The sequence below is a fragment of the Erithacus rubecula genome, assembly GCF_903797595.1.
Source record: "Erithacus rubecula genome assembly, chromosome: 20".
Classification (NCBI taxonomy): domain Eukaryota; kingdom Metazoa; phylum Chordata; class Aves; order Passeriformes; family Muscicapidae; genus Erithacus; species Erithacus rubecula.
This window is the reverse complement of record NC_136672.1, coordinates 9,870,334-9,941,692: the sequence shown is the minus strand read 5'-3', so window position 1 is coordinate 9,941,692 and position 71,359 is coordinate 9,870,334. Positions and strand designations below refer to the sequence as shown.

The 71,359-nt window shown below is 45.9% G+C and overlaps 1 protein-coding gene across 2 annotated transcripts; it reads right to left on the bottom strand.

The window, feature by feature from the left end:
* Positions 1-58,064: 58,064 nt before the first annotated feature.
* On the bottom strand, positions 58,065-65,092 carry KCNJ2 (potassium inwardly rectifying channel subfamily J member 2). Of its 2 annotated transcripts, none has more exons than XM_079323494.1 (2): positions 64,586-65,092; positions 58,065-60,064 (listed from the first exon to the last, which is right to left on the bottom strand). In XM_079323494.1, the coding sequence occupies exon 2, from the start codon at positions 59,846-59,848 to the stop codon at positions 58,565-58,567; it is 1,284 nt and encodes a 427-aa protein (XP_079179620.1). In that variant the 5' UTR covers positions 59,849-60,064; positions 64,586-65,092; the 3' UTR covers positions 58,065-58,564. The 2 variants fall into 2 exon arrangements, with proteins under 2 accessions (XP_079179620.1, XP_079179621.1); XM_079323495.1 differs by lacking the exon at positions 64,586-65,092 and adding an exon at positions 64,427-64,579 and having other exon boundaries at positions 58,551-60,064.
* Between the last annotated feature and the right edge of the window lie 6,267 nt (positions 65,093-71,359).

The following is a 71,359-nucleotide window of genomic DNA, read 5'->3' as shown; positions in this document are numbered from 1 at the left end:
GGAGTTATTTTCTTTCTGTTATCAGGTGAAATGGAGCTATCAGAGAATGAATCTCCTGTTCTGACACGCTCCAGAGATAAGGCAGAGCTGGAGGGAGGTGCTGCTCTGCTGCATTGGGCCAAAGTGATGAGAGTGGTTAAAACAGAGAGTTGTGATTATTTTGTGAGTTGCAATGCCATCAAAATCCCCCCACAAATGGATGTGATCCCTTCTCATGGAGACACTGAAAAGAGGGAAAGGTTGATGAGATTATTCTTTGCCAGGCACAGTGCAGGGCACCCCCCATTTCTGCCATGGAAGAGATAAAAGATCAGATTTGCAGCAGGAAAAGCTTTTCAAGTCCAGCTCTTGCCCTTCTCCATGCAGAGCCCACCAGTCCTGCTGAGCTCACTCAGAGCTCCCCACTTGAACTCCTAAACTGCTCAACTCAGCTTTTTTTGGAGCTGGGACCCCCACATCCAACTGGGTCGATATGAAAGAGGTGATTTTACCACTGGGGATCTCATTTATCTGACTGAACTTGCCTCAAAGCCTGCACATCAAGAAATGACTGTGCACAAAAAACACCTCACACCAAAATCTGAGCGCGCTGCAAATGTGAAATCCCCAAAAAGTGTTCCTATTAATGGGGTGTGCCCAAACAAAAAGCTGCTCAGCACTAAAAATGAAAAAAATACATAAAAAGTCAATTTATATAAAAAATAAAAGCCTTCCATGCTGTTTCAGTGAGAAAAAACTGCATCATGAAGCTTTCTCAAATTTTAAAATTATTTTAGTCAAGCTTACATTGGATGCAAGGTGGGAATAATAATGAGGCAATGCTATTAAGTGGGAATTTTTTAGGAGTAGTTGTGGGAGATGCTGGGAGCTGAATGATAAGCCCACTGGAAGGAAAAATTGAAGCCAGCTCCCAAATTCTCACAGAGAACCTGCACACCTACAGGAAGGAATTTTTAGGAAGCCGAAGATGTGACAAGAGACTTTTGACAGCTCAAACGCTCTTTCAAGTGCTGAAATTAGAGAATTTCCCCCATCCAGCTGAGGGTGGGAAGGGTTCCCTGCTGAAATGTGAAGTTTGCTGGTGTCTGTGGCTGGAGGTGACACAAAGGTTGTGGGACAAGAATAGAGTGGGATTAGCTGAGCTCTAATCCCACCGGTGCCGTGGTGGCTTCACCTACGGAGAGCCTTCCACTGCTGCAGGGAAACGTGTTAAACCTGGCCTCCCAATCCTAACTGATCCCCTTCTATCTCCTTTTCTACCTCATACCAGCATCAGGAACTGTTTTAGTTGTTCCATTTAAGCTGCCCCAAACAGGGCTGAGAGCGAGCCCGGGGCTGAGCGAGGAGCTCGTGCTTGAATCCAGCTGAATCCCAGCTTGGATGGTGCTGGAGACATCCCAAAATTCCACCAGAACAGCAATGCTGGCCCATCAGAATATAAATAATTCCCACCTCTGCAGTGCCTCGTGGGTTTAGAATTAATAAATTCAGTTTTAGAGCCCAGGGAAGGAGAGGAGCTGTGCAAGCCCCAAATATTCCAGAAAATCGCGGACGGGAAACGCTGCCATTCCCAGGAAAAAACAACCAGGAGCTGCGAGCTGCCTGGTGGGTGGGTGGCCAGAGCAGCACTTATGCCGTGATCCACAAGCTCCTGGAAAACCAGAATCCACAGGATTTAACTGCACAGCTCTCCAGAGCACGAAACAATCGGGCAGGGCGGGGGCGGCTTCGGAGCCGATATAAATCTTTCTTCCCTCTGCTCGAATCTCACGCTGATAGCAGCGAGTTCTCTTATCAGCCCCTGATGGCAAGGAACGAGGATCCAGATAAAGTTGTTTATTCCAGTCAGGTATTGGCATGATGTGAGAAACCACACTGGGAGACCAGATGTTCCCGAGCTGGCCACTGCAGGCGTTTGCTCGGGAGCAGGAAAAACGATTTTTCCTCCTTTTCCCTGGCCTTGCTTGGCCTGTTGTTATTTCCTACCAGCACCTCGGTGTTTTCCTCATCAGCTGGAGCACAGCCCGGGTCCTCCCCTCCTGCTGCATCTGTTTTCAAAGCAGGTTTTGAGAGCTCTCAACACAAAAGTGATAAATCCTCCTCGGGATGCTTGGCTGAGGATGATGAAGGGAATTCAGGCACGTTCTTGGTGATCCCTTTGGCCAATCTAACAGAGAACAGGATTGAGGTAAATTTATCTCCTGTAGATCAGAGAATCACTTGGATTTTGCAATTCCATGCACACCAGAGCAGTGGGAATGGACAATGAAATTTCTGTAAGTTTGAGAGGAGTTGACTGCACAAGGTGGAAACTTTTTGCTCTCTCTCCAAATTCATCTTTTCCTTGGGAGATTCAGTGGCAAAACAGGACAGGTTTCGTGGGTGACTTTGTTATTTTGGGGTTTGTATGAGAAAGTTGGTTTCTTCCCAGTTCATAAAATTTCAGGAGCAAAAGCCCAGCATGAAGTGCTCTTTGATTTTGACCAAATATTGACTCTATTAATTAAAAAAAACGAGTGGAGCTGCAGAGCCTCATCTGTCTGCAAAGCATTTGTAATCTCCAAACATAACAGGAGATAATCAAATGTCTACACAATCTTCTCTTTTAACCTTTGGATGAGGAATTTTTTCCAGCCTGGCTGCACCTGAAGCAATCAGCAACGGCAGGACTCAGCAGAGAGGAACAAAAAAAAAAAAAAAACCAAAACAAAACAAAAAAACCCAACCTGTTGGAAAGCCCTTCATTAACCAATCTGAAATGAAAGCATTCAATCTTAATCCTGTCACCAGGGTTCCCTAATTAAGGGAATGGGCAGATTTATGAGGTTTCTATTTTTACAGCCGCGGATGTGATGTCAGGGCTGGCTGGAGCCAACGGGAATTGTGTTCACATTGTCCCAGGAGAACTCCTGTGCTCTCCAACTCCCACAGCACCTCCCCAGCTTCCAGCAGAAAACCTCAGGCAGGGCTCCCAGGGATTCACATGAGCTCGAGCTGTTGTTTTCCTTTCGTGTTTCACCTTTCCGAATTTTTCCTGGATTATTGCTGCGAAATCCCCATTTTCTGCAAGCCCAGTGGGGATAAATCTGCTTCCTGATCAGGCTGGAATAACTTGTAGAGGTTTCTATAAAGCCATCAGACATCAGTCCTGTTTGCAGTGTGGCAGAAATCGGACCAATGAGGTTAGGAAGGAGAGAATGGGAATGCTGGGCCACCTGTAAATTGATAAAAAGTGAATTTAGATGACAACAGGCAGGGAATTTGGAGGACAGAGCTGTCCCTTCTTGGCCCTTTGGGGATGTTGGCATCACTTCTGTGTTTACCACAGCATTTTTTGGAGAAACTTCCCATAAACAACTTGTTGGGACAATGAGGGATCTTCCATGAAACAGCTTCAGCCCCTTCCTTCCCCCTCTGCTTGGGGAGTCTTTAGTGGGGCTGCTGGGGGAAAAGAGGAGATGGGAAAAGTCTGAATTTCAGATTCAATTCCTCCAGCAAGTGGCAATCTTAAATCCAAAAGGCAAAGAATCACCCCAAAAATCCCACAAATCCAAAACCAATGAAAGAAACCATTAATCGAATTTCCAGAAGACAAAAATCCAAGCTCCAAGTGCTTTTAGGATTTTGTTCTTACCATGTATTGATGGAAAGCTTTTAGCTTTACCCCTATATTTAGCATTGCAATAAATGTTCTGCATCCCCACGCTGCCATCACTGCTCATTTAAAAGCTTAAATAGCTGAATTTATGACAGGTTTTCTTTCTGATGCCACTGTTTTCATGCTCATGAATTATTGATCCAGCTCTAGAGAGAGTGCTGGTGTCAGAGAAAAACTGATCACTTGTCTTTATGAAAAGAAAAAATGAGATAGGAAGAGGCTCTGTGACAATGGACAAATTCAGTGACTGGGGGGAAAAGGGTCTTTTGTGGAATCTGTCAGATTTTACCTTTTCCATTACAAGGGGAAGAGCAGGAATTTGATTTCTGCCAGCAGCCCAAAGAGCAGGATAAATGAATTTCTGCCACAGGCCAGATCCCTGTTCCCTTTTCCAGCAGGGACGACCCCTCACTTCTCTCTAATTTATCAAGACCTCTCCCAAACCAAACATTTCTTTGTGGATTCAGCCAGAATTCCACATTTTCCTGCTGCAGCTCCACTCCTCCTTCAGGGGGACACTGTTAGCCAGGAATTCCTCTCCTGGAATTCCTTCCCTCCTCCCATCAGCTGTGCTGGGAGAAGTGGGCAGATTTTTGCACACTGAGTCTCACACCATGTTGAGGAAGAATAAAATTTTGAAGTTATTTTTGCTGTGAAGCTTGGAGAGCAAAAATGTTGTCAGTTATCTAAAGGCTGTCTTTGCCTCATTCCCTTCACTTCCACGAGATGTTTTTTTTTCTCCTCGGAGTGAAATTTGTGAATGGCACAGAGGATTTGCTGTGCTGAATGTGTTTGTACTTCCTCATTTCTCCTCTAACGCCAGGAATTTTGCCAGGTGCTTGTTTTTCCCTTCTCCATCTCTTCCAAATCCCCCTTCCCAAATTAACTGACAGCCTTTCATGTCCACACTCTGGCAATTTCTCCCTCATTCCAGGAGGGAGGAATGCACAGGCCAGATAGTCCAACATAGCTTTGCAAAGACTTTAAGCTTCTTTTCCTCTTGTCAAACCAGCCTAAAATAAATGTATTCCACACCTATAGCCTGAAAAATTTTTACAAGGCAAGGCTCTTGTGAAGAAATATAAATCTCAGTGGGGAGAAGAATGCAAAGCAATAAAATTGTGTATACAGCTGAGGGCAGAGGATGAAGGGCTGGCAGATGAACTATTTTCTAGTTGTTTCCTCACCCAAAAACCATCCTCTTCATCAAAGCCTGAGCAACTTCCAGGAACAGAGTTTATCCCAGTGCCTGCTTCTGGCAGAAGCAGCTTTGCCAGCCTGACCTTCTCCCTAAATCCACTCAGCATGGCCTGGAAATTTTACATTCTTTTCTTGCTGTTTCATTCTGTTCTGTCACTTTTAGGGCAAGAGAATTATCCCCACTGAGCCATCAAAAATTGCAATGAGGAGAGTGGGGGGAAAGGGGATGAAAGCAGCAGGAGAATTAAAATATTAAAAAAATAATGGCCACCTAATGCTGAAGAATAAATGTTGTGTTGAAATTCACAAAATCCAGGATTTTTGTCCAGGAATTGCCACAATAAATGATCACACACAGAGAATTTAATTCCTTCCCTCCTACCATCATTTATGTTGGGAGAAGTTGGGCAGATTTTTGCACATTCTCACACCAAATGGAGGAAGAATAAAATATGTAAGTCATTATTGCTGGAGGGGAAGGTGAGTTGAAGAAGCCTTTTGGGGTAAATCCTACAGGTGGAGGGGAGCCCAGCAATGGCACCACTGCTCTCACCCCATGGTTTGTTCTGGAGAGCAAAGAAACCTCACCCAAAGTTTTCCTTCCTCCAACATCTCCAAATTTTGGGTTGTACCAGCCTCCACTGTGCCTCTGGAAATAGCAAATAATTAAAGAATGGGGTGAAGTTGGTCCTGAACATCTTTTTTTGTGTGTGCAGCATCAGGCAGGACCCCTCAGGTTGCTTCCCCAGGGCTGATGTGTTTGGTTATTTCTTTCCCAGCAGTAAATCCTGAGAGGCTGCTCCTGTTTGGGGGGTAAATTGCATTTGTCAATCCACCTTTTGTCTTCTGTAGAGATTGATCTTTCCAGGGAATGTGCTGGGACTTGTGGAGGCATTTCAGGGGCTGGAAGGTGAGTTCTGCCAGCAGCTGATGGAGAGTCTGGAGCTGCTGCAGTTCATTTTTCTCATATTTTCTGCCCTAATGATGCTGGAGTTTCCTGTCCATTCTCTTCTTCACCCTGAGATGAAGAGTTTCCAGATATCAGGGACCTGGCTGCAGAAATTCAGGTGCAGTGCTCTGGATCCCAAAGACCAGATTAGATCAGAGCTGGTTCCTTCTGGCTTCAGTTTTTTGTGATGGTTACTGCTGTTCCCAGAACATTCCTGTAGTGATGTTAGGTCCAGTTGAAATGGTTGGGTGGGTTCTGCTGCTCCTTTCTCTGCAATGTGTCTTTACATTTGTACTTATTATCCTTGCCCATGACTCTGCTATGTCACCATGAGCTTTATGGCAAATATTGACCAATTCTTGATGCTTAAAATGGATTTTTTTCACAGCTGAAAATGCTGGTGGTCCTTTATAAGGCAAGAAAAAAATCCTAAAAACTCTGTTTGTGAAACAGGCAGAAGAATTTGGTGCTGAAAGCAGAACCAAAGCTTTGCAGGACCAAAGCTTTGCAGAAGTGAAGCTTTGCAGAAATGAAGCTTTGCAGAAGTGAAGCTTTTCAGTCCTGTGGCTCCTCCAGGAGCACTGAGATCCCCTGGGAGCTGATCTGTGTCTGTGGCACCTCCTGAGCTTGGAGCCAGCCCCATCCACCCTCTGGCCATGTCCAGGGGGCTGCAGGGCTCTGCTTTGGCAGGAGCAGCCTCCAGGAGACAATGGATGGCTGCAGAACAAATGGAGCATCACACTGGAGGGGAAGCTGATATTTGAGATGGGCCCAAATTGAGTCAGGATTGCTTTGAATTCTTTCTCTGCCTTTGCTGTGCTCTCTGCTCTGGTTCTCCAGCACCACCCGTGCTCCTCAGGCTTTCACACCAGCAGCTGGAGATGCTGGAAGCTCTCAGCCCCTCCTGAATCCAGGCATGGTTCCATTGGAAACCAGCCTTTGATTCACCAACAGCTCAACGTGGCCAAGATGAAACAATTTTGGGTTCTGTGAGGAAATAATGACTCCCAAAACTCCTCTGCAGTGAGGAGCTGCTGCCTCCTCACCAGCCCCAGGAAGGGCCAGCTCTGATCTTCTGCTCTGTGTTCAACAAGTGATGGTGGCCTGAAACAAATTCTAAATTAGTCCTTACAGATGTATGAACAAATTTGGGTTAATTGCTGATTAATCAGTTAATCAGCTCAGAAAACGAAGCTTGGGCGTTTCTTGAGAAGTGCATCAGCAAAAGCAGAAAGAAAAGAGACTTCTGATATTTTTAAGGTAAAAATTAAAAAAATTAGGCAGATTATTTAAGAATTTTTAGGCTATTTTTGCATGCCATCAACAGAATGGCAAAATGGAAGAGAGGCAGCATCCCAAATTTCTCCTGGAAGCAAAATCTTGGTTGTTTGCTCTCCTCAAAGCTGGACCTCTGAGTAATGTCAGTAATTTATTTCTGATATCTGCACTATCAGACATACCTGTGACTGACAATGGTGAGGGAGTGGAAACCAGCCAGAGTGGAGATTTTCAGGATTATTTTCAGAAAAGAAAATGGAAATAGAGCTCCCACTCTGACAGGCACTTGCAGGGGTTTGGAGATGACTGTGTTGAAATCTGTCCCCTCTTAAGGAAGCAATAAAATTCCCCAGCTCATGATTAGCACATCATTAACATCTCCTGGCTCTCAGCAGCCTCTGCTCAGCTCTCAGTGCACCCAGCACACCTCATTCCCTCCAGCCTCCCAAAATTCCTGTTTCCATCAGAGGAGGTGATTTCCTTCCTGTCAGATGTGACTGGGAGTTGTGTTTAATGGGCTCAGCTCCACTCTGGGAGCTGCCTGCCTTTCAGTGGGAGGGAGCAGCTGAAATTCCATGTTTTTGTAGGATAATTGGATCCTTTTCAGGAGGGCAGCAGATCAGCATCAATCATTTCCACTCTCCCACCTCCCTGGAGCTGCTTTGTGCTCGGAGCAGGAGCCAAGGAACTCGTGCTGGATGGAAATTCCTGGGTGGAGATGGGAGCAGAGGCCTCCTTAGCAGGAGCTGGTGGCAGTGGGATTGTGTTTTATCCCTGTCAATTATCCATTAAAAGCTCAGATCATTCCCAGGCTGTGTTTGGAGCAGCAATCTCTTTTGAGGAGTGGGATTGGCAGGGTTGGAATCATCCCTGTTGTCCATGTACAACATGAGAAATCCCAACTGGAATTTTGTTAACACCTGGGTTGCTTTTATGGGGTGGAATTAAAGACTTGCACCTCTCTATCCTCGAAGGGATGAGGTGAGGAGGCAACAGCTTGAGCTGGAAAAGGTGTCAAGAGAAGGACAGATGGCACTAAGGTGATGCTGGGTGTAGTCAGGCTGGATATCAGACAACTGTCAGTGCCATGGGCAGCAGGAGTTGGAAACTCCCTTCTGCTGGGGCACTGGGAGCACTGGGAGCACTGGGAGCACAGAAACTGGTGGTTTGGAAGGTATGACTGAGGGTGTGAAATGGTTTATCCAGAGTGATGGAATGGGTTGGGTTGGAAAGGACCCCAAAGCTCATCCAGTGCCAGCCCTGCCATGGCAGGGACACCTTCCACTGTCACCTTCCCCTGTCCCAGCTGCTCCCAGCCCTGTCCAGCCTGGCCTGGGACACTGCCAGGGATCCAGGGGCAGCCACAGCTGTGCCAGGGCCTGCCATCCTCACAGGGAAGGATTCCATCCCAAAATCCCACCCAGCCCTGCCCTCTGTCAGTGGGAGCCATTCCCTGTGTCCTGTCCCTCCATCCCTTGTAAAGAATTTCTCTCCTGTAGCTCCTTCAGGCCACAATGAGGTCACCCCACAGCTCCACTTGAACAATCCCAATTCTCCCAGCCTTTCCCCTCTCTGATCACCCTGTGCCTCCTCTGGACTGGTTCCAGTATCCCCACTCCCTTCCCAAGCTGGGAGCCCAGGGGGATGCAGAGCCAGGTGAGGTCTCACCAGTGCAATCCAAAACTGCTCCAACCCCTTTTTCTGTGGCTGTGCTCACCAAACACCTGAGCTGAACTCCCCAAAGGCCTCCCCACCCTGCTGTGCCCTGTCCCTCTGTCTCCTGCTGACTCCTTGGCCCTTGGAGATTTCCTCTGGCACGTGTGGTATGCTTTGTTCCCAGGGCACCTCTAATCCCAGCTTTTCTGCCTCACACTTGGGGCTGCTCTCTGTAAAGCCCCACTGATGTGGAAGAGAATGAAGGAGCAAAGCAAGGCTGCTGCTGCAGGAATGTGCTGGAAACCAGCCACCAGACAGGCTGAGTGTACAGGAATGGGCAAAATTGGAGCAGCCCAGGAATGTCTCCAGCATCCTGGATGTGCCCCTTACATATCTGGGTGTTACATCTGTGAATCTGCACAAAGTCTTTGCTCTGGGCAGATAATTGGTATAAAACAGGTTTTTGCTGTTCTTTATCCTTCCCATCCCTGCTGAAGCCTCTCAAGCCTCATGTTCTGGCTGATATTTATCAATGCCTGGCTTGGGATCATGGCATCATCTCTGTTCTTGTCTTTTTCCCCACTTTGGATATATCCCTATCCCTCAGTTAATTCTGTGATCCACAGTAGTGACACGCCCCAAGTTTCATTAACAAAACCCCACTAAAATTACCTATTTTCAAGTTTATGGACATTACAAAGGCAGAGTTAATGCTGGGTCCAGCCTGAGAGAAGATGCCACAAAAGTCAGAAAATAAAACTTGGTGTCTCTGCCTTTTGCACATCCCAGAGTCCAACTTCCTGCAGTTTTTCCTTCCCTTTTTCCAGAACCCGCTGGAGACTTTTTAAATTTGTTTTTTTTTTAGAGCATTCAAAATAATTAGTCCCTCTTCAGATGCAGGAAGGATAAAGTTTCATCTCCTGCTAGAACCCAGCCAGCAGAGCAGTGCTGAGACCATTTATTCTCAATATTCCAGTCTAGGGCCTGGCTCTTTTTTTTTTTTTTTTTTTTTTTTTTTTTTTTTTGGGATCCACAGATCTGCTGCTGCTTTGTGTTTTCTCTGGGCTGTGAATCAATGGAGCTGCAAAGGAACTTTATGAGCTCCTGGGGAGCCTGAAATGCTTTTGTGTCTGGGATCAAACCCCTCTTCTCTGTCAGCAAATGCTGAAATTGCTGGGGATAATTCCAACAGAGCCATGGAAGGAAGAAAAGAGAGGGAATGGAATCCCACCTGCAGGCAGAGCTCTTATTTGGAAATTGAACCTCCCAAAAACAAGTGTCTTCACAAGGAAGGAGGAGCCAAATATAACTGTTCTTACAAATGGGAGTTTGACTTCCATCAAGGAAAATAAAAGTCTCACCTCAGTGTGGATGCACAGTACAGAAATGGCATTTTCTGGTTCTCTTTGGCTTTTTAGAGTGAGATTTTTCCTTTCTCTGGGGAACCCACTGAAATTTAAATCTGAGCAGTGTCAGTTGTGACCCCTTCACAATCAGGAGGGATTTCCATTTTTTGGCTCCAGGCAGTGAAAGTCCATCTGGTTGGAGGATTTTCCCCTGTAGAGGATGGTGAGGTTCTGTCCATCCCCTTCCAGCCCTGCTCTGCCTTTTAACTCTTGGAGGGGACCTCACCCAACACCCTGAGCCACTCAGGAAATTGATTCCCAATCTGTTCCAGTGAATCAGGGCTGGACTGGCTGGCAGGAATGGGTGGAAATCCACACAGGGACATTCCTCACATTCCGGGGCACGTGCTGCTCCCTGGAAAAAAAAAAAAAAAAAAATAAAGATAAATAACCCAAAACTTTCCACTGCAAACAGGCATTGGGAGAATTTCCCTCCCTGGGTGTCCCAGTGCCACCAGAGCTGCTGGAATTGGGAATATCACAGAATCCAAATCAAGTCCAACCCACACCCTAACACCCCAACTGAACCATGGCACCCAGTGCCACATCCAGGATTTTTTTTTAAGAATATTGCAATGCCAGGCCCTGTGAGCAGCAGGAAAAGTTGGATTTATCTCACCTGGCTGGAATATGTGTAATTTAGAGAATACATCCCCTTTTTTAAATTGTGTTCATTCCCTAAATTGTCAGGGCAAGGCTCACCCAACATTTTTGTGTCAGGTGCCTGCCAGAGCTACTGCCAATATTGATTTATTTATTTTAGATTTACTGTAGACATTGATGAATGCAAAGCTGTTCTTCCACAGCCAGGAGGGTTTAGCAGAGGAAAATTTGGCTGTGTTTTAATTGGGCTTTAATTCCCTCTCCAGCTATTTCAAGGGGTGGAAAAGAAACAGAGCTGGACTCTCTGCTTGGAGCAAGAGAAATTCCAGTTAGATCCAAGAAAAAATTCACCATGAGGATGTGAAACCCTCATTGATAAAGATAGTCAAAATTCAGTCAGCTGAGGCCATGAGCATCATGGGCTTCATTTGAAGCTCCCTCTGCTTTTTGCTCTCTTCCAACCAAAACTGCTTTTTCCTGATGAATCCACACTGTGATCTGGGAATTTACAAAGCCAGAACTTTCCTATATCCTGAATTCTGTCCCTGACCCCAGAGGAACCTTCCAATGTGCCATGACAGCTTCAAAAAGTGCATTTTATTCTGTATCAACCTCTGCATCCTGAGTGAATGCACTGCCCACGTTTTTATTGATCTCTTCTGTAATTTCAATCCCTGCTGGCCCCATTTAATTGAACAATTTTGTGGTCACCTGTCACCAGAACATGTCAGCAACACTTCCCTGGAATTGTCCCTGAAAATTTTATTCATGGAGCAGGGTCCCATCCCTGTCCCTCCCTCACCCCTGGGTTAACAAGATGACATTTATTAAATTTCACATTTGTTTCATTCTCAGTGTGTACCTGCAGGTGCAGAAAGAGTTGACAAAACACTTTTTTTTTTTTTCTATTATTTAATCAATGAAAACAGAAGATCAAGGTCACGTTCCCTCATGTGACTGCAAATTCATTCATTGTTTTGGAGGGGATGGAAAGAGGTTGTGACAGGAAAAACATTTTTAATCAGCAGTTCCTGTAGAAAAGTTCCATAGGGGCTGATCTTATCTATTCTCTGTTGTCCTAAATAACCAAACTGATAATTTCTGAGTTTCACCAGCATCCCTGAGCCCCATATGTCACATTTCACCAAAGTGCTGAGGGATGCTGCAGCACTGGGGGTGTCTCAACCAAAACTTTTGGTTTAGAGTTGTGGATAGAAGTGGGAATTGATCAGGGTGAAACTCTGTATTGGTTTGGCCAGAGTGGGGCAGGCACAGCAAGAAAAACCTTGGGAAAATGAAAAATTAATAACAAAGTTTAACTCTTGGTGTTGTAGAGAAGTGCATGAGGAACGTGATGTTTTGGTAAAAGCATGTTTACAAGAGGTGTTGCCTTCCTTGGACCAATGAGCTGTCCTGGTTTGAGGGACAGGTGTCTGCCAATAAAGGCAGAAGCTTCTCTTTGAAATGGAGAATGTAAACCCCTCCCTCCGAATTATTACGAATTTGAAATTAAGGGGCTCTCAGGCAAAGATATGGGAATTAGGAATTACAGTTCTTTACTAGGAAAATTAAAATAGAAATGCAGTATTACACAGAACAATCCCAAACCCTGCCAGAGTCAGAATCCAAGCTGACACCCGTCAGTCAGTCAGGGTGGTGGCAGCAGTGCCATTCAATGGTGGCTGCATCCTCCTGCAGTGGCAGATGTGGCTCAGCTGGAGCAGTGCTCCTGGAGAAGGTGCAGTTTCCTCTGAAGATGCAGGGATGATGTGGAAGGGTCTGGCTTTCCTCTGGAATCCAGTGGAAAGAAGGTTCCTTGGTGTCCAAAATCTCAGTTTTATCTGGGTAGGAAAGGCTTGGCTCCTCCCCTGGCTGGAGCATCTCCCAGTGGGATGATGGAATTTTATCAGCCATGCACTGGGACTCAATGGCCATGAACAGGAGATATCTCCTGGAGGGAGGATGGGCTGTAAAAGGATAAAGATGATTGCCCAGCTGGTTTAAAGATGGCCCATTAGCAGATAATGTGTGCCAGGAGATCAGGGTCACTGCCACACCCAGTTTAAAACAATGGCCCATTAACAGGAGATATCTCACACAGGGATAAGAATCACTGCCACACCCAGTTTTTAACAATGGCCCATTAACAGGTGATACCTCCTGGATGAAGGGTGGGTCATGGGAAAGATAAAGATGATTGCCCAGCTGGTTTAAAGATGGCCCATTAGCAGAGGATACAGTGATCAGGGTCACTGCCCCACCCAGCTGCAACAGATGGTGACAGAATTCACATTTCTGGTTACATCCTATATTGTAACCTAGCACATGAGCTCAATTCTATCCATTGGTTCCGTGAACCAGTCTATAAAAATGTGTTTAATTCTGCAACAAATCAATTCTTCTGCTTTCTGTATGAAGCCTGTGTGGCTGTATTCTTCCACCACTCCCCAGCCTTACATCCACACCTGACTCATCTGAAGAGATGACAATCCTCAGCTTTTGCTATAAAAACCCCCAAACCCCCATTTTAGCCCCATCCCAACCTCCCACCCCATTTGCAGCTTTTCCTGCCCTTCCAGAGTCCGTGTGAGAGGAGTTTCTGCTGCCCAGATGAGGAATGGAACATGAAGGGCTGGGTTTGCAGAACCTCCCAGCACGAGGGACAGCTCTCAGATGGGCAGCCAGCTTTCCTCTCCCTCTTCCTCTGCTCCAGTTCTGCCTCTGGAGTGCTGAGCCCTCAGCAGTCACATCCTTCAGATGCTCCAGTGGGCCCTGAACATTTATTTTAAGTAACATAAAAGTGGCTGTTCCCTGCCTTGCCCCAGCTCACCCAGGGTGTCTGTGGCAGAGCCAGCAGTCGAGCCCAGATCTTCAAAATCTCAGGCCAGGCTTAACCACAAAACCATTCTTCCTCTCACAAAGATGATCCCCATCCCATAGGGAAAATATTCTATTAGGATCTGAAAAAAAAAAAAAATCCTATAAAAATACTTAAACCTGAACAAATATGTAATAATTGCTATTCAGGATCCATGCAGGGGCTAATGAAAGCCATACTCTCTGATCTTAATTTAAAACAAGCTCAATATTATTTTTAGGGTTTGGATGGGGATTTATTGCTTCTATCAGCAGCGTGTTTGGCACCCAGTGCCACACAAAACTCTGCTGTTTCATCAAAGCCCTGGCAAAAAAAACTCTGATTTCTGGACAGCTGCTTCATTTCCCTGATTGAAAGCCACCCCTGGTGCTGCTGCTCATGTTGCTGTCCCCTTGCAGAACAGGGGGGCTGTGACACTGTGACACAAGGCCAGTCCTTGCTGGTCTGAGCTCCCAGCACAGTTTGGGATTAAGCTTTAATTCCGGAGATAGGAGTTATGTAATGGAGCAGAGCAGGAGTCCCAGGGCTGCACTCGCTGACCTTGGGATGCAGAGCTGCTCCCAAAAACCCAACCTGAGCAAACTCTTCCCTCTCCTCAGGGAATTGCATTTTGCCTCTGGGCTCCTGGCTCGAGGTGTGCAGGAGTTTGCAGGAGCTGAGTCAAGCTGGGGGTGTTGTTTTCACATGTGAGACAGTAAATGATGTTCTCTCCAGAGGAATTGAAAATAAAGGCACGTGGCAGCACAGCTCATCTGATTTTTTTTTTCCCCCTCTTTTTTTGTTTCATATTGTTTCTGCTTCTCTAATTCCAGGATCTAGGAGATGAGCTAACCACAATAATACCATTTTTTACAAGATTTTAACTTAATTTTGGTTGGGGGACAAGAAACTCAAATATTTCTGGTAAACAAGAACAATGCAAGCTCTGTGAACTGAGCTCAAAGGCTGAGCCCTGAAGAGCTGCAAAGCATCTTTTTGTCCTTGCATCCTAAAAACCCTTTCTTTATAGAAAAGGGTTAAAAGCAGCAAAAGAACACAATGAAAACATCAAAACTGCTCAGCCAAGTGCAAAGCCACATATTTCTGGTGGTTTTACCCCACGTCTCAGCACCTGCCAGCCCAGTGTCTCCTTTTGCATTAACCCAGCAATAACAAACCCTCAGTCCCTGTCCTGGCCCCGAGCCCTGGAGCAGATGTTCTGGGAGAAATTGTGAAAATTCTGAGTGAAGAGTCATGGCAAAGGCCAGGCTGGGCAGGGGAGCAGGAACCTGGGTTTGTTCTGCCCTGAAAAAGGCAAATCCTCTTTAGCTTTGGAGTGCAAATCACCTGAACCTCCCCCATCTCCCCTCTTAGAGAACTCATCAGCCTCTCACAGACTTGAGAATCCAGTCTGGGACAGAAATTCTGAATAGAAATTGAGAGTTCAAAAATTTCTGGACCAAAAAAAACCAACCCAACCTTTTACTGCTGGATAAATGCAGTGTATGAACGTGTCCTGCTTTTTTCCTGCCCGTTTGCTGATGTTCTGTGACCTCAACAGAGCCTTGGAGGGTAAAAAAACCTCAGATAAAAAATAAAATAAAATAAAATAAAATAAAATAAAATAAAATAAAATAAAATAAAATAAAATAAAATAAAATAAAATAAAATAAAATAAAATAAAATAAAATAAAATACCTGTGGCTCAAACCTGCTTGTGTTGGGGTCACTATTGATCACCTTCAGCTCACACAGTGCTGGGGATGAGCAGAGCTGACCCCAAACCCAAACCCCAAACCCCAAAGCAGCTTTGGGCAGAGGATCAAAGTTCCACACGATCTTTCTAAAGCACTCTAAAAACAAATTGACAGCAGCACCTGCACCTGAAATCGGGCACTGAGTGGAGTTTGTGCTTTGCCACTGAGAATTAGTCAGAGGAAGGAGAAATAAGCCCTGGAAAAGCAGAAGCTGGTGCTGTCTCTGCCTCTTTATCTTGTTTTGATATTCGTGTCCAGCCGTGCTTCCCTCTGCAAACCGCCGGGCTGGGAGCATCCATCATCCTATCAGTTCACTTGGATTAATTATGCTCAATCAAAATGTTTCAAAAGAGGACAGAAATGTCTGCAGCAGTTAATCCCGACCATCGGGGTTGTCAGGACATTGGCATTTTACACTTCAGTTCAATTACAGGACAAATCTGCTAATGGGACATAATCTTCCAGAGTAAACAAGGAAGCAGGGCACTGATATTCTGGCAATTGATTTATGCAGGGTAAATGGTGCAGAGTAAAAGCCTCGGGAAGGCACATGAATGAGAGCAGCCCTGAGCTTGTCTCCTCCTGCTTTCCCTTCCCTTCTTCCACAGAAAAAAAAAAAAAATCGTTACATGGGGTTTGTTTTTAATTGTTAATCCAGGAGTCAGAGGGATGCTCCACACCCAGCAGAGTCATCTCCCCTCCCTCCCATCCTTCTGCCTCTCCCAGCCATGGGGAAGCAGAAGAGAGGGAAGAAATCAAACATAAAAACCTGCAAAGGGTGAGATCCCAGAGTCCCTGTCCTGTGCAGGGGAGGCTGGAGAGAGCTGGGGAGGCTCAGCAGGAAGGGAGCAGGGGCTGGGGGTGATGATGAGAGACCCCCATGGGGCTGGGGGTGATGATGAGAGACCCCCATGGGGCTGGGGATGATCATGAGAGACCAAGATCAGGTTGGGAATTCTCATGAGGGTCTCCCATGGGGTTGGAGATGATGATGAGAGACCCCAATGGGGCTGGGGATGATAATGAGAGACCCCAATGGGGCTGGGGGTGATGACAGGAGTCCTCCATGGGGTAGGAAATGCCCATGAGGGTCTCCCACTGGGCTGGGGATGCTGATGAGAGAACCCCAGCAAGGCTTGGGATGCTGATAAAGGTCCCCAGTGAGGTTGGGGATGCTGATGAGGAATCCCAACAGGGCTGGGGGTGCTGATAAGGGACCCCATGTCCAGTCCTGCCCCCCAGTCCAGCTCTCTCCCAGTCACCAGTGGGTTACTGGTCCCAAGTGCTCTGCAGAGCAGCAAGCCCTGAGCCTTCATTTGACTAAAGCAACCTTTAAAGGTTTAATTAAAATGACTCCAAGTGATGCAATCGCCTTCCCACACGGACTGTGACTTCCCAGGGGAGCTGATGGGAGGCTGGCAGGGAAACTCCTGCACACTCATCACACTCACATCAGACTCACATCACACTCACATCAAACACTCCTCACACTCACATCAAACTCACATCAAACACTCCTCACACTCACATCACACTCACATCAAACACTCATCACACTCACATCAAACACTCCTCACACTCACATCAAACACTCCTCACACTCACATCACTCTCACATCACACATCACTCTCACATCACACTCCTCACACTCACATCACACTCCCATCACTCTCCCATCACACTCCTCACACTCCAATCACACTCCTCACACTCATCTCACCCCCTGTCTCCCATTTTGACAGCAAATGCAACAGGAATAGATGTGGATCCTCTGTGGCTCCTCTAAGCAGGTTATTTACAGCCCTGTAACCTGCCTGGGCACCAACACCCTCCAACAGCCACTTGGACATGGTGTTTTCATTAAGCATTTATAGCAAAGCAACTGCAATTAAAGATTCATCAATCCTATTGCATGACAGTGCTGCCCAGAGTGGGAACTGACCTTGGGTCAACTTTCCTTCCTCTTTTCTTGTTTTCTGAGGACAATAACCAGCTGGGATCAGCTGCCAGTTGAAAGTGCACACGCTGCTTGTTCAGGGGCTTGTCCAAGTGGTTTTGGTGTTGATGGAGGCATTTTGTTTGGGACGTGGTACTTGTCGAAGGAAAATTAAACAACAAGCTGCAAGTTGGTTTGGGGAGACCTCCCAGGCTTGTTTTCACCTTGACTCAGTTCTTTCAGGCAGAAATTCACTTCAGACAGCTCACCTGAGAGAGCTTGGGGTGCAAGGAGCTGAGTCTTGGTTTCCTAAAATACCTCCTCCCCAAAATACAGCACCAGTGCATGCAGAGCTGCCAGACAGTGCTGCTGGGACACTCACCTGAAGGAATTTCAGGGTTTGTTCCATGCTGGAGGGACATTACACCTCAACTCAAGAATTCTTGAACTCATTCATCCATCTCCAGTTGGGAAATTTCACTGCCAAGGGCGTTGAAAGCAAGGAGGGAGATTAGAGACCCAAAATGATCCAGTGAAATGATGGCATTGGAAGTATCACAAAGAATTTGTCATGATTGGGTACACCCAGATTTTGCAGAGAATTTGGGAATGAAGTCGTGTATGAATTCCCATTCTCAGAGTCCCCATGGGATTGGGGTTTTTTCCCCCAAGACTTTGCAAGCACTTTAAGGAAAACAGAATTTACCCTTTCTGCTCTAAACTGGTCCAGGCTATCCAGGCTCAGCCCAGTTAAGCTCTGCTCTTTGGGAACCAGGAGGGAGGGACTGACCCCTTTGGCTGCTAATTCACCAATTGTTGCACTGCAATCCTTAAAATGACGCCTGGAAATTCCCATTTACTCATCGAGGGAATGAACTTCAAACCCTTTCAGCACCTCAGTGTTGCAGCATAACCATGTTTTGGCTCAGAGAAAAGTCCTGATCAATCCATGGATGTGTTTTTCCCCTCATTTTTCAGCCCTGGAATGTTTTCCCCTCTCTGGAAGCTGTGAGTGTGCTCAGGCTGTGCAGCACACCCACAAATGCTCATTTTCAGAGGGTGGTTGATGATTTCCGGAGCTGTGACAGAAATGTGTGGGTCACAGATGAGCTTTGATGTGTTTGATGAACTTCAGCACAGCTGGCACAAAGTTCTGCCTTTTCAGGGTTGGGGAGAGGAGGTTTGGCTGGAGCAGGAGGGCAGTGGGAGCTGGGACAAGCTGGGATTGAAATTTCAGACAGAAATTATTTGGGACCTTGAAAAAACTCCTGTGAATCTCATGTAAAAACTGTCCCCTCCCATGAATATCAAATCCTCTCTGCTAAACCTCTCCTGCTTCTCTCCACACTTGGATTTCCCAGGCTTTCAGGGCTGAATTGTTCAGCCCCAGCCCTGCCCAGGCTGCAGCATCCACATTTTGCCCACCAAATTTCAGCATTTCCCTGCTGTTTGTGCCCAGGCTGCCTCTCCCCAGGGAGCAGTGATAACATTTTGACTTGTGACAGATGCTTCCTTCACAAAGATATTTTCCAGGCTGACTTTTCCCCAGCAACCTCATAAAAATAGAGGGTTTTTTGGTTTTTTTTTCATTTGAAATGAGTTGTTTCAACTGGTGGGGGCTGCTGGAGGAGGCTGGAGCATCCTTTAAAATATGTCCTGTGATTAAAAATGAAAAATAGAATTCCAAAGTAATTAACGTGTGTTATTGGATGTACACTGATGATTACATTATAGAACTGGTTATCAAAGGATTACAGTTAAGAGGTTTAATATTCTCCAGCTGATCCTGGAGCAAATTAATCTGCTCTGACCTTTACTGTTCTTTGTTATGTCACCAGGGTATCATTTGAGCTACATCATCCCTTACCCCTCTCAGGAAAGCTAAAAAAGGAAGGAATTTCAGAAATTTGGCTTTTAGGGGAAAGATTATCAGAGCAAAGCTCTGCTGGTTCATCATAACTGATCAGCTGAGAGAAACAGATCTGAATGGCAAACGTTGGAATCCTCGCAAAGATTGGTGTAAGAATAAAAAAAAATAAATTAAAAAAGTGAAGAAATCCATTCCCTGCACAAGGATTAGGTTCAGTAGAGGATAAAATGGGAACTGTGAGTGCCATGTGTCCTGCCCCTACAAACAAAGCAAAATCTGAGGCCAGTCCTTTGAATCCATCAGGTTTAATCCCCCAATGTCCAGATGAAACCCCCCAGGGGAGAATTCCTGCATCCCAGATCCAGCTCCCAGCCATGAGGTCATTCCCAGCACAGGGGATTAAAGCACCTTCCTGCAATCCCCCAGATTCCAAGCCCACAGATAAGGAGAGCTGCAGCAGCACAGATCCCTGAGCTTTTGTCTGACTCAGCAGAGAACAAAGGGCTGAGCCAATGGAACCACTGACATCTGCTTTTTTCTGTGCTTTTGCTCCTGTCCATGTAAAGGAATTTTCACAGCTCTGCTTTGCTGCTGTCCGAAAATCCAATTTATCATGGAGCAGGGCTGGATTTTCCTGCTGGAAGTGTGAAAAGGCACCAGAGAAACACGGGGTAAACACCCCTGACAAGAACAGGCACCCCAGGGATGTGCAAAACCAGGGGAACACCCAGGAAAATTCCCTGGAAATGGGGCCAGAGAATCCCAAACTCCTCGTGGAGAGTCCCAGGTGCACAAACCCATCAGTTCCAAGCAGGTGCAGGAGGAGGGAATTCCCTGCTTCACTCCCTCCATGGCATCCTGTATTTCCTCCTGTTCCTTCCTGGGCTCTCCACCTCCTGATTAGGGATTTTTTAGGTGGAAAAGTTGATTTTTCAAGAGATTTTTGCACCTTCAGTCACCCAATTTAGGAACAGTGCCATTCCCCACTCCCTGAAAAAGGAAAATCCTTCTCCTTCTGACACCATTTCCACATTCCACCAGAGCAGCTCCCACTTTTCCCTGCTCCTAATTCCAGTTTTCCTCCTTGCTCTGGATTTGGATTTCATTAGATAAAAGGATGCAGCCTTTCCATCTCAGAACAAATTGCTCCTCTGAATTTCTCATTCCTGAGGAAGGTAATATTCACGTTTCCTAGGAAACTTAGAGCACTGCTCACTGCCAGCATCATCTTGGCATATTTGAGGAATTAAGGCTTCTCCTCCATCACAGGAAAAAAAAAATAATAATGACATTTACCAAATCTTTTTTTTTCTGTATGATCTTCCCAGAAAGGGAATTAGACTCTCATAATTCCCTTGGATCTGCTGAGCCCTCGATTTGAAATTATTGCAGATACTGTAATTCAAAATTATTGCAGATATTGCAATTCAAAATGATTGCAGAAATTTCGATTTGATACTTGAATTTGAAAATATTGCAGATATTACAATTTGAAATTATTCCCTACTGCAGAAAGCACCTTCCTGGACACAACTCTGCAATATTTAATATTTAATAAAACCTTCATGGATGTCCTCAAAGGGAGGGGGTCACACAGACATTTATTGGATTTATAACCCAAAAATTCTGTTCATTTTCCTTTTTTTCCTTTCTCTCTTTACATGGGACTGTCAGTCCTGTTAAATCCAAGTGTTTGCATTTCAAAATAAAGAATTCCCAGTGTTTATTCCAGCAGGGAATGGACACATGGAATGAGAATTCCAAAGGGGAAAGGCTGGGCTCTGTGAAAATCACAGGATTTGGGAAGACACCCAATGTAGGATCCTCCAGTGGTGCAATAATTAAAGAAATGAGGATTTTCTGCAGATTCCACTCTTGATTTGTCCAAAAGGAATCAATTCCCAAGTTCCACTGTGTTCCCAATTCTCTGGGTGGGTAAAACTCCCCAGGCTCTCCTGAGGATTTGGGAGATTCAGGATGGGGGAGAACCTGTGCTGGTTCCCTGAATCCCAAAATCCTTGAGGTATAAAAATGGCACAAAAGGTACAAAATGGGAGCCACAATGGAATTTTCCACATTTTCTGCACCCATTTCCCATTTAGTTCACCAATCCATGGGTGTTCCCCCAAAATATTGCTGGAATTTCTGGAAGAGCTGATCCTGCTCTTTGTGGGAGCAGAACCGACGCTACACAAAAAATTTTAATGCAGAAAAAAAAAATCCATTTTAAATCATTTTTTATCCAAAAAAAAAGAGAAGGAAAAGTTGTTTTTTCTGGGATTTTCTGAAAACCAGACTCAGCAGGACACTGGTCCCCAGTGCTCCCAGTGCCAGGCTCCAACTGGGAGCTGGGGCTTTGCTCCTTTGGGTGCTGCCCACGCTCAGCAAAGTTAATTAAGGACAACAGAATCTCCTGCAGACAATGGGGGCTCTGTCCCTGCAGATCTCAGGATAAATTCTTTATTCTGAAACCAGAGCTCCCAAACTGATTTGTGCTACAGGAGTAACTTTCCCTTATAATTAATTGATGGATTACTTAGTTAATTACTCGGTGACGTGATCACTCAGGTGTTTTCTGTGGTTGATAATGATCTCACTGAGTGTTTGGAGCTGCTGGAATTCCTGCTCCAAACAGGGAATTTTCAGACCCCACCTTGGTCTGATCCTTCTTTTAGTCAGCAATTCTGCATTTTGTAATTAATTTTTTTTTTTTTTAGGGATGATTTTAAAAAGAAAATCCTGTGTAGAACAGGTGAATTTTTCAGGTTTTCCAGCCTTTCCTTCCTTCCCTGTGGCTCCATCAGGGTGGCTCCTCCTCCTCCTCCAGGGAAATTAAAGAGCTGAAAATTCTGTGAATTAATGAATTAATTAATTAATTGTTGCTTGAAAGTTTTCATGAATAACCGTGCTCCATCTCCATGTTTGTTCATGCTGTCTAAATAAAAAAATAGTTCATTATGGCACCTAATTAATTCAAATTCTCATGCAACATTTCCTAGAAAAATTGCAGGTATTAAGGCATTTTTCTCCTAAAAATGATCTGGGTTTGTTTTGCTTCTCACTAACATTTCCATAAGAAAAATATCATTAGAATAAACATTTTGCTTGTTAAAGTTTCAGTTTGGATTTTGAATGGGTTTTTTGAATAGCTCTGGTTTTGATGATTCATTTCAGAGCAGTAACAGAACCTGCCCATTTGGAAGCAAAAATTTACAAAATTTGTGGTTTGAGTTGAGCTTTAATCTTCTCAAACAAATAAAAGGGTTTTTTTTGTCATGAACATCAACTGCAGCACTTCTAAGAATTGATTCAGAGGCCCAAATTTAAATGTCCATCCTGAAAAATGATTTTTTTTTTTAATTTTAATGAAAAACAAGAATGGACTCGGCTCCCTTTCATTTCAGAGGAGCCAAACTCAAGGATGGATTTTCCTCAGAGCTTATTAAACTTTACCTTTGCTTTTTCCATGTCTGACTCACAATTAAAACCAATAATGAATAAATCCTACAAAATCCAATTTCCAAATTCTGATTCAGAGCGAATTTTTAAGGAATTATACAAAAATCTCAGAATCTCCAGGACAGTAAATGTGAAATTTTTTCAGGGCTTCCCTCTAGCTTTTAACAGAACATTTCCCTTTCACTTTTAAATAATCTCCACCCAGGATCACAATGCAGAAGGACATGGAAAAAGGAGCTGGTGGAGAGCAGGTTTGTTTCATGGATGAGCAGCTCTCATTTTCATCCTTAAAATGAAATATAAACTTCTTGTCTCTCTTTTCTCCCCTGCATTAAGTGCTCTGCATTCACCTGGCCACTCAATACCTTTGGTTTCATCTTTCCAACACAAAAGTTCTTTTTTTTTCCCTCCTCTTTTCTCTTCCTTCTCCTCCTATTCAACTCCAGCAGCGTTTGGGAGAGTGGAAAAATTAATTGATTTTCCTTAATGATGTCTCAGTGAGCAGATCAGGTGAACTGTGGGCAGCAGCTGCACTTTAATTTGGGAGTGTGCAATTGAAAATTAGGCACTCATTGGGTTACTGAGCTGAGCTGGAGATTGGCCCCCAGCCTGAGGTGGTTTAGGAATAAAAAAAAATCCAGAGCAATTCTGATATCCAGGTGGATGTGAAGGAAAGGAGAATGGAGATCATCCTGATTTGTTTGGGAAATAAAATTGGAGTTAGGACTTAAGGAAGTGCAGAAAAGTTGAGTTTAGTGATAATGAAATGTCCTTGGTGGTGTTAAACTCAACCTCAGTGTTCTGGAATTGTCTCAAGAACCAGAAAGTGAAAGAGAAACATGGAAGAAAATCTAAATTGTAAATTACTGCAGAGTAATTAATAACCCAAAGTGCCAACAAAGTATCAAAGTATTAAGAGGAAGAGCATTTGGAACCACATTTTTAATTTAAAAAGACAATTTCAACCCAATGCGAACTTTGATTTTAGTTTCACCTTGAAGCTGGCAGTGTGTGAATATTGTTGTTTTGTTGTTTTGTTTTGTTTTGTTTTGTTTCTTCTCATACTCCACATTAAACTTGAGTCATTTCACTTCCAGGATCTGCTCAGATCCTCTTAGAAAACAACAAAAACCACATTTTAGGTGTTCCTAAAATAGCAAAGTGGAACCAGTGTTTGGCCCATTGGATTTTTCCATCTGAAATCATCGATATTTTGCAATCTGGATGGAGCTGGGGATGTTTGTGCTCTGAAATGTCAGCCAGCATCTCCCAGTTTCACATACTTGTCATCATTTTACAGCTTCAGGTTCACATTACAAACTGGCAGGGATGCTTTTCAGGTCATCTAAATATTCTTTTTTTTTTTTTTTTTTTTCTCTCTCTCCTTTTACCTAAATTTTAAAGGAAATCCAGAGGGAAATGGGGATTTCAGAGAAATCTTTCACCTTGGTGTGGCTGCTGGGTTTGTAAATCAGGTGGAATTCCAGATTCTCATGGAATGAAAGGACTCAGGGCTTGAGCTGTGGTTTAAACCCTGGAGTGAAGAGCAGCCAAAAAATCAGTTTGGAAAAGGTGGGAATAAAACCAGCCCATGGCTCCCAGGTGATCCAAAGAAAAATCTCTAAAACTGGAAATTGCCTTCAAAGTCAAGGTTTTCTCTGTATTTTGGAAATGTGTTTGGTGGATGTCAGAGGGAATTCTCCAACACAATTCCAGCACTCCCAGGGCAGGAGGAGATCCCACCTGGACTCCCCTGACAAAAAAATGCACCCAGAACCTCAAAACATTTCAAAAAGTTGGTTTTTTTCTTCTGGAAAACGTGGCCAAGGGTTGGGTTCCTGCAATGAAAGCTCTTAAACAACAGCACAGACTAGAGCCTTACAAACCATTAATTCCATTTATTCCTCTCCTCCTGGAGCCTGTCTGGAAGGGCTGGAGGGAGAAAAAGAGAGAAAATTCCCCACATTCCAAAAATACAGAAAAATCCCCCATATTCCAAAAATATGGGAAAATTCCCCATATTCCAAAAATATGGGAAAATTCTGCATATTCTGCCCAGGAGAGCAGAGAGGGAAAAGCTGATGCAGGTCACCTCTTCTGTCCCTTGGCAGAGCAAATCCATTCTCCTTTCCATATTTACTTCCTGAGCCAATATAAAATCTTTCCCTGCCCAAATCCCAAAGTTTTTGCTGCTCAGTGCTCTGAAAGTGAGAGGATTTCTCACCTGTGCTGCCCTGGGTTAGAGGGAAGAGCCACTGTGGGCAACAGAGTTCCCATCCATGAGCCAGGAGCTGAAAGAAAAAGATTTTTGTGAGTTTGGTTTGGGACAGGTGAGCTGGGGAAATCTGGGATTGGTGGAATTCCTGCTTTTCTCAGACTCTCCCAGTGGAAGGGCTCATTCCTTGTTCCCAGTTTGGCTTTTGGAGGAATTTTTGGGCTCCAGTGGCAGCTGGAATTTCAATAATGCCAATTCTCCACCTGCTCTGCCCCAGGAGCTGATTTTGGGCAGAAATGTGAAATCTTCATGGTTGTCACTCCCTTTGTGCCCTGATTTATCAGGGCAAGGAGTGATCCCTGAGAACTCAGCCAGGTGAGCACAGGGAGGAATTTTCCTGGCAGGAAAAGGAGTGAAAGATCCCCATCTGTCCCATCCCTGAACAGCCAGGGAATATTCAGCATTTGAACACAAGAAATGCAAGGAAGGAATATTTTCAATGGATTTCACAGCCAGGGATTCAGGGTTAAACACAACATTTTTTTTTTGTTTTTAGCAAAAAGTTCATCCAGTGCCAGACAGAATTCCAACAGAGACAGGAGCAGAGGGTTGGGATTTTACCTCAGAGCAGTGGGAGTTGGACTAAGACTAATCAGATTAAAACAGTGATTTCTGTACAATAATTTAGGGTCTCTCTGAGGTAAAATCCCCAATTTCCATACATCAAAGAAGGAGGAGTTGGAACCTTCATCCTCATAAAAATGGCATCAGGAAGATCCAAATTTATCCAAACCCAGAGTTTTTTACCCTTCAATTATTTTTAGGTTTCATCTCCTGTACATAATAAAAGGTCAGCTTAGGTTTAATATCAATATAAAATAAGGTATAAAACAGGATTTTTTTTTCCTTACAGAGATCTTTTTTTGTGATGCCAGCAGTCTGATGTAAGAGGAAATGTAATTCAGATGCAGAACCAAGGCAGTCAGTGCCATCCCAAGGGATCCAGGTGTGTTTATATTGCTGCTCTCAGGCTGCAAGGAAGGAGAAAAAGACAAATATTCCCAGAGAGGGAGAGGTGTGAGGCTCAGTGTGGCTGAGCAAACCCTGCTGAGGGCCAGGGGGCACAAAGGAAAAGTGCAAGAAGGTAAAAGATATTGGGGGAAAACCATTCACAAAATCATTGACATCCCACGAAAAGCTGGATCTTCCCCATTGGGAATTATGCACAAACTTGATTCTTCCTCCAATACAAATATTATACAAATTAATGGATGGAAGTGATGGGATTGCAGGGACAAACTCTTAGTGATGCCCAATTATTGCAAGAAAATTGGGGAGTGAACCATTAAAGGTGTCCTGGCCATGGAGCATCCCTGTTTTGTTTTGCTTTGCTTTGCTTTGTTTTTTGTTTTGTTTTTTTTTTTTCTCATACACCTCATTGAACTCGAGTCATTTCACTTCCAGGATCTGCTCAGATCCTCTTAGAAAACAACAAACCCCCCATTTTATGTTCCAAAATTTTCAGTGGAAAGGGTCTGAAAGGTCTTCCCAGTCTCTGGGCTCTCCTGTCCTTGCAGCCTGCGAGGGCCCCTTTGCTGCAGTTTCCTGAATTTCTGAGAGCAACTTTCCAAGCCTGAACTTCCTGCCTTGAGAAATTCCTGCAAACCCTTCCCAGCCATTCCAGCTGATGCTGCTCTGGGACAGCTCACAGGGAGCAGAGTTTGGTGACTCCAGCATCTCCAGGATGGGCAAAAACACTCAAAATCCAGGGGCTGGCTGCTCTGCCCTGTGCCTCTGAACTGATTTTGGGAGCTCTGCTCTGCCCAGAGTGAGAGAAATTCTCCTAAAGAGACACTTTGGATCCTGAGCCTTGCCTGGGTCACTGCAAAACAATTTCACAGTCACTCAGATTGCACAAAGTGAGTTCATAGAAACTCTGACTCTGCTTAGTGCTCTCCCCAGTCCAGGCCAGGCTTGGGGCTGGAGAAAAGGCAGATGCTGAAGCTCCTGTTGTTTTTAAAGTCACCCTTTTGGGTGTTTTATTCTCCTTCATCTCAGACCTGCACCCTCTGAATAAACAGAATTAAATCTGCTCTTTTCTTTATTCCCCTCTGGGATGATGATGAATTGAGCAAGTTCTGCTTGTCAGCTCTGTTTATGGGGATGGACCAAACCCAGAGCCCAAACAAACCCAAAGCAGAGGAAGTTCAGGGCTGCAGCCAGACCTTTTACCTGGTTTCCCTTTTGAATGACCCAAATCCAAATTTTAGGAAGGTTTCCATCAGGTTTTTGATCTATTTTTAATTACCAAGACTCCCAGCATTAAGCTCAGAGGAGATAAAGCACAGATATAAAGATTTGGCTGCTCCTCCACAATCATTTTTCCAGTGTTGTGCAACCAAGGCAGGTTTTATGACCACAGTGGCATAAATTAGCCAGAAACAGGCACAGGAAGGTGGATCCAGCACCAGGAAAACTGATTTAGCAACAGAAAAATTGATTTAGCACCAGGAAAATGGATTCAGCACCAGGAAAACTGATTTAGCAACAGGAAGATTGATTTATCACCAGGAAGATTGATTCAGCACCAGGAAAACTGATTTATCACCAGGAAGATGGATTCAGCACCAGGAAAATTGATTTATCACCAGGAAAATTGATTTATCACCAGGAAAATGGATTTATCACCAGAAAAATTGATTTATCACCAGGAAGATGGATTCAGCATCAGGAAAATGGATTTAGTACCAGAAGAAGGATATGACACCTTCAGCCATAATTTTTTATCTCTGACCAATCCTGAGACTCTTCCCCAGTAACTTTTCCCTGATCTCCAAGAGCAGGAATAGTGGGAATGTTTTGGGTTTTTTTCACTCATGGGTTGTCTCATCCTCTGGGATTTTTTGCAGCCCTCAAAGTGTATTTAGAATTCCAATTCTGCACAACTGAGGGTACAGAATTGGAGAGCCAATGATGTAAAATGAGGATTGTTGGTCATGGGGATCTCTCACAGAGGGAAATGGGGCAAAAGATGCAACTTGTGCTGGATATTTTTCATTATTTTGTGTCTGGAAGGTTGAATTTTCATCAAAATCTCAAAAAAATAGAAAATCCAAACCCAAAAGATGTGCTGGGCTCTTGGGATAACCTCACCTGCACAAATTTTTCAGGGAGAGGGAAATTCAGTTTTCCAGCACTGCCTTTCATGTTCTTTTTTTTTTTTCCTCCAATAATTTAATCCATATGACTTTAATCCGTAAGGAAAAAAAAAAAGCTCCAGGCACCAAAGGCATGGGAGTGGGGAAAAACCAAAAAAAAATCCCCTTTTTGTCAGGGGGTGACCCTGATCAGCCAACAAACCCAAATTCTGCCAGGAGGTTCCACCTGCACACAAACTCAGGGTTTGTGTTCTCATGCTCCTGTTCCAGCTTTGCTGTTCCCTTCTTTTTGTTTAATATTTTGGTATTTCAGGGATTTTTTTTTTTTTCAATTCTAATGGGGTAATAGGATTAAAAAGAGAAATAAATTTAGCTCAGGGTGATTTTTTTTTCTCTCTGAAGGATGTTCTGCTTCCCAATTTTGGGCAGACTCCATCCCAGACCAGGCTGGTCCAACACCAGGGCCCTGCTGCCCTTTAATTTTCTTGTAGTAACTGATTTTAGGAAAATCCTTTTTGCTCCATGATTTTTCCAGTGGTACCATAAAGAGGTTTGGGGATAATGACATCCTACCTCTTAGATAAAAAAAAAAAAATAAGAAAAGAAAACAAAACCAAAAAAACCCCAACCAAACAAAAATCAAACAATAAAACAAACAAAAAAATAAATCAAAGAGATTCCATGCTCAGAGACTTTGGGATATTTTGGAGAGGAATTCCACCCAAACATCCACTGCCACAGAAAACCCAAATCTCCCCAAAAATCCCCTGAGTGCAGAGCTGAGAGCAGAGCTGGGGAGGAGAGAGGGTTTGGTTCTAAATCCATCTCAGACTGGATGTTTTGCTGAACTTGTCTGCTTTATAATAAATATTTTCCCCCTAAAATTACGGAATTGTCTGTTTCATTTCAAGCTCTTTCTTCACCCCGGGCTCCAGAAAGAGAAATGGTTTTTTAATGTGGAAATTTCTTGCACAGGTTCCTTCATCCCTTCAGCCAAATCCCATTTTTCTGCTTCTTCAAGATTTATTGCTTTTTTTTTTATTTTTATCCCTTTTTTTTGGCCCACCTGATGAGTTGCACAAGCACATATCACAGAGGGGGATGTAAGCAGCACTTTAAAAACCTTTATCAGCATCACTCTGATTTATTCAGCACATCCAATGATTTACTGTGCCCTTTGCTTTATGCTCAGAGCATTTTTCCATTCTTTTTGTTCAGATTATATTTTATTTTATTTTATTTTATTTTATTTTATTTTATTTTATTTTATTTTATTTTATTTTATTTTATTTTATTTTGTTTCATTTTTTTCTGAAAAGTCAAGCAGACACCATTGTTTTCTATTCTCATCTTTTCAAACTTGCAGGGTTGAAATCATCTCTAATAAATAAAAAATTGGAGTTGAAACAGGGAAAGTTTTTTTTCTTTCCAGCTGCTCCTGATCATCAGGTATGTTAAAAGTTTGTTGTTGGTTTTTTGGTTTTTTTCTGCTTTCTGCTTCTGTTTGGTTTGTAATTAAGAAATTATTTGAAGGAGAGAATTAATATAAGTATAAGTATAAATATAAATATAAATATAAATATAAATATAAATATAAATATAAATATAAATATAAATATAAATATAAATAATATGAATGTGAATATATATAGATATAGATATATAAATATGCATTTAAATATACATATACATACATATACAATATATAAAGCATATTCAAATCTACTATAATGTACTATGTATATAAAGTATATTAAAGTATATAAAATATATAAAATATATAAATCATATAAATATATACAAATATAAATATAAATATATTAAATATATACAATTATAAATAAAATTATGAATAAAAATATATAAATATATATTTTAAATTATGTATAATATATTAATATATATATAATTAAAATATTATTATATATAATATAAATTTTTTATATTTATATATCACACACATATATATATATATCCAATCCTGGATCCTTTATTACTTCCAAAGCCAAACTCCCTTGAAGTTCCTGGCAGATCCCATCATTTTTTTTTTCCCCTTTTCCACACTGAAATTCCATTTTCATCTCAAGCTGGAAGTGCTGAACTGGCAGAAGAAAATCAGCATTTTAACCCCCACCAAATTTCCACTCAGATTTTGGCAGCCTCAGCTCCAGATATTTCGGGGAGGTACCAAAATTCATCTTTTCATTCCTGTGTCAGCCATCAGTGGATGGGCTCTGAAGGTTTCTCCTCCTCAAGGTGTTGCCTGGAGGGTTTTTGGGGAATTCCTTTGGTGTTTTTGGGGAGCTGACCCTGCCAACAGCTGCACAGCTGGGGAAGGAGCAGATCCTCCTCTGCCTGGAAAAGCTGGAATTTTAACAGATTTTTTGTTTTTTTTTTTTAATTAGAGATTCTCTGATTTTCATAAATCGTCCCACGTGCCAGGGCGTGGTGGGGATGGGACACACCTTGGTGATTTGGGGGGATTTTTCCACCTTTAATGGCTCTGTGAGGTTGGGTCAGTCCTGGTTGAAAGATGGAAAATCAAATCTGACAAGTGGGATAATTCCTCTCCAACCTTGGCAGGGTCCAGGTGAAATCCCAGAGCTGCTCCTGCAGTGCCACAACCCCCAGAGCATCTCATCCTCTCCTGGGGCAGAGCTCTGCCACTCCTGGCATTTTTAGAAATGCTTTTTTTGTGCAAACTCCACCAGGTTTTGATCACAAAACTCTTGCATTTTGTGAGGATTTCAGAGCCCTCCCAAAAATTCAACTCACCCCGTTGATAAAATGCTTCCAGTGCCAGGCATGGGCTGAGCAGTTTGCTCAAAAACTCTCCCAAAGCTCCTCAAGTGCAGCTCCAATCAATTTTCCAATTGATAAATTCCCTGGATAACTCCCACCCCTCCCATTTCCAAAGGCATCAACAATCACAGACCATCCTGGGATGGAATCCCAGCCAAAATTCTGAAATCCAGCACATTATCTCACCCCTGGAATTCCTCTGCTCGCTGTTTAATTGAAGTGTGACACACAAAGCAAAAGATGTTAATTGAATTTTATAGCTCCCAGAAGCTGCCAGGTTGTTGGAGGTAATTTTTACTGAGGGGGAAATTTATCTTCTCAAGCTTTAATTTTTTTTTTTTTTGGGTTGGAAGCACTGAAGGAGCCCTCACTTGGACAGACACCACATTTATTTATTGGCTTTGCTTTCCTGCAGCTAATGGCTGGTTTGTTTTGCAGAAAGCGTGTCCAGCTCTGCTCTCAGTGACATTGCAGTAAAAAATCTCATAAAAAGGAGAAAAAAAAAACCTTTTCAACCTCTGAACTTGAGCCTTATCTCAGATTTAATCTGGGTTTGAAATGAGGGCTGACACCTGACCTCTCTCAGCTGAACCTCCCATCACCTGCCAGAGCTCTTTGGTGAAATTCAGCTTTTATTTCTGCTTGTCACCGAGCCTGAGTTTGATTTACAGTAATCCCTTCTAGGAAAGGCTGCTCTGAACTTGGGCTGGGCTGTGCCTGATCAATTAAGGCAGGAAAGGGCTGATTAGAGCTGCTCTGATAGTGGAGCTATCACAAACCATTCTGCATCGATTTGGGCTGCTCAGGAGGAGGTTTTTTTGACTTTTATTTTATTGATCAGCACCCACAAATGAAGAGATTGGAGAGGCAATTGCTCCTCCTGCAAGGCCCTGCAATAAATTTAAAACGTGGCAGCAAATAAAAGTGTGATCCTCAGTAAACACATTTCACTGGCCCAGAGGTTTTGGGGCTTATCAAAAACACTTATCTGGCAAAACCTGGGCCTGGAAGGTGCCATTTCACAGCTCCCTGTCTCATCTTTGTGTCACCACTTTGACCTCAGCTGGCAAAAAATATTAAATTTAAAATGAAAAAAAAAAAATAAAAGGAATTTGATGCTTTGAGGTTCCTGCCACTGTGGTGGGTAGTTCAGCCACTGGGTGATAAATTTAAAAACAATTATATATATTTCAGATATAAATATGTATTTATGTCCTCTCAAATTATATCACTAATTTCTTGCAAATTCTTGAGGAGCAGCACTTCTTGATTTTTTTTTTTTTTTTTTTTTTTTTTTTGTTGATTGGTTAATTTTGGATCCACCAGAAATGAAATTTAAAAAAATAAAAACATCAAATCTGGCACGGATAACACAGTTCATCACTTCTTGTCCAGTGAACACCTGTCTCTGTGTTTTCCAGGAAAAGACAGAAGGTTTGTTGGCAGGTTGATTAGAGGAGCTAATTGCATTTTTATTAATGGATTTTATTAATGGGCTGCTGGATTTTTTAGTAGTGGAGTTGCCAGGCCTGCAGCAACCCAGGGACTGGTTTTGCTCCTTGTTATGCTTTGAGGGTTGGTGTTCATCAGAGGGACAAGGGGAATTGAATTAAATGAAGACTGCAGTTATTATGGAACCTCTGGTTTAATACAGAATGTGGGAAGGAAAAATAGACAATTAAAATGAAAAGGAGATAAAAGGATAACACAGAGTCATAAAATCACTGAAGATTTAATAAAGGGATATCTTCAACTATCCCAGGGTGCTCCAAACCTCATCCAACCTGGCCTTGGACATTCCAGGGATCCAGGGGCAGCCACAGCTGCTCTGGGAATTCTATTCTATTCTATTCTATTCTATTCTATTCTATTCTATTCTATTCTATTCTATTCTATTCTATTCTATTCTATTCTATTCTATTCTATTCTATTCTATTCTATTCTATTCTATTCTATTCTATTCTATTCTACTCTACTCTATTCTACTCTATTCTATTCTATTCTATTCTATTCTATTCTATTCTATTCTATTCTATTCTATTCTATTCTATTCTATTCTATTCTATTCTATTCTATTCTATTCTATTCTATTCCATTCCATTCCATTCCATTCCATTCCATTCCATTCCATTCCATTCCATTCCATTCCTCCCAACCTTCACAGGGATGAATTTCTTTTCCCTGCAGCAGCAGCCCCATCTCCCAGCATCCCTGCTTCCAGAAAATCTTCCAGACCCAACCTCCTCCCCCTGGAACCTCCCTGGTGACAAAACCAGCAGCTGGCAGAGGACAGGCTGGGTTTAAAGTGCATCAGTTTAAATTTCATCCCACAGCAAGGAAATGGAGCTGCTTTAATCCCCAGCACACTCCTGCCCCATGGTGAGGGAGCTGCTGAGGCCTCCAGGGACAAACCTGCAATCAGAGGTGGCTCCTGGCCAGTGCTGGCATTAAAGTCCAGTATTTTATGCAGAAATCTCACTCAATGTGCTTGAAGAAGAAACTGATCCATTCCTACTCAGAATATTTGTTTATTTGCATTAAAATCCAGTATTTTATGCAGAAATCTCACTCAATGTGCTTGAAGAAGAAACCCACACATTTCTACTCAGAACATTTGTTTGTTGATTATTTTATTATGCATTTGTTGATGCCACAATTCCATCTTTCAGGGGAGAAGGAGGAAGAACAAAGGAAAAATGACACACGGAGAATTCCTGATTCTGCTTGGGAATTGGAGCTGAGCAAGCAGAAAACAAAACCTTCTGTAGAAATCCACCCCAGATGTAGTTCCAAGTCATTAATCTGCAAAACTCTAATTTGATAAAAAAGATTTGATAAGGAATCCTGTCTGCTGGACACAAATTTCACTAATCCAGGGCCCTCATGAACAATCCCTATTTTTGAATTAATGAATAATGTGCACAATGTTTGATAAGCTGCCTCCACCAAGCCACACAAGCACACAATGTACAATCCTAATTAGCTGCTTTGCCCAGCTACTTAAAAATGTTTTGCACATGCCAGCAAATGTAAATACACAATTAGGACATGCTTAGTTAAAAGGCAAAGCGAGATAAAGTACAACTATTATTAGCCAGAACAAAAATCTTCATGATCTTCATCACAGCGAGGGCTAATTAGGTGGGGAAAATGTGCAAATGAGCTCAGCTGATTGTTTAGGGTTTGGAAAGCAGTGCCAGGATGGGAAGTCCAGCCCTGAGTGTGTTCAGGGGTGGGTTTGTGGTTATTGGTTCCACAAGGGTGAAAATAATCAGCATTAGGGATTAGGAGAGTGGTCACAGGAGATCTTCATGGCAGATGAGCCCCAAAAAATGTTAATTGTAGCAGCTGGTTTGTGTGGCTGGGTGTTTTTCTACTTATATTTGGGGAGTAAATAAAATTCAGCTCGTTGTCAGCTTGGTTTAACCAATAAAGCTTGAGGGGGAAATGGAAAAAGTGGTTTTTTCTTTCTCTCTTTGAGCATTTGCCCATTCCCTGTATCAAACCCTGCATTTCCCAGTGCTCCAGACTGGGGTGAGGAGATGCCTCAAGAATCAGTGCCAGAGAAGATAAAAAGGAATTTTCTTCCAGGGAATTTGAAGCATCCTGCACTGCAGTGGAAATTTTGCTTCAGGTTGGAGGTGATTCCCCTCAACCTGAAACCCAAGGTGTGCTGCAGCACCCTGACAACTCCTTTGCTGTCAAACACACTAATTAAAAGAGACCCTTTTTAATTTCCACAGCTAAAGTTTCAGTGTTATCTAAAGGCTGGTTTTGCCAGCTCCACCTGCTCCTGCTTCTCCCAGGAACATTCACCCAAAATTTGTCCAGCTGAATTCCTCAGCTAAGGATGCTCTGGAAGGGCTGGGCAGAATGGAAGTGGCACCAAAGCCACACCAGAATCCTGACCCAAGACCCTGCTGGTGGCTTTGTGAAGTCCTTTGGGGTCTGTCCCTGTGAGAGGCATCAGCAGCTGGGATTCCTGCAGGGAGAAACAGGAATGTTGTGTAAATAAATAACTGGAGGCAAAGCAGAAGCGCCATCACCCCCTCAGTGAAAGCACCTCTCAAGCAAATTCATATTTACAGTCATAGCATTGTTAAAGCTATTTTTAATTACATAAAATAAAATCATAATGATGCTTTATTAGTGTTTCATCTCTCCCTCCCTTTCTTCACCTCCTCCTCTCAATTTTCATTGCGGTTTCTTTCCCACACCCCTCCAAACCCGAGGAGGCTCCAGCAAAGCCAGAGAGGAGCAGTTGGGAGCTAATGACTGGGGCAGTGTGATCCCGGCTCAGATAGGCTGGGTTTGCCTCCTTAAGCCTGCCTGCAAGCCCAGCAAGCTCATTAAAGCTGAGCCCGTTCTTCTCGTCTTACAGGCACTCGGTGTCTGTGGGATATGAGACACCAAAAAAAGCCTCCCGTGTCCCCGATCCTTTAACTGCGTGTCAATGAGGTTTCATCTTTCTCGAGGTGTTGCCAGGTGCTAATTAGCCCCGGGACCTGGTAAAAAGGGAGAAAGTGCAGAACGAGATTTCAAAGGAGATTGGTTTCATGTCCACTGTGTAGAACTGAGCCCTGCAGGAGTCTGTCGAGTTTATTCCCATTTTGTGCTTCTTCCAGGGATGGACTCTGCACTTATTAACAGAAGAACCTGTTGCTGATTGAGGCTGAATTTCCACATTCCCTCTCCAGAGCTGTCTAAAACATCCCCAAAGCAGAGGGGAGACAGAGCAATGTTTAAACCCCCGAGTTTATTGTTAATTTGGCTCAGCTAAGGAAAACTTCCATCCTGGGGCTGATAAGTGGTTTATTAGACCACTCTAAAACAATGAGAGAGCACAGCAAGTTCCCCAGTCCCAGGGGAGGGTGGGCAGGGCTGAGCCCAGCCACAGGTCCTCCATCCAGCTCCCAGTGTCGTAATGGAAAGCGAAGGGAGGTGTCCCAGATTCCCCGATAGCCTCAGCCCTACGTGCTCCAGCCCCTCTAATAAAAGCTTTTGGGAAGCTGCACGTGGACCTGGCCTAGCCAGACGGCCCCTTTTTATTGCTTTTTTTCTGTTTTGCTGCTCCGTTGGCAGTGAGAGAGCGGAGCTGCTGCCGGCCCTCGCAGCATTCCCAACCTCCCGAGGATGCTCATCCCCTTGGCAAGCTGCTGCTTGCTGTGGGCTCACCTAAAAGTGCTTCTGGCTGCTGCCAAAGCCTTCCCAACACGCAGAGAGTTCTTGTTTGTGACTACCAGACCCTCCTTTTATCCCATTTCCCCCCGTTCCTCACCCCTTGCGCTTTCAGAGCTGCGTAATCGCCGCCGGCTCCTTCTCTGCATCCAAAGTTTTTGGGCTTTTTCAGGTCATGTGTGCCAGACCTCAAAGTGACCTTAGCTAACAATCCCTTGTTTCTCTTCCTCTTTCGTGTACTTACTTTCCAGGATCAATCTGTTTCCAACAATAATATTAATGTTGGCAGCCGCTCCCGCCGCGTTTCGCTCTGCTGTGCGTCTGCAGCAGGGAGGAGAAGGACAAAGCTCCCTGTCTTTAAAACTTTAAAGCACTCCTCTCCCAGCCACACTTGGGCCCTTTTCTTTACATTTCTAAGCTGAAGATTGAGGGGTTTGTTGTAAAGAATCCCGTGCCCAGCACCAGTGGCTGGTGCAGAATCCATCGGGCTTTTGCTGGGTTTGTTCCCATCGCTTTTGATATTCCCCAGACACGAAGGGGAATTTATAGAACTTGTTCCCACCATCTTCTGATATTCCTGGCACAAAGGGCGATTCAGAACCAGGAGCATTGATACACAATCACTTTGTTTCAATTTTCATTTATCCAGTGCATTCTGTGATAAAAAATGAATCACAAAATAAGGCAAGTGCAGGATAATGCACACACAGGGGAGCAGAGGGGGCAGAAATGGGGGGAGAGGCTGGTCCTGGAATGCTGAGCACTGTTCTGATGGCTGCAATCAGAACCAGCAGCTGGAAATGACTGATGATAAAATTATAGCCAGAAATGAGATGGACCTGTTTAATACAGAGAGAAATTCCTGCAGGACCAAGGGGACCTTTTCATCACCTCAGAGCAAGGCTGGATGCATTTCCAGAAGATATTCCAGGCTCAAAGCTGTGAATGGAGCAAAGGGACCAAGCTCAGTGACACTTCACCTCTCACCTTAAACTTTCCTGAATCAGGAATAGAGAATATTCCAGGAATAGAGAATTATTCCTTGGAATGACAAGCTCGAATCCATGATTTTACAGGTCTGGCTGGACTGTGGGTGGGTGTAACATTATCCCAATATTTATTTTCAGTGAAAAGGGGCAGCTGAGCTCTGTTTGCACCCAGGGGTTCTGTCAACACCCTGCAGGGCAGGAGCTGCTTTGTACCTCGTTCTGCGGGAATTTATTCATCCCTGCAGCAAAAACGGAAAGATGTGGGGGAAACGATTCCCCGGCCCCTTTTCCCCATCACCAAACCTTTCCAAACATCCCTGGACACAATCCCAGGGAAGGACGGGTCCGATGATGCCCGGGGTGGAGAGCGCTGCTGTCACTTGTCACCCCGTTTTTGGTGATTTATCGCTGCTGGGCTGTGATGCAGAATCGCGACAGGCGATGTTCCTGCAGGGCAGGGCAGGGCAGGAAGGGTGAGACGAGGAACTGATGCTCCACTCTCTTATCTCCCCGCTGGAATCTGGGTTTTATTGTCGTTTTTCCCATTGACACCGCTTTTCTCGCTCTTCCTCTCCCGGGCAGAGCTGATTGATGCTCCTTCCCTCCCTCTCCTCCCAAACTCGGGCGGTGCAGATGTTCCAGCTGCTGAGAGCCCAGGCTTCTCCAACGCCAGCCAGGCTCTGCATCCCGAATTTTGGGGAGAATTCACCCTGTTTACCCATTTGCAGCAGTTTATCCCCTTCATCTCATCAAGCCTGACCTTTTTTCCTACCAGTGGTGCTCTGCTGTACATAAAGGACCTTATCCAAGCCACCTTTATTTATGAGAGTTTTATTTAGAAAAAAAAAAAAACCAACAAACTTTTAAGACCAAACAGAATTTCAGGGCAGTAAATCACTCTGTATCTTTCTATCTAGAGGTTGCTTATCCCCTGATGTTAAATAAATGAGGTTTTTTAGCCTTTTCTTGTGACTGCCTTGTTCTGGCCCGCGGATGCCCCCCCAATCCAAAGGATGCCTCACACCCAGCCGTGGCTCAGCAGCAATTTCAGTTTGGCTGGACCTTGAAATTAGTCCCAACGCTCGTGATTGAGTTGTCAGCATCTGCTGAGGGATCGTTTATTGTGCTGTCCCTTCCCATTGAGACAGGAAAGCCTCACACAATAACTTCACCTCGTGGAAAAGGTCACGCCCAGAGTTCACAAAACACTGTCTCTATTCCTTTATTTATTGCTCAGCACCCCAATGCCCATCCCATAAGCCACAAAACAGGGGAAGACAGTTAAAAATACTCTGCTTTGGCACAGTCCCCCTGATCTGGCAGAATTCGGGCTGAGGCTTTTGGTTTGTGTTTATGTGAAAAAGCAGGACAAAGCTCAGCTGGAGTTTCCCTGAAAGCAGAATCAGTGCAGGATTTACAGCTCTGCATCCAGCCCATAAATCAGTGCAGGGGCAACTTCAAACCCAGCCCAGGTTTGCCAGGACTGCTCCACAGAGCCTCTGCCCTGCCCCTGATTTTCCACATCCCATCCCTTTTGCCTGCAGTTCTCCAGGGCCAGCACCCCTCCTGTGTCCCTGTGTGTTGTCCCCAGTGTCCCCACGCCAGCAGAGCCGTTATCACTCGCAGCAAACGGTTCTTTCCCCTCCACATAAATTTATTTTGGAGTGTCAGATGTGGAAAACCCAACAGGATGATCACTCAGCATGTACCTCGTGTCTGCTGCCTGCTGGGAAATCACAGCAGAAATGACAAATGAGGGAGGGAGGAATCCAGAAAACACCAAATGGCTCAAAAGGCAGCGGGGCAAGTCAAGTCCAACCCTGCTGTGGTTTTGCTGGTCTTGATAGAGCTGCAAAACCAAGAGACAAATACTCAGATGTTCCATTGGTTTGTCAGCAGGCAATTGGTAAAAATCTTTTAGCACTTTTCCTTGAAGAGTGATGATTTATTTCTCCTTGCCACAGAGCTCCTGTGGGCACAACCAGGCGTTCCCCAAAGAGCAGCAATGAGCTCATGCCAGGAAATCTTTATCCCTTCTCACAGCACAACTGCTGGATGATTCTCCCTTTGCTCTGGCACCCACCAGGGTTTCCATGGGAATTAACATCCCCCCATCACACCTGCCTCATCCTGCCATGGGGAGGATGTGCCAGTGCCATAAATCCTTGAAATTCCTTGGATGTGGAGGGTGGGAATTACCCAGAGCCAAAGCCCAGAAGGCTCTGAGGAGCCTCAGGGTAGTAAATGCTATTTTTTTATGTGCTAAGTTTTTGTTTCAAGGCCTTGAATGAGAGACTTTGTCATCCTTTACACTATTACACAGTAACTTAAGATTAGTAGACAAGTGTGTAAGATCCTGTGAAATTTTTGTGTTTTCTCTTATTACATTTTTTTCCTTGAACAGCAAAACTTTCTTGATGGTTTTGTCCATCACTTGTTGCACTTTCAGTTGACTCCAGTCTTGTACTTTTCTCTGTTTCCTACACCCCATCAAGGATTTGAGACAAAAAGAGAAAGATGCAAATTTTAAAATGACCTAGAGAAAAGAGATAAGAAGGGTACAGAAGTGCAAGAGGAAAAAAACATTAAAAGGGAAAATAATGTTTAAAGGAAAAATGTTGAAAGGGTGGGACACTGGTGGCCCAGTAAAAGGATGTAACCACATTGTCATGCTCTGTAATACTTTCATTTTCACCTCACCTTAAACTGCCTCTGGTTTCAGTCACCATCCACCAGAAATACCCTGAAATTATCTCTGTTGTGGTATTTTCAGTAGCAGAAACACTTTCCTCTGAAATGAAGTCCTCCAAGAAGTGCTCTGGCGAGGACTCTGATGCCATTCAGAGGAAGGCACAAGATTTATTCTGTGCTCTCTGCTGTCAGTGGGATCTGCAGCTCCTGCCTTTATCCCAATTAATTTTGTGTTTACCCAGATTTGTGCTGCAGGCACTGGAAGGTTCCATAGTCCCTGCTTGGGGCAAGAAAATTTCATGTCCTTCTGAACCCTCAGAAGGCACAGCACGACCCCTGGAGCACAGAGCACTCTCTGAACCCCTTGTGAGAATGATGATCCCCCATTTGCCCTGCCAGGTACTTTTGGTTTGCATTCCAAACATGATTTTTTTTTTTTTTTTTTTTTTTAGGACTCTGGAATTTCTCATTAACTGAGGCATTTTGCAAATAATTGCAGCTGGGGCATGTGGCAAAAAGGGTTTGAAGGGAGGCATAATTGATGTCAGCTCAGTAATGCTCATTCATCAAAGGATGCTAATTACAGGTGCTAATTAAACTTTAGCCATAAGTTATGTCCATCCCATAGATGGAGGCTCCATCCCCAGGCTGGATGGGGCTTGGAGCCACCTGGAATGGTGGAAAATGTCCCTGGGGATAATCTAAAGTCCCATTCCACAATTCTCTCTCTATATCCCCACAAATCCTCAAATTTGAACCAACTCTTCCTCACCTTCAGCTTGAGCAGTGAAACAGAACAAACCCCACAAGAAATCCATTCCCATCCTTCCATTTGGAAGCAGAGCAGCTTCCAGGAGGACTCAAATGGTGAGGAAAGTTGTTTTTCTCCTTGAGGAGTGAGGAGGTGAAACTTATCCCTTGCAGCTGCCTCAGTCATTCCCTGCAGGAATGTTCACCTGGCTCCTGCAGCAGCTCAGAGCTGGCACTGCCCCCCTGGCACAATCTGAGCTCAGCTCAGGGGGTACAGCTCACCCTGGGCTGCTCCTGGAAGAGAAATCCATGCCCCAGCCATCAAGAATCTGAGTCACAACACAGGTTGCTGGAGGGAGAGCTTTACGAGACATTTTTTCTAATCCTGGTAAGGAAACAGGTAATTGCTGCCTTAAAAAATTAAATGTCACATCATCTCAAACTCTCTTTGTTTCTCATAAACATCTTGCAACTTGTGGCAGAGGAAATCTCCCCTGGCAGCAGTGCCATGTTGGCCAAGAGGTGTTGGGTTGGTGCTCCAGCCTTCTCTTCACGTGGGTTGGACTGCTCTGTGGTCAGATAATAAAATCATCTGCTCAATTTAGCTTCAAAAATGTAAATTTGAGTGGGTCAGTGTTTGTTTTATAGCAGCTCTACCTGATCCATCCAGAGAGGCAGCAGAAACCAGGTTTGGCCAGCACTAAAGCACCATTGGCCAGCTGACTTCAGCAGATGGAGCCTGGAATTTCAATGTGTGTCCAGGCTGTGTCCAGGCAATGTGTGTCCCCACACTTCTCCAGGTGGTGATTTCTGAGGTAAAACACCATCTGTAGGCTGGGCTTAAATGGCTGTGCAGATATCTGGGCACCAGCCTTACTAGATTTTGTCCCAGAAGGTTGAATTTGTCCCTAACCCAGTTTAATGTGGATTTTCTGCTACTTCATGTGAGTTAACTGTGGAGTTAGAGCACCCAGGGCAGCTGGGGTGGGCACTGTTGGACACTGAGCACCAAACCCTGCAGTCAGATTTCCCTGAAAGGATGTCCCAAAGCCACTGCTCATTTCCAAAGGGAATTCCAGGCTTAAATCCCAATTATCTGAATGAACTCACTGGTCTCAAAGCCAAGCAGAAACTCCACCACCTTTACCTGTGCCATTGGCCCAAACTCACAAAAAATCATTTCCTTGGAAGTTGGTGTCTCACCAAAAGAATTCTTCAGTGACTGTTGTTGTGCCTTTCACCCTGCAGATTCCAGTCTGGAGAGTGGCAGGGAATGGTTTATTCCTGGAAATCTGTGAGGTTTGAAGGCAGGGAATTAAAAGGCAAATGGGTGTCTCCTACTATGTGGGCTGGAGCTTCCTTTATTTTCAATATTCATTGGAAAAACGTCACTGTGGGTGACTTGGACATCTCCATGGTTTTATCAGACCCTGGAGAGTCACCAGTGGTGGGACAGGGACACCCAGATGGGCACAGGGGATTGTGCCAGAGCCCAGCTCAGCCTGGGGCAGAGGGAATTCATTACAGAGGGAATTAATTACAGAACTTGGGAGGAAAAGTCAATAACAGGGTTGAGACATTCCCACTGGTTTCTCTGGAATGAGATCTCCCAGATAACTTGTGCCCATGGTAAAATGTGGTGCCAGGTGAGATTTTATCACTAGAGGTGCCCAGACTTCAGCCAGCTCTTGGGAAGCTCCATGAGGTCATGGATGAACGGGCTCCAAGGAGAAAAAGGGCAATACAGATGATTTTCTCCAACAGATTCACTGTGATGAGCACAATGCAGTGACTCAGTGCAGAGTGAGGAGGTGCTGGGTTTTTCACATCCATGAAAAAAAATCAGGTAGCATAGAAAAATCCAATAATAATGCCCTTTTTTTAAATTCAGTGGTTATATTTAAAATTAAATATAATTCATAGGAAATCTTTGGCCATTTGCTGTCCATTACCCAGGAGTGCTCTGCCCATGAGGTCACTCTTTGCAGTGTGATGAGAAATAAAAAAACCACATAAAACCACTTCCAGAGGGTTCTGAGGCAGCTCCTGAGTGACCAAATTCCCTGTCCCTTGACACCAACCCAGATCACGTGCTCTGGGTCCTGACTCAGGGTGGAATTTGTTTTTCCCATCATGTGAGAGGAGCAGATATCCCATCCAAGGAGGGAGGTGTCAGCTGGGGCTCAAGACACGAGCAGAGGGCTCAGCAACATGAGAACCTGCTGCCCTGCCTGAGAGCTCTCTGGAAACATCTCCCTCTGTTTGTTTTGGCTCCCAGAGCTTCTCTAAGTGTCATCACCAGCAGTTGAGAAATGGGAATCCTCGTGGTTTGCACTCAGGGGAGGACCTGAGTTGATTTCTATGGTGTCACAGCAAGAAAAAGAGATTTAATCCATCTGCAGGTTGATTTGTACAAGGCTGCCCTGCATTGAGGTGAACCCTCCATGTCCTGCTGATCCACATAGATATCTATAATTATATATCCATTTTTAAGAATCTCCAGTGCTTATATATATAGACCTCCCTTCACATCACCAGGCTGTTTGAGAGGGGGAAAATCCCCCCTCACATCCCTCTAAGCCAAAGGATAGGGATGGATTTGTGCCCTGCAAGGACCAAAGTCTTCATTAAGATCCCTGCTAGCTGGGCAGTGACAAATCTTCCCTTGGAACACGGTGATTAAGGTTTAATTTTATTCTGGATTATGGGCAGCTCCACTTGCAAAGCAGCCAAGGTTGGGCACATATTGCCTGGAAATGAACATCCCTCCCCAAAGTGCTTAAGCAGCTTTGGATAAGAAATGATGGTTTGGGGGAGATTAGGAGCAGAAGGAAGATCTGCAGGCTCAGAGGAGGTTCAGAGGAAGTGTCATCATGGGTTCAGGAGGAAATGCTCAGGGGCTGAGGCTTCCCAATTGCTTGGGAGATTTGGAGGAAGATGGTGGGAAAAGGATAGGTTAGTGAATTTACAGATTTACAATTGAATTATGGATTTACAGATGGGGGAAGATGGCCAAATTTATGGGGATGAGGTGGAGGGTGTGTGTGTTTATAAATATCAGCATTGAAACATTTCCAGGCTTCAATTTGCTTAGAGAACCAAATCAGCATTTCTGGACATTTTATGATGTGACAGCAAAGCAGGAGCATCACCTGAGCTCAGGTTTAGGTGGGATCAAAGCCTGTCTTGCCCAGACTTGAGCTGAGTTTGGAGGGCTGGAGGAGCACAGAGGGAAAGGAGGATAAGCCAGCCAGGGCTGGGATGCAAATATTTGTCCTGACATCCAGTTCCCTGTTCCTGCAGATTCTCCTCTGCTTTTCCTCACAGGTACAGGTTTATTCTGCCAGAGAATGGTATTTAAATCCAAGCAGTGCTGATTATTTGTTCTCAAACACATATGTTCTTCCCTCCCCTGGGAGCAGGGGGAGGAGGACAGTGAATGTTTCACCCTCTCTGCAGTGACAGCTTTGATTTGTGAAACAGCTTGGGATAAAACACCAGTGATTTTTTATGGAAAAACCACTGGACATAATTTTTGTGTGTCTCAAAGAGAACAGCAGAGAGCTGGACATACCATTGTGTGAGTGCCAAAATCCTGGATGGACACAAAACTCAGTGTTTGCAACCCAGATAAATAACATTACAATCATCTCTGGTTAAGCAGATTCTGCTTGTTTATTGTTTTCCAGTATCTGCAGCTCTGCTCATCAATTTTTCACATTATTCCTTGGCTGTTTCCTCGTGTTCTGTCTCTTTGCTGGTTTGATGTTTTGTCTCTGGAGATTTCTTCCATAAATTGTTATTATTTCCTCCGAGAAATCTTTTTTTATGATTCCCAAAGAGAGCTGGGACTGTGATATGGTGGAGGCAGAGAAGAAAGCTGGGCAGTGGAAACTCCTTTAACTCCATGCCATGGAAAAACCCCTCTGGCTCCCTGTCAGCCAAGGAAGGTCAAACAAAGTCTGAGCTGCAGCCCTGCCAATGGATCCTAAATCCAGTATTTAATATTGATCCCCAGCTTCATAAACACCACCCTGACAGTGCTGACAGCAGCCCTGACATCAGAGTGATGACACAGGGCACAGAAATGACTTCACTCTGCCAGCTCTGCTCCCAGGGAGCAGCCCTGGGAAGGACCTGTGGGTTAATTAGTGCTTGGTGATGAGGTGGGACAGGGGCAAAGCTGGGCTGGATCAGTGCCTGGGGCAGGGGATGCTTGACAATGATAGTGCAGGGTTTAAAACAGGGTTTAAAGCAGATCTTGGGCTCACCTGGGCTGTGGGAGGAATTATTTCCAGGCACATCCAGCACCAGCCCATCCCTCAGGGGGCTGGAGTTGATCTTCAGCTTTGGAGGAGGTTTTTGGGGATGCATCTTCAGCTTTGGAGGAGGTTTTTGGAGATGCATCTTCAGCTTTGGAGGAGGTTTTTGGAGATGCATCTTCAGTTTTTAAAGGGATTTACAGAGATCGATCTTCAGCTTCAGAGGAGATTTTGGAAATCCATCTGCCTGTGCTGGGCTGAACCCAACCCTACACAGGGAATAGGAAGGTTCCCAAGGAGCAGAGTCAGAACCTTGGTGCTGCAATCACATGGAAAACCAGACTTAGATATTCCCAAAATTGCTGGGCACATCCAACACCAGCCCATCACTCAGGTGATGAACCAAAATCTTCAGCTCTGGAGCTGATCTTCAGCTTTGGAGGATCTTCAGCTTTCTTTCTCAGTTTTAGAGGACATTTACACAGATTGATCTTCAGCTTGGAAGGAGATTTTGGAAATCTGTCTGTGATCTGGCCAAACCCAACCCTACACAGGTTCCCAAGGAGCAGAGCTGGTGCCCTGAGGCTGGAATCACATGGAAAGCCAGACTTAGACATTCCCAAAATTGCTGGGCACATCCCTCTGAAGAATGATGGATGTGGGGTGTGCTGCCCTCACTGCCCTGCCAGTGCTGAGTCTGTGGATTTCTGTATTGAGTTAAAATCTAGAACCATCACCAGTAAATCATCCAAAACCCAGCAAAAATGTTTAGGAAAAGGGAATGTTCCAAGTGACCACAGTGGGCTTCAGGGAAATGGTTCTGAGCTGACAAGAATTCACATGGTAACTCATTTTTTAATAAAATGAAGGAGGCAGGAAAAGAACTATTCAGACTTGACAAAATGACTTTTCTGATCCCCACCTTCATTCCATCCATGCGAATCTGTGCCCACAGAATGAATCAATGGGAGCCAATCCACGAATCCAGCATGAGCCAGAATTTGGGATTGTGTAAATAAAGCACTGAGGTGACACCACTGGGGCAGCAGGGATTTATCCCAGCTGAGGATCTGGCCCAGAAAGTGGGAATAATTCCTCGTGCCCTGTGATTTATGCTCTCCAGCTATTGACTGCTCTGAAATGAGGCTCTGTTATAAACAATCCGGGCAGCAAAGGAGGCAATTGTGCCTTAATGAGCCCATGGTTCAAAGCCCTGCCCTGCTACATTGACCCTTCTATAGATCACAAAATCTCCTTGATTTAATTACCTCACAGAACCCCAGACCAGACAGCTCCAAACCTCATTTATGCCCAAATCTTGCTATTTTTTTTTTTTTATTTTGGTGCACTTTGCAGTGATTTACAATTCAGCCAAGGGACTCTTCAGGCAGCAGAGGAGAATTGTTTAGAGGGGTTTGTGTGCAATTACATTTTTCTGAAATAAAGAGAAAGGGGGAAAAAAAAAATCACATTTTGAGACTCAAAGGTCTTGTCTCCTTTCCCAAGCACAAATAATAAGCAGCTCTGCCTTTTTAAGGGTAAAGGACTAGAAACTTCAAGGATAGAATTAAGGGAATTCCAGTCAGAGGCGAGACACTGCACACTGGAAATGTTCCCATTTGGAAGTTCCCAATCCTGACGTGCAGCTTTCAGCAGATATTACAGGATTGTTCCACCACCATTATCTCAGCTACCAGGGTATTTATTTTCCCCTTCCAATCTGTGGCACAGAGCAGTGGAAATAATACAAAGTTCCCTTGCATTCACCAGCCCCTCGTCCCTCCTGCCTCAGCATGAGCCTCCCACCAGATGAGCCTCAAAACATCCTCAAAAATTAATCCAAAATTAACCAAATTACCAAGATTACACCTTGATTTCTTCTGGAGCAGCTCTGAACTGCATCCAAATGTGCAGCAGACAGCCCTGGCTCCTCTCTGCTGCTTCCTTGGCACAAAGGATTCCATCTTCCCATGGCAGGGAGATAAAACCATGGATTGAAACCACAGAATCATGGAGAAGTTTGAAAAGGACTTTAAAGCCCATCCAGTTCCAGCCCTGGGATGGGCAGGGACACCTTCCATTGTCTCAGGATGCTCCAAACCTGACTTTGGATATTCCAAGGATGAGGCAACCACAGCTACTCTAAAAGTTTTGCTCCAGAGAGAACCAGTGCAGGATCCTGCTGAGGGCTGATTCAGGTCAAAAAAAACCAAAAAAAAAAAAAAAAAGAGCAGGACAAAAAAAGGCTCTCCCAGGCTGGAGGTTGAGTTTGGACCTTGCACCCACCTGCCCCAGGACAGAGCAGCCCTGGCACCTCCAGTGCTGCCAATGCCACAGTTTGGTGATTGTGTTTCACTCCTCACATTCCTGTTTTGTGACAGAATTGGATCACTAAATCTGCCACATTATTCCCTTTCTCCCCCTCCCTCCCTCCTTGATTAGCAGAGACACTTATTCCAGCTTTAATAGGGAGAAACAAGTTCCCTCTGTCCTTTTCCAGTCCTAAAAATACAAGAGTGTGTTTTCCAGAGAAGCTGGTGATTGAGGTTTAAATGTTCAACCAGAATACATTAAAATGCTCGAAATATCAAGGAGAAAAAGGGAGCCCTGATACCCAGAGGAAAGTGGGGTGCTTGAGCTGAGTTACAGCACTCTAATTATTGGTACTGTCAGAGCTTCAAATCTACAACATTATTTTTAGGCCCTCGTCCAATCCACAAAAAGATCTCTAAAATAATTGCAAAAGGACCTCACTTGAAGACTGTTTGTTTTGGAAAAATAGAAATCCTTGCTCCATTTCAGCATATTTCAGCCTGGAGAGCAGTAATATTTTATTTGTGTTGAAAGAAGGCAGGGGCTTATTCAATATTAATAAATGGTTTACAGCATGGGTTAAAGTTCTTTTCTTATTTTCTTATTCTACCCTGCAGCCCTGCCCAGGAGACCCCACTCCTGGGGGAAAAGATGTTTCTGCTGAAAGGATCTGAAATTAAAGAGAAATAATATTCACAGGGTAGAAATCTGCCCAAATGGAGATGTTTTCTGCTCAGTGCTCTGCTACATTTTGCACAATGGAGCTAATTAGTGGTGTGATCTAATTAAGAGCTGTATGTTAATAGCACACCTGGCAGGGCAGTGTGCTCTGGCCAGCACAAAGGGACCTGACCCATCCCTGCTCCAGGCTCTTGGAACCCTCTGAGCCCTTGGGAGCTGTGCCAAAGTCACTCCATGGCATTCCAGACTCAAAGTCCAACTGTGCGTGCTCAGAGACAAGGAAGGGATGGGAAAGATGTACCAGGAGAGAGAGAAAAGGGTTAAAAATGGATCATCAATCAGGGGGAGGCATTTTAATGGATGAGATTTAGGGTCCCTTCCACCCCAGACCGTTCCAGGATTCTGTGGGTTTCCCTGGGGAGGTTTGCAGCCTGCAGGTGATGGAAGGGATTGAATTTTGGCTATTCCTGAGGATGCACAGACCCAAAAATTAAAGCATTTTGTGCCTTCTTGATGTTTTTCTTCGCTTTGTTCAGTGGAGGGAAGGGGAGAAGGGAGAATGTTTTAAGTCCTGGCTGTGGCTCAGCTCTGGCACAACCCTTCAGGCTGCTCATGGCCCTCTGGCCCCTCTGAGCCACCTTTCAGCCCAGCTCACACCTTCCCTGGCCACAGGGATGATCCAATTTTGGTCACCAGGGTGGATTTAGATGGGTGCCCATCAATCAGTGACCCAGCTGAGGGGCTGGCACCTGGAGAACATCAGCACCAGAACCCCCAGGGACAAAACCCCAAAGGAGAAAAATGACACCAATAACAAGAGCATGGAGCTGCAGGCAAATCCTGAGCATCAGGATGTGCTGGGAATGATGGCTGGGAGGGGACAGGTGTGGAGCAGAGCAGGTGCACAGCTGCCAGGAATTCCCTGCAGGGGATTTGCACTTCTCCTGCCTGGGCACTGCCCCAGCCCCATCCCACCTCTTGGATGCCACTGAAGTGACTCTACAGCCCAACCAAATCTGCTTTTTCATGCCACAAACGGGTCAGAAGGAGCCAAACCCGTGGTGATGGACGCTGCTGACCACGTGCTGGGTTTTTGGTTCATTGCAAATCAACAGGAGCCAGCAGAGTTTCAGAAAATCAGCTCAGTTTTGGTGGTGGTGTTTTAAGCATTAACCAAGCCTTGCTGCAGAACCCAGAGAGGGAGAAAACTCCTTCCCCTCCATTTTTACCTCAATTTTTTTTTTTTTTTTTAAGTGCTGCTTTTCAGGGCTGGGGACTCCTCTGCAGGGAGCAGCTGAGCTGGGCTGTTTATTTATAAGAGTCAAGCAGAGCCACACAAAAGGTTATGGCCATGGGCCAAATGTCTTTGACATCATAGCCTGTCATTAATGGCATAAATCCTCCGTGATTTCATTTCCCACTGAGCCAACCAGCATCTCTCCCAGATTATTTCAAAGGGAAAAAAAGTCTAAACATTTACCTTCCAACCCCAAACAGATCGTATCGTTCCCGCCTGCTTGCCCGAGATGAAATATATTCTCTTGCACATGGCATTTTTATGGCAGGTTCTGGCCATTCCTGGAGCTCCTTTCAGAAGGAGATTGGCTCAAAAAGAGAAATTTTCTTATTGTTCCCTAAGGGAAAAAACAAAAAAAAAAAGCATTTCATTCAACAAAACTTTTCTAACCGCTGCACTTTGCTGTTTTAATGTATTTTTGTCCCCCCAGATCTCTGTCTGAAGGAGAGAAATATTTAAAAGGTTGTTCTCTGTGCCACAGCCTCTTCAGTGTGAGAATATTCAATGGGGACAAGCTGGAAAAGTTTTTCCTTCACACCATTTTTATTCTCTTTTTTCCATCATATCCATAATGATTATGTGGAAAACATTAGGAAATCACTCTGAGCATGAAAGCTCTGAATAATACCTGAATATTTTATCTGAATGATACCTGAATAATACTTATAATGCCTGAATATTTTAATTTAAATCCTTTGGTATTTTAAATCTTCCTCACCTTCTGCTGATGGACAATGCATTGCTTGATAAAAAGCCAAGTGGAAAATATTTGATAATAATATCAGATAATTTTTGACCAGTCATTGCTTTTTACTGAACTGGGCCTAAAATGCCCAAGAAAAGTTTTCCAAGCCAGGGCTGGCACTAAACCTGCTGGATAAACCAGGAATTCTACATTAGTATGAAAAGTCAGAGAGTTGGTTTGACATCACTTTTTGGAATATTTGCTGAAATGGCTCCAGATTTTAATTGAGATGAAAAGAGCCTGACAATGCCCAAAAAGTCAAGGAAGCTCCCACTCACCAGCAGCCCTGCAGAAGGAGTTAATTACCTGTAATTACAGATGAGTCCTGAGATCCAAATGAACTCAGAGAAAGCAAATTTAGGCTCAGCCCAAGCCCAGGCTGGGTCTGGGCACCACAAGAGGGGATTTAGTGCCTCCTGATGCTGCAGGAAAAGGGGATCCCATGGAGCACCCACAGTGCCAGGGAGGCTGAGAGGATAAATGTGAATTTTCCCAGAGCAGAAAAGAGCCCTCAGGGGATTGAGAAAGAGAAGCAAATTTCCCCCCAGCCTCTGGTGATGCTGCTCAGAGGAGAAATCTCCTGCAGCACTCCTGTCCCCATCCCACCTCCACCCCACACCCCAAACCCCTCACCACCACCAAAGCACAGCAGAAACACCTCCAGCATACCTGAAGAAATAAAAATTGGATGCTCCCCCCTTTTTTTTTGAGCAGAATCTCAGGAGGCACCGGCGAGAGAAGCAGGGCTGTGTCAGAGCTCTCCTGCCAGAGCCAGAGTTAAAATATTCCTGCAAAGCACCAGTAGCTTCATTCTTATGACTAACACATCCCAAAGGTGCCATAACATGCAGGGAGGAAGGGAATTCTGGGGTGCTGGAAGGAGCACAGCCAGAGGAGGAGCTGCAGGGAGAGGTTCTGAGGAAAGCCAGCCAGTGATTTTTCCACAATTCATCATCCTCACTTTTCCTCCGCTCCTCCAAGTGCAGGGATGAAAAGTCCCACAACTCCAGCACGCACTGAGCCAGCCAAGAAAAAGAAAAGCAGCTTGCTCTGCTCCCCAGGGCACACATTATGCCTGTTTGTTAATGGTTTTTTGATACGTGGAGGAGACAAATTTCAAGGAAGGAATGTGGTCATCTCCTATCAGAGGTGAAATCTCAACTCTGCCCTGCTGGAAGGGGCTGGGGTGGCTCGTGCTGGGGGCAGGCAGGGCTTTGAGGGGAATCTGAGTGGTTTTTGGCACAAATCACCCAGTGCAGGGCTCCTTTCTGGGGAACTCTGGGGACTCTCACAGCGCTGCTGGAAATAGTCATGGAATGGTTTGGGTTGGAAGGGATCTTAGAGGTGATTTTGTGTCATCTCCTTCCACTGTCCCAGGCTGCTGCCAGCCCCATCCAGCCCAGCCTTGGAAATTCCAGGGTGCTCTGGGCACCCTCCCAGTCAGGAATTTCACCCCAAAATCTCACCCAGCTCCACTCTCTGTCAGTCTGAACCCATTCCCTGTGTCCTGTCCCTCCATCCCTCATCCCCAGGAGCCCCTTCAGTCCCTGGAATGCTGCAATAAAATCACCCAGGAGCTTCTCCAGGCTGAGCAATGCCATCCCTCAGACAAATTCTCCATCCCTCTGATCACCTTTGTGCCTGCTCTGGACTTTCTGCATGTCCTGCAGAGCAGGAGGGGGATGAGCAGCAGGAGGCAGATCCCAAATTCTCTGGCACAGACATTCCCAGGGCTCAGCACTGCTTGGATGATAGCTGTCAGCAAAACCTCACCAGCCTTTAGAGCCAATAAAATCACCTGGAAAAATGCTGGGAAGGCTCCTCTTGACCACCCAGCACCATCCAAACCTTCCCACAAAAATATCTGTGGAAGGAAACCTGCCAGGCTTAGAGCATGAGGCTTTCAAGCACTATTAATTAATTACACCTCAAACACATGCAAATGGTGTTAATGTGTAACAAAACACCCAAGTGTGAAAACCCAGGGCACAAGAGCACTGGTTAATCATTTCTGGAGCAGGGGCATTGGCACTGGGGGTGATGCCTCAAGGTTTTAGCTTTTATATTTTTTTCAGATTCTGTGCATTAGTGTATAACTCTGAGCTCCACAGAGTGTTAGAGTGTTAGTTCTTCACATTTTGAGCAGACAAAAAAATCCTTCCAGGCCTGAGAACCAAGGACAGCCTCAGATCCCCAAAAAAAGTACAAACAGAAGTGAATTTGGGGGGAGAAAACTGGGGGAATGTGATTTCATTACCTGCAGCTGTAATTGGAGAATTAACCCCTTTTATACAAACAGATCAAACTTTTAATTGTCTGAAAAACTGGTGACCATTGTTCCTCTTGGGTGCAGCTTTTGCACTGCCCAAGGTGCATCTATTAAAAGCCTTTAATAAATAACTGCTTTTATTCTCTTGACTCTGGCCAGCCTCTGTTCTAGGTTCTCCCCAAGGCACGGAGTGACTCCTGCAGAGGGTGGAAAGGAGGGACAAGACATGGAAATGCTGCTCACATTCCTTGTCCCTGCTCTGTCCCAGGGGATGGAAAGGAGGGAGAAGACATGGAAATGCTGCTCACATTCCTTGCACTGTCCCAGGGGATGGAAAGGAGGGAGAAGACATGGAAATGCTGCTCACATTCCTTGCTCTGTCCCAGGGGTTCAGTGTGTGGATCCCTGGGGATGGAGGAGCCCTGGCTGTCAGCACAGAAAGCTCAGAGCTGTCACAACATGCTGAGCTCCAGGGATTCCTGGGGGAGCTGGGCTGACACATCTCATCCTGCTTTGCATGGATTCACGAATCTCACACGGGATTTTTGTCCAGAGCTTCTGAGGGTGTTTAGTCAGTGCATACCTGGAGTTAATTCGGCAGAAAATCTGTCACATACGATGCCATGGGACAGGTGATGCCTTTCAGGATACCTAAAAACAGAGGCCAGACAAAATTAAAGGAATAAAAATCTATAAAATCATTTCTATTTATTGAAGGGCCTTCAGACACATTTAGGGCAGATGAAGCCCCCAGGGGCTACACCCAAAACATTGGTTTTCACACGAATTAGTGCAGTGCAAGCAGGATCTCAGAGCAGCAGCCAGGTTCTTCTCCAGCCTCAATAATCAGATTTCTGAGGTGCTCTGAGTGCTCTGGCTTGGTGAGTTCTTTATTCACTGAGCCCCAGGCTGTGTGCATGAAACCCAGGCACAGCCAGGAGGCACCGTGCATGCCTAATTAATGAGCTGATTTGCATAGCAAATGAACTTCATGCACAGCAGGGTAGTTGTAGAAAATTTTTACAGGCTGTCTTTAAAAAAAAAAATTAGCAAAATAAAAAAATCCTGGAAAGCAAGAGCCTGTAATTACCCCCCCCTGCTTCCCAAGCAGCCAACACATCTCCAGCAGCAGGATTTACCTGATTTTCCTGATTTACCTCCCTCCTGCTGCTAGAAATAACCAGAATTAGGCCAAGTTTAGTCACACCAGACCTAAAACTTAGTTTAAACCTCAGTTCTTGAGTTTATCCTGAGATCTGCTGCAGCTGGGAGGTGAAAGGAGGGGGGCATCCAACCCCAACCCACCCTGACACAGCTTTTCAACCAGAGGGATTCAGCAGAAATGTCAATAATAGAAATAAATAATATAAATCTAATATACTTATATCATTTTCTGATGGAAATATATTATTTGTACAAGTCTCAATGGAGATATTTTTAAATAAAATCTGTTGGATGTTGAAATTCAAGCCAGTAAGGAAGGGAAAGGCAAGGAGAAAATTTTTATTTTGAAATGATAATATAAAATGCATAAATTGCTGGAACAGGTGTGTTTGTCCTGCCCACCCCAAACTCTAAGATTCATTTTCTTGTGTGTGACACCCTGGATTTGCATATTCAACCAAGCTGAAAATGTCAGTGTTGGATTATAATCTGTATTTTAGTGAAAACTTTGGAAGGAGAAAAAAAATTTATATCTTCCCAAGATTGCATTTAATTTTTATATTCTTGACTTTTCTATAATTTTAGTCTTGATTTTTCTGTAATTTTATTCTTGTTTTTTCTACAATCTTATTCTTCATTTTTCTACATTCTTCTTCTTCATTTTTCTCTAATTTTATTATTCATTTTTTCTACAGTTTTATTCTTCATTTTTCTACAGTTTAATTCTTGATTTTTTTACAATTTTTTTCTTGATTTTTCTACAATTTTATTCTTGCCTTTTCTATAATTTTCATTGCTTTTCAGCCCTATTTTAGAAAACTGTCAAAAGAAGCACCAGTTGCTTCACACAGATATTTTTACAGGAGCACCACTGCTCACATCCTGCACTTTCCCCACATTTTCTGTGCTGTTTTATTCCCTCTGCCTGGTTTTGGGCAGCACATCTGGACCTGCAGAGCATCTTTCAGCTCAGCTGGCTGCAAAGAAGAAAATTTCAGTTCTCGCCCTGCTGGCCACCAAAATTAATTGGTGATTATTTAATTGGGGCTGAGGAGGTGAGGCACTGACAGGAGAGGGTGCTCATGATTTAGGGAATGGCCAGAGCAGCAGGGAGTGTCCCCAGGGAATTGAACCCAGCCCTGAGATGATGATGATGATGATGATGATCTCAGAGCATTCCATTTGAAAAGTAAATTTGAAGTGTAAATGAGGCCAGGGCTCTGCTGATAAAAAGGTTGGGAAAGCAGCAGAGGGGTGAAATGTTGGAAATGTTGGATCCCTGCTGGATCTGCCCTTGGCAGCTCTGCAGCCTCAATCTCTGCCCTGGAGGGCACAGAAATGAGGATTTCAGGGCTGGTGGTGGCCCCTGTGCTGTGACAGCAGCAATGCAGATTGCACCCAGCCCCTTCCAATGAAGGATGTTCCAGGCACACAGGAAACATGAGGATTTCAAGATGACTTTGCTGCTTAATTTTTTAATCCTCTCCCAAATCTTCCACTGTGCTTGCTGATGATGCTCTGGCTGTTTTCATCCCTCCCCCTTTCCCTGCTTTGGAGCTTTTCTTCCATTTCCACTCGAGGCAAGGAGTGACCTGGGGCTCTGCAGTCCCAGGTGTGACCTCAGGAAAAGTCCTGGATTTATTTGGGGCAGATTTTCCTCTGGTTTGTGTTGTCCCCTGGGAAAGAATGATGGGATCACCTTTCCTCCTGCTTTTTGTGCTCCAGACAATCACAAACAAATTTCAACATCCCCCTCCAAATCCATCTCCCCCCTCCTTTACACACAGGCTGCACACACTGAGCTCACCCTCAAATTATTATGGGTTTTTTTTCTCAATTATTTATTTAGAAATAATAAAATAAGACATAATATATAAAAATCTGTACAATCCACAATTTGTGCAGTACATTAGGAAGACTTTGATACAAAAAGGCTGCAAACAGGAAAATAGAGTCATGGACAATTGTCAGGTGCCGAGATTGTTCGTCTTAACAAGAGCTGCAGGCCAAAAAAAAAAAAAAAAAGTCCTTACAAAAATCAGCTTCTGATGGGCTGTGGGGTGGCAGCTGTGCAGCACCTTCTACTCCACAATGTGGTGAGCAGCCAGAATTAAAGACATTACAGTACTTCTCAGTTTTACCTTGTAATCCATCGTGACAAAAAAAAGAGAAAAACTTAAGAAAATGAATTAAATATCTCAACCCTTTGTCTTTTTTTTTTTTTTTCCAAGGGTAACACAGAAGTGTTTGACAGCTGGGGGAGGGTAATTAAAGCCAGCTAATGAGTGAGGATCCCTACCCTGGCCCAGTTAACCCAGGACAACTCAATTAACCCAGGACAACTCACACGGAAGAGAAGGAGGGAGGGGAGCATCCCCACCTGCCTCTGCTCCTGCCACTGTACACAGAATTATGGGTCAGACAATGTGTCTCATTCAAGTATTTTCAGGGAAGGGCAGAAATAACATATTCCCCCCCAGCCCCTAAGCAAAAGACAGGATAGAAGCTTCCGTGTGAGCCAATTTAATCCAATTTATCCTGGATATTATCCAATTTATCCTGGATAAAGAGGCCTGGGGGAGCCTGGGGGTAGAGCTCTGTCAGTTTAAAGTTTAAAAAGTTTAAAGTTCAGCATAAGCTTGGCCCAGGATCAATGAGAACTGAAGGAAAGCTGTCAGTCGCTGTCTAGTCCTCAAAAATAACATTTTTTAAAAATTATTCTTCCAATTTGCTGCCAAAAATTGATGGCAAGAAGGGGAAGGGGACCCTGGCAGGGCTCTCCCCTGTGGGATTCCCTGGGCAAAGACAAAAGGTTGTGAAAGAAAGAACAAGCAGAGATTAAAAATGGATTACACCTGGACACACCCCTGGACACGGCTCTGGGAGCTCTGCAGAAACACCAGTAACTAGAACGTGTTCTCAAATGAAAAGTCCATGCTTCAAAAATAAATAAAGAGAAGTTCAGAGCATTAGGAATCCTATAAGGCTTGCAAGTAATTTGCTAAAAATCATGCTAACCTGTAGCATCTAGTCCTAGTGAGCTGAGACTGCTGAGCTGAATTGATACTGGTTTTTTTTTTTTTTTTGGTGGCCTTTTCGTTGTCTTCTCCTTGTCCTCCTTTACAGACTTCTATTTACATTTGGCTTTAAATATGAAAATACTTGATAAACTTTATAAAATGTACAATTTTTAAAAATATTTCTGAAAAAACCGACTTGAAAAACAAAACAAACAAACAAGAAAAAAAAAAAAAAAAAAGAACAAAACAAAAACAAACCCAAAACCTCTGCACCAGAAACGTTAAAGGGGAAGGGATTTTTTTTTTTTTTTAATTATCTGGATTTCTCATGTGTCAAAGAAATAAGAGGAATCCTGCATTTTCCATCCCCTCCCATCTCTCATCCCTCCCTCAAATATCTCAAGTATCACGTAGTGGATGCTGCTGTGACATCAGCTCCCCTTGCTCCTGCTCAACCTCCCTTTCCCCATTGTCTTTTCCTGTCCCCTCTGCCACTGAACCCTCTTTGCTTTGGTTTTTCTCCTTTTGCAGGAACCCAGCACCCTGCTGAGCCAGGAACTGCCACCAAACCTTGCAACCTCCACCCTTCCCTTCCTTCTCCATCCTCCCAGCCCAGGAACAGCCCCAGTGCTTGCACTTCACCCTCTGCCCTCTCCAGGAGCCAAATCTGTGTTTGCAACATGGAATTCCTTCCCCCAGTCCATCCAGAAACCAGTTCATTGCAGGCATTTCTCTGGCAGGGGCTGAGCCCTCTGAGACATCCACGAGCAGAAGACACCAGACCTAGAACAAGCTGTTTTTTAATGGCATACAGTGATCCAAAACTGCAGGAGTGCTCTGGGACTGCCATCCCCACAGGAGCAGGGGCCAAGCACAGCTCTGCTGTCTCCTCCAGCTTAGAGGCACAGAGAATTTAAAGCCAAAACACCTCCAAGGGCTTCGCTGAAGGTGACAAAATCTGCTTGGGCTGTCACCAGCTGGGGTTTGCTCCCTTTGCAGCCTCGTCCTCCCCAAAGGATCCCTCTCTCCACCAGAAGGAAATCCTCCTCACACCCTGCCCTGCTGGAGAGGAGCATCTTGCACAAATCTCTGCCATCCCTCTGCCACTCCTGGGTGCTGTGCTGCCCTTTCCTCCTCAAAATTCTCTTCCTGGGGATCTCTCTTGGCTTGTCCCTGGCCAAACTCCAGCAGCTGCAGGCGTGTCCATGGCACAGTTTCAGGGAAAGCTCCTCTGCTCAGAGCTGGGGCAGGCCAGGGAGGACACACAGGTGATGCTGGTTTGCTTCCCCCTACAAGAAAACAGGGATTTTATTCCCCTCGCAAGGGGAAAAAGAGGAGGAGGTCCAGCTCGCTTTAGATCCCAGCCTTAAGCCTTTAGAATAAGGTGCAAAATAAAAGGTCTTAAAAAGAAAAGAAAAAAAAAAAAAGAAAAAATTCAAAACCAAAAAAAGTGTCTGAGGTTTGATTTTTTTTGTTGTTGTTGTTTAAAGCAGCCTGTTCCTTTTTTTTTTTGTCCTTTTTTTTTTATTTTTTTAAATAAACTCCACTGTGCAAAACTGTGCATTTTCTTTGGTATCCACTTAGGTAGTTTGAACTTAGTACTTTTTCCTATGCATACATATCTTTTGTCTCACTTTTCCTTTAGACAGAGAATTAAATTCTCCCCCCAAAAAAATCATAATTTTGCTGGAGGCTACTGATTGGCCTGATATTACATAATGCCCCTTATGTAATTGGAAAGAGAGAAATTGATTCTAGCTATCAACTACTGGCCTCAAAAGGAGTTTAAACTTTCTGGCAACATTGGGCTCTCTGAACTGATCATGAGCTTTTCAACCCAAAAAGTTCAACACTGACTTTTTTTTTTTTTTTTCCTTTTTAAATTACACAAGAGAAAATAAAAACTACACTGCAACAAAAATAACCATTTGTGTTCATGTAGTTAGCAGCAGCTTTTTAAAAAATAATTATAATAATAATAATAAGGCAGATTCTTGCCTTTGTTATGCCATTAAAAACATTCTTGTTCCCTAGAGAGAAGCATTCTGGAAAAAAAAAGTTGAAAAAAAAAAAAATAATAATAACCCAACCAAAGCTTGCCTGCAAGTTCAAGTTTTGTAAAAAAATATATACATAATTTATTCTACAACATATGTGCCTTCTGTTCATACTTAGACATGTTTAGTGCTTTGTGTTTAGAGTTTATTTCCTGTCGTCCCTCCTCTGCGGACAGCCCTAAAACCAGCCTGGGTTCCTCGGGTCTGCTGCCTTCACACCACTCTTCCACAGTACCGTTGTCTGCAAACTCTTCTGGGCCAGCATCTGGCGTGCAGGAGCCCTGGGCCGTGGGCAGGGAGGGGGCTTTGCCCACCAAGCTCGCCGCAGGGGCGGAGGCGCCGCTCAGATCTCGGACTCGCGCCGCAGCGGCCGCGGCTCCAGCGGCAGCCCCGCCTGGCTGTGCCGCTCCATGTCCGGGTGCGTGTCCGTGCTCATGCTCTCGGGCACGCCCGTGTCGATCTCGTCCTCCTCCTTGCTGCTCAGAGCCACCTCGTTCTCGTAGCAGAAGGAGTTGGCGTTGGAGAGGATGTATTTCTTCTCCGCTAAGTCCCTGGCACTGCAGATGGGCGTGTTGGGCACTTCGTAGGTTTTGTGGAACCTCGAGTAGTCCACCTTGTAGTAGTTCTTCTCTTCGAAGAGCACGGGCTCGTAGCGGTGGCCCCAGAGGATCTCGTTGGCCAGGTAGGAGCTGCGGCACTGGGTGGTCATGGCCGTGGCCTCCACCATGCCCTCCAGGATGACCACAATCTCGAAGTCGGCGTTGTCCATGTCCTGCTTGCTCAGGTCGTACAGAGGGCTGTCCTCGTCGATCTCGTGCACGATGGTGATGGGCGACACCAGGAAGATGCGGTCGATGCCGCTGTCGAAGCCCACGTTGATGTCGATCTGATCCAGGGGGATGTACTCCCCCTCCGACGTGATCCTGGATTTCAGCAGCTGCGCCCGCACGTGCGCCTCCACCAGGTGGCTTTTCCTCAGGTTCCCCACGCGCCACATCAGGCACAGCTTCCCGTCCCTCATGGCCACCACGGCGTTGTGGCTGAAGACCAGGGTTTCGTTCCTCTTTTTTGGCTTCGCCATCTTTGCCATGACGGCGCCAATGATGAAGGCATCGATGATGCAGCCCACGATGGACTGGAAAACCACCATGAACACGGCGATGGGACACTCGTCGGTGACGCACCTGAAGCCGTAGCCGATCGTGGTCTGGGTCTCGATGGAGAACAGGAAGGCTGCGGTGAAGCTGCTCACCTGAGACACGCAAGGCTTGCTGTTCTCCTGGTCCTCCAGATCCCCGTGCAACAGCGCAATCAACCAAAACACACAGCCAAAAAAAAGCCAGGAGAGGATGAAAGTCAGGCAGAAGATCACCAGCATCCACCTCCAGCGGATGTCCACGCACGTGGTGAAGATGTCGGCCAGGTAGCGCTGGCCCTTCTCGCCCACGTTGATGAACTGGACGTTGCAGTGTCCATCCTTCTTGACGAAGCGGCTCCGGCACTGCTGCCGGGTGTGGACCTTGCCCTTGCCGTTGCCGAAGCCGTTGGCCACGGCCATGGTGGACAGCTTCATGCCGTCCTCCTCCGAGGACACGATGCTGTAGCGGTTGGTTCGCACGCTGCCCATCACTACTGCCGGGGACTGAGGTGCTTCTGCTTTAGAAAACAGTCTGAGTTTCTGCAAAACCCTTTGGAGAAACAGTTTTGAAAGTTCTACAGGAACACACACGGGCGGAAAAGCCGGGCGGAGGCCGGAGTCCCCGGGAGCCCTCGGATCGACCAAGGACGGTCCTGTGGCATGCAGGGTGAGCTCAGCAAGCCGCCGTCATAGAGAGGGCATGGTCTGCAAGAGAAAGAGAAGTAGCACTTTAGGGATCAAGGAAAACAGCACCTGTGCACCTGCAGGAAGTTTCCTCTTTTTTACTGGCGTTTTCAGCAAGGCTCCGTGCTCGCAGCTGTGCGTGGACAGGGTCACGCATCGTTACTGTGAGGAAGGAATTGTCCTTCCCGAAGGAAAGCGCTGGAGGGATCGTGTCACACCACCCTGAGCAATATTCACTCCAAAGCTGGGCACGCAAAGCATCTCTCTGCTATTAATAACTGTGAGTTCTGCTTATTTTGAAACAAACAATTCCCTTTAACATCCTTCTGGTTCAAGCACGAATACTGAAGTGGTTTGCAGCGAGTTGTGATGTGTCTCGTGGACTGTCTGACCCATGACAAAGCAAAAGGGAAGGTGGAGACGGGGAATAAACTTGGGAAGTGCAGATAGCGGCGATTCTGTGAAATTAAAGTGTGGACAATTGTTTTAGTTAAGCTAAAAGAAGGAGTTGTGTATTCTCAACAAATTCCAAGAATGAGGGCTGCAGTAGCTTCTCTCTAACTCCATAAACTCATCGGGATCTCTGTAGATTTTACGCTCAAGTTTGGCCTAAGTCGTACCAAAAAAAATAAACTTTTTAAACCTCTCATTTGTTGTTGCTAAAGCCAGCAGTAAAACGTAGCAGAATCAGCTGAGTGCCTTCAGCAGAGAGTCCCAGCACCTTCCCCTGGGGAGCCCCTTCCTTCTCCCCAAGGCTCCCGTGGGTCTGAGATGTCACCGATCAAGACTCAGCAGAAAGGCTACAAAACCCTGTCCCTGGGGGGAGAGGCCACCAAAAACTTGTTTCAGGGAGGTCTGGCTTAGTCCCAGGTCTAGCTTTTAACAAGTGCGTCATCCATTAAGTCATGTACTGCATATCAGGAAATGGAACTGAAATACTGCAGGGGAGAAGGGATGCATTAGAGCAACTGCTCCAGCCACACATGGCCCACGGAGGGAATAAAGCTAAACCCAGGTGGAGAGGAATGCCTGCTGTCCCTCTGGCACGGCACTGGAGGCTGCAGAACCATTTGCAGTAGCAGGGGATGAAATCACGGCGCTCTCCCTAAATTAATGTTATCAAAACTCATCTGAGTTTGTCCAAAACTGCAGCCACCGTGGAGCACAGCCCCTGCCCAGCAGGACCTCTGCTCTTCCTCTGACTGGAATCTGACAACAGCTGGAGATGTTATCTCCTTTCCCAACCACAGCCCCTAAAGCCCTGCTGAGGTGCTCCAAAAACTTATTCCAAACAACTCCTCAAGCCCTCCCACATCCTCCAGCCACATTACAAAGGCTTGAGCTCAGCAAACACTTGTTAGGAAAAGAGCAGGTGATGAACAGCAACATCATCAGCTTGGTGCAGGCTGCTTCTCCCTCCAGGATCTCCTCAGGGTTTGCTTTCACCTCCTCTTTTCCCCTCGCTCCTGTTTGTTGTGCAAGAATGTGTCCCCTTGCCTCCTTGCCAAGATTAGTCATCTGTGACTTCAGCTCAGACAAGACATTTTGGCAGCTCTGGGCTCTGCAATGCCCGTCTGAGAGCAGCTCTCAGCACTGAACACTTCTGGGGCTGCCCTCCTACTTACCCTGGGCACTTATTCTTACTTTTGCAACTGTCTTGCCTCCACTGTGAAAGGATTCATTTTCCCCCCTCTTACACCTTTCTGCTCCCAGGTTCTCTCATTCCTGTCAGGATACCGAGCTCAAAAATACGAAAGAATTCTTTTAATGCTCACTTGAACGATTTGTTTTGGCCAAACCCCCGCTTTTATTAGAAACCTGAACACAGCAGGGAAGTGAAATTACTGTTAATACATCCCACATTAAAAAAAAACTTCTTGAAAAGCCATTGCACTGCTCTGCAAATCGATCACTTTCATAAACCACATCCTATAATCACAGTCATGTTCGACTTCCACAGTCAAAGCCTGTTTTGTTCCAAGCAATGGAAACACACAGCCTAGGAAACAGTTTCTTCTGGAGTTCTGTTTTCTTCTCCCTTTTCTTTCCTGGATTTTAGAGGAAAACTTTTGGTGTGGGGAAAGATAAGCTGGAACATTTAAAGTGTCTGAATACACAGCTTCTCCCACAAAAGTCTCGACCTGAGGACACTTGTTTGAATTCCACAAATCCCTGAAATCCTAACGCCAGCATCCTACGGCTGCATTTAGAAGTTTGGGACTCGAATTTGTCATATTCCTCCCATCCCTTGGCCAGATTCCTCCTGGCTGGCTGTGCTGTGGGAGTGGAGCTGCACCCCTTTGGTTCCAGGGACCCCAAAATCTGGGGGTGAGTTGGGGGACAGCTTTGCTGGGAGCTCACAGCACAAAGCTCCAGGGCAGCAGAGCTCTCTGTCTGCTTTTCCAGGAGGAGATGGGATGGGAGGGATGCACCATGCACAGGGATCAGCCAGAGGTGCTGATCATGGAAATACAGATCCTGTGAAATGCCCTGGGCATCCACTGGCTGCCCCAGCACCTGCTCCGTGCTCACCTTGACCCTCACAAACACCTCCACCAAAAGTTTCCCAAAAAACCCAGGAACAAAGCAGCAGGAAAACCTAATGCTACTCCTGACTGTGCCAATCCACCTGCTGCTCCAAGGCTGGGCAGCACTGCTGCCCCTCACTCCACCCCAGCACAAGTTGCTGGAGGCACCAAAAATCCCAGGCTGGTGTGGGAGCAGCCCTGCAATCCTGCCTGGGCAGAGGGAACCAACCCAGTACCACCAACCCACCCCAGTGTTGGCCTGCCTGGGCCCTGTGCAGCCAGACACACACAGAGCTGTAAATTCAATCATCACCAGGTGTGCTGTTATGATAATGATGATTATTATTAATAATAATCCCGGTGAACTTTCCTGCTGGAAGGGAAGACAAGCAACGCATTTGCAGTGGCAGGGACACAGGATTACTGAGATGGGATGGCAGAGCCTGGCGAGGGGATGCTTGGAGAAGGGAAGAAAACGGGGCTGTGCTGCATCTGCAGCGTTTGGGGAAATGCCACGAAGAGGAGCCCAAACCTTCACCTTCCCCTGAGCATCCCCCCTAAACCTTGGCTGGGGAAGGACTCCCAGACCGCGAGGCACGGCAGGAGGGGAATTGTGCAAAGGTTAAAGGCTGAGGGCTCGCTCCGGAGCGCGGAGGAGCAGGGGAGGGGTGGAGAGGAGCAGCAGGGAGCGCTTGGAGCGGTTATTCCCCGGCTGACGCCACCGAGCCCTGCCGAGCGAGCCGGGCACATGCTGCCAAGAGAGCACCAGCAGCAGCTCAGCCAAGCTGAGCAGCGCTCGGAAAGCAGAACAAAGCAGCTTCTCGCCCCAGCCAAGGCTGTTCCCACATTCCTGCTGCCTCGCTGCCGGGCACGGCCACCCCTGTAACCTTTCTCCTTAAAAGTCATTCCCCAGGGCTCCTCCGCGGCTCCGGGCACGACTCAAGTTACACCGGGTGGCGAGCTGCCTTCAGGAGAAGGATCTGACCTTCAGGGACAAGCAGCAGGGGGAGAAAAAAAAAAAATTAAAAAAGAGCACATGATGCAGAGAAATGGGTGCGAAGAAATAGGAGAAAGGGAAGGACAAGTGGCGCTCGCATCTGCTGTCCTGCCAAGGAGACGGGCTCGGGGTATTTGTGGCTGGTGACAAAATAACTCGGAGCGGAGCAGCCATCACCAGGGGGTGTACGCGGCGCACCGGCCGCGGGGATGGAAAAGCAAACAAGTGTAAAGGTAAGGCTGAGCCACGGAGACAAGTGCGGGCAGCCTGCGGGGTGGGGACAGAGCTGCGGCTCCGCATCGAGCCGGGCCGGTGACACCTGCGGGTGCCCGGTGACACCTGAGGGTGCCCGGTGACACCCTCCCCCGGACACTGACCCCCCAAATCCATCTCCCTTTGCTTATCAGTATTTTTTCCTTTCACTGTCATGAGCTAAGCTGAAACAATACAGCTCTTCGTTGCCTTCGCAGATGCTTTTTTTTTTTTTTTTTTTTTTCTTTCCTGCTTCCCATTTTTTTGGCAGGATGGTCAAAAGGAAAGAAGCCCTGCCGATGAATGAAGCTACAGGTCCATTTCACAGCCCTCCAAACCATCCCGGGCGCTCAAACCCTCGCATCCCAGTGCCGGGACTCGCCGCTCCTGCCCTCCCTCCGTGCACGGAACAACAGGCGAGAAGAAGGCGAAGGGATGGAGCGGTGTGCTTTGTGCGACGCGGAGTTGTCATGCGAACTTCCAGCCCTTCCCCAGGATAAAATATCCCGAGGGGGGAGGAATAAAAGCGGGGGGAGCAGCTGGTGCATGGAAAGTTATGAGCACAAACAGATGCTGCAAGCAGATGCTCGGGCGCTCCAGCCATACCTATCGAATTATTTTAGGCGCTGAGAATAGCTCCGTGAGAAACGCAGGAGTTGCCCCTCTTCTCCAAATCCGCTTTATCGCGGGGGGCTATCGCGACAGCGCATCGCCTCCGCCGCTCGGGGAGGCGCGCGGGGAGCGGGGGAAGGAGGCGATCCTTACCTGCGGCGGACGCGAGGGAGGTGCCGGTGCGGAGAAGGGGTAAAAGATCCGTGGCGAGGCCGTGCCCGGTGCCCGGTGCCCGCTCGGCTCGCACTGCGCTCCCGCCCGCCCGCGGCCCCTTTTTGCGGGCGGCCATGGACCGTTTAATACGGCCCCAACGGCCCCGCCCCCCGCGAGCCCGCGGCCAATCACAGCGCGGGGCGGGACCGGGGGCGGGGCCAAGGAGGCACCGGGAGCGGCACCGGGAGCGGCACCGGGAGCGGAGCGGGGATGGAGCCGGGATGCTCCGGGGATGCTCCGGAGCGGCGCTCCCAGCCGGGTTCCCGCTGCCACGATGGGCTCGGGAGAAGCCGCTGGGTCCCGCTGTCCCCGCTCCGAAGGGTCCTTGAGTTCCCGGTGCGAAGGGTCCCGGGAAAAGGCGCAGGGTTCCGGGATTCCCGGTGCGGAGAGTCCCTGGGATCCCGGTGCGGAGGGTCCCGGGAGAAGACAACGGGTCCCTCGATCCCCGGTGCAAAGCGGTGCCAGCAGAAGGCATCGGATGCCCGGGTCCGCGATGCAGAGGATCCCCGGGTGCCCGGTGCAGGGGTCCCGGGAGAACGCACCGGGTCCCCGCTGCAGAAGGAGAAGGCACCGGGTCCCTGGATCCCCGTGCGGAGGGTCTCCAGGAGAAGACGCCGTGTCCCCGGGACCCCGGTGTCCGTGTGAAGGGTCCCGGGAGAAGGCGGCGGGTTCCCGGTGCCCGGTGCGGGTTCCCGGTGCCCGGTGCGGGAGAAGCCGCGGTGGGGAGCGCGTTCGGCCGCGCTCACTCTGTTCCGTGTCCCGGCTCCGGGACGCTCCGGTTGTGCCCGCGGGCACCGGCACCTGCCGCCCGCATCCCCGCAGCCTCCCTCGGCACGATAAAGACTTTTGCGGGACTTCTCGGGGAATTTGGGATGCTCCCGAGTGGGAGCTGGCTGCCCGCTTCCCTGTTCCCGTGTTTTGGGCTGATGTCCGAGGCTCCGAGCAGTGAGAAAAAAAAATAACGGAGACGGAAACGTCTCGTTCCTTTTGTCCCTTTCTTTATTTTAGTGAAGGGAAATGTTAAGGTGCAGCGTGTCCCATCCCAAACTCCCGATCCTAGCAGGCACGACACAACACCGCTCCTAAACCCCAAATCCTTCTCTTTAACTAAATGGAACATCCCTTCCAAAACAAGAACTTTGATCCCCAGATCTTTTGGAGCAAGGGAAGGACGAGCCTGGCTGCAGCGCGTGGGATCCACGGCTTTGTTCCCTGAGTCACCTGTGGCAGCTCGGTCAGGCTGGCCAGAGTTGAAATATGCAGAAATCCGAATGATTTTTAACAACTTGTCCTCCCTACAGTGGACGTGGCCTAAGACAAAGAAAATAAGGATGAAATGCCTGGCCGGGAGCCTCGCAGGAACAAAAACAGCCTTGTAAGCACAGCCTGAAGTTTGCCAAGCCCCGGCTCTGACGGACAGTGCGGGGCTGTCGGGCTCCAGGGCAGGTGTCCGCAGCAGGACACTGTCCCTGCCCTCGGCAAGGGACAACAGCTGAAACCCGCCGGGGAGCCCGTGGTGTGCTGGAAAAACAGGGTGACTGCTGAGTGCAGGGGGGGCAAAACACCCCAGGATTTAGGAACGGCCATAAACACCTTGAGTTGCACCCAGCACTGCCACAGCAGCTCCTGAAACACCCAAAAATGAGCGCTGGGGATGCTCCGGGGAACCAGCAGCCTGGAGCTGCTGAGGGACGGACTGCTCCAAGCGGGTCGGCCTGCAGAGAGCTCCTTACAATGTCCAGAGCAGGCTGTAAATATGATTCCTTACTTTCCACAGCAATGCCAGTGCCTGCAGGCGCTCCTCCTTGCTTACACTCTCCTCCTCCTCATGAGTTTGCTAAGTTTCCAGGTCTGCCATGAGCTGTCTTTGAACACTCGCTGGAAAAGCTTTGCCCAAAATCTCTCTCCCGTCTCCCCGAGCTGCTGCTGCTCCATCCCAGTGCCGCGCCTGGCACCGCCGCTGTTTGCCGAGTTCCCCGCATCCCCAATGAGGAAGTGCCGCATTGTTGCAGCAATAAACACAGCGGCCGAGGGCAGCTGGCTCACGAGAGCCGCATTTGTGAGTGCAGGAGGAGCAGAATTTACGTGGTGGGGAGGGGGAAGCAGGGACAAGCGCCTCTGCTCGTTGGGCAATCTGGCAAGTTGGGCAATAGAGCTGTTGGTGAGTTGTTCTTGGGTGGTTCTGTTCTGTTTGCAAGGGGAAGAGAAGTCCAGAGCTTTTGAGTGATGGATCTGGAAAGCAAAATCTATAAGGGGCACGACTGTAATTAATTTATCCATTTAGTTAGAGGAAGATGATTAAATCCACAGGATTTGAAAGACACGGGCACAGTTCCTGCACCTGTACCAGAGAAAAACTATCCCTCGTGCTTCTCTTTGTGCACTTCCCATGAAGCACTAAAATAGCAACAATTTGAGGCACCTTGAAGTATTTGCTATGTGTCAGTGAAATAAAGAGCTGTGAGCCACTCCTGCTAAGAGATGCTGTGCTGGGGGGGTGGGTGCAACAATTCCCTGTGCAAAATCTCCAAGATATTTCAGATTGCAGCCAGGCTTTGGAGCCTCTTACTCAGCCTTTACTCATGCAAAGCGGCTGATAAAAAAAATACAGCCCCACTACAGATTTATCTGCCCAGATGAGTAAGGCTTACTCAGCCATTCAGCATTTCACACGAGGCAAGGGAGAGCAAATACATCAGCACTGCTTCACAGCTTTCTCAAAGTCGGGGCAGCTCTGCCCAGAATACTCTCCTTTGAATGAAATATCGATTCTAAACCTATTGCACAGATAATGAGAACCATAACAGAGCCTGCCTGGGCTCCAGCAAGAGGAGCCCTTCCAAACTTCCAAACAGGGAAGCTGAAGTTACAAGAAAAGTTTCTAAAAAACCCTTTCCTGTTGCAACAAGCCAGGACAAAGAGGGTGAGACAGCTGAAAACTTAACCCTCAGTGCTGAGCCAGGGGTTCCTTTCCCTTCTCTCCATGAGTGGTTTTCCAATCATAGCCTTGCCTCAGAAATCTCCCACTGTAATATTAGAAAAGCAACGTGAAATGATCATGGGCTGAGAGATTTTCAAGGCAAGACCCTTTATCTGCAGAAAAAAATGGTGCCAAGGGAGAGGAAGGGCTCTGGGAAGGAAGAACATTGGAGAATTTTTCTCCCTTTTTCTGTCACAGCTCTCCTCTCAGTGTCACCACAGCCACCCTGTCCCTCAGCTTGCAGATTCCCCCTGGGAGGAAATTTGGGAGTTGGGTTGCAGGCCCAGACCTTGAACCAGAGCTTCAGCCCCTGTCTCACTCCATGGGAGACGTTATTAAATTGCTTTTTCTGTCTTGGCTCTGAAAGCACCTAATTATCAGATTGCATTAGTCCTCATCTCTTCAAGTGGCCAAATCTGCTTTGGTTCTCAAGGATTTTATTGCCAGCTGAAAATGGCTTAATTGTATTGTACTTGCAAAGAAAACACGGGCTGGGGGAATCAAAGCTTTCCACAAGAGGAGAAGAAATGCCATAAATAACACGCTGGGCTTTGATTTTTTTTTTTTTTTTTTTTTTTGGGTCTCACCATTTCCATACATGTAAACTGGCATGAGTTTGCCTTTCTTCCCTAACCATGAAGTCAACTGGAAAAAATTCCTCAGGAAAAGGTGGTTTCCCCATTCCCAGTAACCTCCTGGGGTTTAGGCATTAACTGGACCTTTCCAGGTCCAATGCTGGGATCTCCAAGGGAAAATGAACCCACGTTGGGAACAGAAGGAGTGAGGAAATCCAGTGAAAACTCCACAGAGAGAAAAGCTTGATGAGACTTGAGAGAGCAAATAAATAGATTTGCAAGCAAATCTACAGGTGTGCAGTTTTGCTCCATAAAAATGGGTTTGTCCATGGGAGGGATGAAATTGGACAGAGGAAATTGAATTTAGGTTTTATGAACATGAGAAGAGTGGAACTCACATCCCCCAACCACATTTGTTTTCTTAACCATGTCCAAAATCTTCATTTAAGATTTCAGGCTGCCTTAGTTAGGCTTATCCTAAAGGCAAATCACCAGCAAGTCATTGTATTTTGGAAAAAAAATATATATATTTTCAGTCTTTGCTGCTGCAGGAGAGGGATGTTGGGATCAAGGTGAAGAAATCTTGAAATACTGAATTCCAAACAGAAATCCACTTCTAGCAGGAGCTGTATCAAACTCCCAATCCAACAGCAATCCACAAATTCTGCCAAGGAAAACTCCTTTGCAGAGCTGTATTCCATGTGGCTAGGTTCTCACCAAATTAAGGTGATTTAATTTAATTTTAATTTAAAGCATCTTTAGCTCCCAGCTGAACTTTCAGACCCAATAAAACGTGGTGTTGTTAAAAAGGGAGCTCTGAGCTCTCAGTGCAGGGTCAAAGGCCTTCAAACAATCAGGAAATATTTCATGTACACCTGGCACATTCCATATTTTCTCCAAGCAGACAGGTCCAGCACCATTCAGGGACCTGTTCCCACAATCCAGATTTGGGGATAATCTCCCAGAAATGCAGAAAATGTGAAGGACATCTGGCATTGTTTGTGACACAGCAATATTCTGTATTTTTCCTTCTCAAGCCATCAGTCAGCTGAGACACCTTGTGCTCAAAGACAGCAGTGGGGAGGTGTTTGCAGATTAATGAGAAGGAATTGTCAGATTAATGAGGAGGAATTTTCAGATTAATGAGGAGGAATTTTCAGATTAATGAGGAGAAATTGTCAGATTAATAAAGAGGAATTAGTGTGAGTGATCAAAGCAATGACATCTTCCTAAAGCTAAGATTTTCCTGTTAATCTCCCCCTTACTGCTGACCTCCCATTCTTTGGATATCTCCAGGGAAAGGGAGTCAACGGTTAATAAAACCTGCCAGAGTGGTGAGAACGTGCTCAGGGAGCTGCCATGGGGATGCTGACAATTGCTGGAAGGAAAAGGGTTAAGAGCCAGCAGGCTGCACACACAAAGTGTGGGGCTGCACTTCCATTCTCTCCCTCCCAGCTCCAGCTGCTCAGTTCCAGCTTTCCCAAACCCAGCATGGGCTCCTGCTCAGCCCAGCACAGGCTGGAGCAATCCTTGGTGTTTCTCTGATTTTAAACCCTCTGATTGTGGATCTTTCCTGTGAGCAGGAGGCTCTCAAGGGCATCTGTTGGGGTTTTTTAGTGGTAAAGTCACAAAGGGACACTTCCCACTGTCCCAGGCTGCTCCAATCCCAAAATCTGGTCTGGGACACTCCAGGGAAATTCGGGAAATTCTGGAAATTCCATCCCAGCCCCTCCCCACCCTCACAGGGAAGGATTTTTCCCCAGTCTCCCACCCATCCCTGCCCTCTGTCAGTTCTGTACCATTCCCTGTGTCCTGTCCCTCCATCCCTGCTCCAAAGCCTCTCTCCATCTCTCCTGGCAGCTCCTTCAGCAAGCTCACCACAAAGCTTTGCTTCTCCAGCCTGAACAACCCCCAACTCTCCCAAATTTTCCAACCCCAATTCTTCTCTAATAGGAGAAAAGGCAAAGAGAATTGGGATTGTCCAGCCAAGTCAAGTCACCTGCTTGCTCCAAAGCACCTCGTGGTGCTCAGACAAATTCCAAACTCCCCCTGCAGAGCCCAAGAGGCTCAGAGAGAGGGGCTGGGCTGTGTTTTTCTAATTGCACCAGGCAGGGATAAAGCAGAGACCTGAGAGTGCCACCATGGGCAGAGACGTGGAAAATTTCCAATGGGAAAGGGAGTGGCAAGAAAGAACAAGAACTCGGTTGTGACAGAAAGGGCTGGAAAGTTTCTGAGTTTTCTGAGCAAAATTATCGCAGATCTGCTGCTTTTTCTGCATCTCTGCTCCTGCTTGTGTGCACACCTGGGGCACTGGGCAGCTTCACCTTCCCAGGTGGTTCCTGAGAGGGGGAATGCTGTGGGATGTGTGAGTGGAACCTGCTCTCCCTGCACTGTGCCTGCTGCATTTCTGCTGCTGGGCATTTATTACCACTCTAATTTATTACCTATCAGGGGATCCACTCCAGTGAAAACTGCATTTATAAACCCGAAAGCATCTGATTTTTGCTAACACCGCATAAATGACTGCTCTCCTCTCTTTCTCACACTTTTTATTCCAGCAGATTAGCTGAGATCAAATATCCTCAGTGTTTTCTATCACTTTGTACCAGAGCCTCAGAATTGCCTGGGGTCTGTGGCCACAACATAAATGACAATATCAGAGTTTATTTTCCCTCCTGGAAAGCAAATAAACTGTGCTAAAAACAGAGGGTTAGATCACTGGCTATTGTGGAAGGAAAACCACAGCAGAAAACAAGCTGGAGTTTCCTGAGGAGCCAGCACTGGGCTTTTCACATCCAATGGGAACTTCCATCCCCATGAGGGCACTGGGGAGCTTTCTGCTGGATTTTACCCATCAATAAAATTGGATTTCTCTACCAGGTGCAGCAAGGATGGTCCTGGGGATGCTGGTCAGGACACCCAGAGCTCATGTGGAGCTCAGCCCTTCCCAGAACTCCTGCAGGGCTGGCAAAGAGGAGCACAAATTAAATCAGCTGGCACCTCTCAGAACGTCCCTCCAAACTCCAACTGAACAGATGAGTACAAGCAAACCCAGCTCAAAAGTGTTGCTTAAACTTCCTGAGATTGTTTTGGGCTGATTACTTGGAGCAGCCCTCCAAGGCCCACCCATTAAAACACCTCTGCCACTTGTAAAATCTG

Excerpts from the sequence above, each read along its gene's own strand:
- KCNJ2 (XM_079323494.1), bottom strand. The coding sequence starts at position 59,848 with ATGGGCAGCGTGCGAACCAACCGCTACAGCATCGTGTCCTCGGAGGAG.